The 72,089-nt window shown below is 44.6% G+C and overlaps 1 protein-coding gene across 7 annotated transcripts; it reads right to left on the minus strand.

The window, feature by feature from the left end:
• Positions 1 to 8,396: 8,396 nt before the first annotated feature.
• HAO2 (hydroxyacid oxidase 2) lies at positions 8,397 to 36,394 on the minus strand. Of its 7 annotated transcripts, none has more exons than XM_044944476.2 (9): positions 36,234 to 36,390; positions 30,403 to 30,540; positions 24,384 to 24,586; positions 22,284 to 22,477; positions 20,199 to 20,482; positions 18,564 to 18,773; positions 14,100 to 14,258; positions 13,458 to 13,527; positions 8,397 to 9,719 (listed from the first exon to the last, which is right to left on the minus strand). In XM_044944476.2, the coding sequence occupies exons 3-9, from the start codon at positions 24,542 to 24,544 to the stop codon at positions 9,664 to 9,666; spliced, it is 1,134 nt and encodes a 377-aa protein (XP_044800411.2). In that variant the 5' UTR covers positions 24,545 to 24,586; positions 30,403 to 30,540; positions 36,234 to 36,390; the 3' UTR covers positions 8,397 to 9,663. The 7 variants fall into 7 exon arrangements, with proteins under 7 accessions (XP_044800411.2, XP_044800410.2, XP_044800409.2 ...); XM_044944475.2 differs by lacking the exon at positions 30,403 to 30,540 and adding an exon at positions 33,763 to 33,922 and having other exon boundaries at positions 36,234 to 36,389; XM_044944474.2 differs by lacking the exon at positions 30,403 to 30,540 and having other exon boundaries at positions 36,234 to 36,385.
• Positions 36,395 to 72,089: the final 35,695 nt, after the last annotated feature.

Consider the following 72,089-nt stretch of genomic DNA (forward strand, 5'->3'; position numbering starts at 1 on the left):
CCTGTTGCCTTGTCTAGTCTAGCTGAGCCAGTCTTTCTAGTCACTTGACAAGACTGTTAACAATCATTAAACATATTTGATTAGTGAAAACTTTCCTCTAAACAGTCCCATGAAATGTACCACATTATTGAAAGAATGCATTAACCCTTCTAAATTCAGTACCAATAGCTCAACACAGAACCCAGTGTAAATATACCCCAAGTATATGATAACAAGGAGGGGTACCAGATAGGCAAAGGGAGAAGGAGTATGAGAACAGTTTGTCTGCTCTACTTAATATCTGATACTTGTAGCTTTCATGCTATGACATCAGACTTAAGTAGATGCAACAGACTGTATGGTCTGCAGTGCCTAAATTTTTACCATCTGGCCCTTTAGAGAGAAAAGCGGTCTGTCTCTAAACAGAACCTGTTTAAGAGAGTAGTAGGCTTCTTTTTTATTATTAGTTTATTTATTTTGGCTGTGCTGGGTCTTCGTTCCTGAGCGGGCTTCTCATTGCAGTGGCTTCTCTTGTTGTGGAGAAGAGGCTCGAGGGCACGTGGGCTTCTGTAGTTGCAGGCACGTGGGCTCAGTAGTTTCGGCTCTCAGGCTCTAGAGCACAGGCTTGGTAGTTGTGGCATACGGGCTTAGTTGCTCTGAGGCATGTGGAACCTTCCCGAACCAGGCATCAAACTGGCATCCCTTGCACTGCAAGGAAGATTCTTATCCATTGAACCACCAATGGGAAGCCCTGCAAGTTCTTGATGTCCATGCATATATGTAGTTACTACTGTTTACAGAAACCTTTGAATAGAAATTCTATTTGGCATTAGTGACAAATGGAAATGGAATTGTTCACTGTTATTGAAGAGTAAAGCCAGACATGATGTACTGGGTAAGAGGAACTCCAGTCAATAGGCCTATAGTGATGTGCTGGTAAGGTCTGTGTTAGGGAAAGTGTTTTCTAGCCCTATGGTTAGTCTTAGTCTTTTGGTGAGCCTGTAACCATGGACTGTGAATTTTACCAGTGCTTCTTGGTCCCTCCTTGCCCCCTTATGTGGGACCAGGTGGCTAGAGGGGGCTGGAGTTGGGTACTTCCCATCTCCCAAGTTGGTTTCAAAAAACTAAAATCACGGCAGCCGGTCCCATCACTTCATGGCAAATATATGAGGAAACAATGGAAACAGTGACACAATTTATTTTCTTGGGCTCCAAAATCACTGCAGATGGTGACTGCAGCCATGAAATTAAAAGACACTTGTTCCTTGGAAGAAAAGCTATGGCAAACCTAGATAGCGTATTAAAGCAGAGACATTACTTTGCCAATAAAGGTCCACCTAGTCAAAGCTATGGTTTTTCCAGTAATCCTATGTGGGTGTGAGAGTTGGACCATAAAGAAGACTGAGCACCAAAGAATTGATGCTTTTGAGCTGTGCTGTTGGAGAAGACTCTTGAGAGTCCCTTGGACTGCAAGGAGATCAAACCAGTTAATCCTAAAGGAAATCATTCCTGAATATTCATTGGAAGGACTGATGCTGAAGCTGAAGTGCCAATGATTTGGCCACCTGATGTGAAGAGCTGACTCATTAGAAAAGACTCTGATGCTGGGAAAGGTTGAAGGCAGGAGGAGAAGGGGATGACAGAGGATGAGATGGTTGGATGGCATCACCAACTCAATGGACATGAGTTTGAGCAAGCTCTGAGAGATGGTGATGGACAGGGAAGTCTGTTGTGCTGCAGTCCATGGGGTCACAAAGAGTCAGACATGACTGAGAGACTGAATAACAACAAGTTGGTTCAGTTCAGTTCAGTTCAGTTCAGTTGCTCAGTTGTGTCCAACTCTTTGTGACCCCATGAATCGCAGCATGCCAGGCCTCCCTGTCCATCACCAACTCCTGAAGTTCACTCAGACTCACGTCCATCGAGTCAGTGATGCCATCCAGCCATCTCATCCTCTGTCATCCCCTTCTCCTCCTGCCCCCAATCCTTCCCAGCATCAGAGTCTTTTCCAATGAGTCAACTCTTCACATGAGGTGGCCAAAGTACTGGAGTTTCAGCTTTAGCATCATTCCTTCCAAAGAACACCCAGGGCTGATCTCCTTTAGAGTGGACTGGTTGGATCTCCTTGCAGTCCAAGGAGCTCTCAAGAGTCTTCTCCAACACCACAGTTCAAAAGCATCAATTCTTTGGTGCTCAGCTTTCTTCACAGTCCAACTCTCACATCCATACATGACCACTGGAAAAACCATAGACTTGACTAGACGGGCCTGTGTTGGCAAAGTAATGTCTCTGCTTTTGAATATGCTATCTAGGTTGGTCATAACTTTCTAGGTTGTGATAAAATCCTAGTACGTGAGGGTCGGGTAAAGTGGTTTCTCTTGAGGGCATGCTCATGTTCAATCACTCAGTCATGTCCAACTCTTTGAGACCCCCATGGACTATAGTATGCCAGGCTCCTCTGTCCGTGGGATTAAATCAGCAAGAGTACTGGAGTGTCTTGCCATTTCTTCCTCCAGGGTATCTTCCTGACCTAGGGATCCAACCCGCATCTCCTGGGCTCCTGCATTGGCAGGTTCTTTACCACTGCACCATCTGGGAAGTCCCTCTTGAGGGCAGGCCTAGTTAAGAACAGAACATACTATTGGGACTTCCCTGGTGGTCTAGTGGCTAAGACTCCAGGCTCCCAGTGAAAGGGGCCCAGGTTTGATCCCTGGTCAGGGAACTAGATCCTACATGCTGCAACTACGACCCACTGCAGCCAAATAAATAAATAATAAATATTAAAAAAAAAAAAAAAGAACAGAATTCACTGGAGTACTTCAAAATGGTTACTCCCCGCTCCCAGTGGAAGCTCTGTGGGATTTTTCTCTGATATTCACTGTGAGAACCTAGTAGAGCTCCTGTTGGTAAAACAAAAGTATGGGGCAGAGTCTCCCCTTACTGTTTCCACCTGGATTTTTAATTCTCAGATTTGTCCACACTGAGCCTCCAGCTATTCATCAGTTACAGTTCAGGTTTTCTAATGTCAGGGCTGGTTTTCATGGAGGCTTCTGCTCATGGATTTCTGCTCAGACAAATTATAGTTCTCTGTATCTGTTAGTTCTTCCAATCTGAGGGTCAGTGGTGTGCCCTGTGACTTCATTTTTCTGAAGGAACTAGAGGAGTTTGTTCAACATTTTGCTTGTTTTGGGGATGGACTGGCAACTTCCAAGCTCCCTATATCTTATATTGGGAATCAGAAGTCCCCTATAGTGTTTGATTTTCACAGTGATAATCCAAGGAGATTGGTATTATTATTTAGTAGAAGAAGCAAAAGATGTTTTGGGTCTTGCTAAGAGTCTTGAAGATAGTGGAGTCAGAATCTGAATCCAGATAGCCTGACCTTGGAGTGACTCAAAAGCTTATCCTCTTTATCAGAACACATTTCTTTTACATACTCAGTGTTCTGTTCAATTGTTGAAACTTTCTAGTGGGGAGGATTTCTCTGCCTTCTTTACAAATGCATTCTAGTGTGTGACATCTTTGGGCTTCCCAAGTAGCGCTAATGGGAAAGAACCCACCTGCAATGCAGGAAACATAAGAGATGCAGATTCAGTCCTTGGGTTGGGAAGATCCACTGAAGGAGGGCATGGCAACCCACTCCAGCATTCTTGCCTGGAAAATCCCATGGACAGAGGAGTCTGGTGGGCTACGTCTGTAGGGTCGCAAAGAGTTGGACACAACTGAAGAGAGTGAATACACAGGCACATGGGACATCTTTAGAGGCCAAGAAGTCCCTTCTGATGTTTCATATGTATCCCTCCATGTAACTGAGGACATTCTGTTGTCCACACTTCTGGTTCATTGGACACTCCCTTTATAACATCTTTGCCCATATCCCTTTGAATCTTAGATCCATCCTCTGAGTCCAGAAGGAAAAGCAACTCAAAAAATAACACACACATGTGTCCAGGACCAAAAAAAGAGTACAGTTATCACCCAAGTAGATGTGCCCAGGGAGAACTTACATCAGATTCTCTCATAAAGTAAGCTAACTCCATTATCTGCACACCAAATACCTTCATGCCATATGCTATTATGATTTATTTCTCTCTTACCCCAAACCAGTCTGGATGACTCAGTCAAGATCCCAGCTGGTGATTTCAGGATGGAAGAGACTTCCTGGCCATCATGCCTACTTAGAAGGGGTAATAGACAGTGTACCCTGTAATAAGTACAGTTGTTACAGAGAAACTTGGCTAATTTTACTGCATGTTCATCAGCCAGCAAAATAATCTTAGCATGAAAATAAAAAATCTGATTTATGAGATTGTGGTGAGGTGGCTAGGGGAGTGGATGTTCTCCTACCAGTGATTTCTCTGGTGTCAAACCTTACTGTCAAGGCTGCCTATTTATTATTTTAGACCACAAAGGACAATGTGGTACTGCGATATTCTCATCTGGTTTCTGACATAAGGGAATCATGTGACCAGAGTCACAGACTTAACACAAATTGGAAGAGACTTCAACAAGTGGTATCTGAGGCATAGTTCTGTGATCTATAAGTGGAATTCTAGACAGTGAATTTCTAGAAAGTGCACTAAGCCCCAGGGGATGCGATGCTGAGTTGTAATGGGCAACAGGGATATGGGGGCTGAGGAACAGGGCAGAGAAGAGCAAAGTCCATCTAGACATGATGTGGCTGGACTGTCCAGTTCTCTCAGGAGCCTGCCCAAAGCCTATCTACTGTCAGAGTCCATGTTCTTGGGGACCCTTGTGTAAGAAATTATTTTTTAGACTTTAATCTCTTTAGTTGGTTGAGCACTCTATGGAGAAAGCCTACATCTATCTAGTAAAACTAAAATACGAGTGCAGTAAAGGCCTCTCCTTTCTCATTTATTGGTCAAGAACTGATGCCTATGAGCATGCTTGGTTTCTCAGTCACGTTCAACACTTTGCAACCCCAGGTTCCTCTGTCCATGGGATTATCCCGGCAAGAATACTGGAGTGGGTTGCCATTTCCCCCTCCTGGGGATATTCCCAAACCAGGAATGGAACCCTCATCTCCTGCATTGGCAGATGGATTCTTTACAACTGAGCCACCTGGGAAGCCCCCCAAGGACTGATACAGTCAATTTTAATTTGTGTCCAGAGTCCCTGAAGCTCTTGTCTGAAAACTCTGTCTTTACTACCTCTCCTGGAGGTCAGTGTGCTACACAGAACAGGCATACTTAATGGGCCATTAGGTCCTGTAGCATCCTAGGTCACAAGCACAAATGTTTTACGCTTTCTCTTGCTTTTCTGTTCTCTCATGTCTTTGGTCTTGGCTCTGTGAACTAAAGTAAAAAAAATTACAGAAGATTCCCGCAGCAGTGTGTAAATTAGTCTACACTGTGACCACCCCTGCACCATAACCCTTTTAGGTCCTGTGAACCTTCCACAAGTTTCTTCTCCAATCTGTGTGTTGAGGGCCTTCTTCAAACCCATGGTCATTTAGGCCTCCTGTCCCACAGCTGTGCAACGGTGATTGCTGTATCAGCCAGGCAGGTGCCCTTGGACATGGACCTTCCTTGGTATGTCCCTAAACTTTGAGCACAAGCACGTATTCTTGCTGCCAAATTAAGACCCCCTCCTTGGCCTCAAACTGACCATTAGCCTAACAATGTAGGAGCCAATTTTAACTTTTAATTGAATAAAAAGATAGGGTCTAGCACAAGGGTCACGGTCAATTACCTTTTTCCTTTTAAAACCCATTAACAATGCCATCTAACTCACTCTCCTGGGCCTCTTTTCAAAGACCACAATTCTATAAAGAAGTTACTGCTCTTTCAGTATTCTAACTACAGTAACTTTCCTTTCCTTCTTTATTCTGGTTCATCTGTTCTGCCCTGTCTGATAGATAGGGAGTATGATTTTTGTTGGGGAATATTTTATGTGGATAGCTCTCTGTCCAGAGTCCAAATTTCCACAGTTATGTCATAAAGATATAGCAGATGTATAAAAAATAGAGCTATTTCAGTCATTGCTGATCTGCCCTTTAAAGATCTTTTATTCAGAGAAGAATCAAAGGAATTGATGATTTGGGAGTCTGGGTGTTCACATCTCCTGTAATCTGGGTTCTAAATGAACCCCAGTATAGGCAAACAAGATTCTCTAATGCCACCATAGTTTAATTTCTCTTCACAAATATGTAGGTGGCATATACTCCATACCTTTGTGTAGGCAGATGGTTAGAGCATTAAGAGTTATGATCAGGGAGGCTACCACAGGACTGCTTTCTCTTTCCGTGTTTCCCATGCTATCTAATGTTCCCTTGATCTTGCTTATATGCAATAAGCTGGGCAACAGAGGACCTTTGTTAAGGCAGGAGTTCATGCAGAAAAGTGTCGGCCTAGGAATGATAGGAGACTTTTCGAGTCTGTTGGCTTAGATAGTGATTGATTCAGCTTCTTTCTGTTGCTAACTAACTGTGTTCCCTCTGGGATCACTATATTTCTCCATATGTGGCAACGCAGTTTGATCCAGCTTTGTCTTTTTGGATTAATTCATTTAACACATATTTACTGAAAGCTTTCCATGGAGCTGGGCCTGGTTCATGCTCTGGGAATGACGAGGTGACCACAGCTGATAAACGGTGCTGTGGTAGTGCAGATGAGCAATAAACAAAGGATAAGTTAATTGCCAATTGTGTTAAGTGCTGGGAGGGGAAAACACAGGGTGATGTGATGAGTAAAGGAGAGACTATTCTAGATGGGATGGTCAGGGAACTCTCATCTGATTGGGTGGTGACACACTTAAGTGGAGTTAGCCGCTCAGTCTTGTCTGACTCTTTACAACCCCATGGACTGTAGCCTGCCAGACTCCTCAGTCCATGGGATTCTCCAGGCAAGAGTACTGGAGTGGGTTGCCATTCACTTCTGCAGGGAAATCTTCCCAACTTGAATCTTGCCAACCCAAGGATTGAACTCAGATCTCCTGGATTGAAGGCAGATTACCGTCTGAGCTAAGCTTAGATCTAACTATAGGGAAAGAGCCATTCATGGGAAGAGGATGGGGAAGGACATTTTATGTAGAGGGAATAATAAGGATGAAAGTCCAGAGTTTTACTTATTTAAGAAACAGAGATGCAGATGTAGAGAATGGACTTGTGGGCACAGAGAGGGAAGAAGGTGGGATGAACTGAGACAGCAGCACTGAAATATATACATTACCATGTGTAAAATAGACAGCTAGTGGGAAGTTGCTATATAGCACAGGGAGCTCAGCCTTGTGCTCAGTGATGACCTAGATGAGTGGGATGGGGTGGGAGTGGGTGGGAGGGAGGTTCAAGAGGGAGGGGATATGAGTATATTTATAGCTGATTCACTTTGTTGTATAGCAGAAACCAACCATTGTAAAGTAATTATCCTCCAATTAGAAAAAAAAAAAAAAGGAATAGAAAGGACGCATTTTGGCTAAGGCATGATGAGGGAAGGGGAGAGTGAAGGCTGAGGGAAGAATCAGGAAGAACCAGATCGTGCAATCTCCTGGAGAGCTGATGCTCAGTGTAGAATTGATACTGAATGGAATAGGAAGCCATAGAAAAGCCTTAAGCAGGTGAGGTATAGCATTTGCCTATCGGAGATCATGGCATCCAGTCCCATCATTTCATGACAGATAGATGGGGAAACAATGGAAACAGTGACACACTTTATTTTCTTGGGCTCCAAAATCACTGCAGATGGTGACTGCAGCCATGAAATTAAAAGACACTTGCTCCTTGAAAGAAAAGCTATGACAAACCTAGACAGTGCATTAAAAAGCAGAGACATTACTTTGCCAACAAAGTTTTGTCTAGTCAAAGCTATGGTTTTTCCAGTAGTCATGTATGGGTATGAGAGTTGGGCCAAAAAGAAAGCTGAGCACCAAAGAACTGATGCTTTCAAACTATGTTGTTGGAGAAAACTCTTGAGTGTCCCTTGGACTGCAAGGAAATCAAACCAGTCAATCCTAAAGGAAATCAGTCCTGAATAATCATTAGAGGGACTGATGCTGAGGCTGAAGCTCCAATACTTTGGCCACCTGATACGAAGAGCCCATTCATTAGAAAAGACCCTGATGCTGGGAAAGATTGAAGGCTTTAGAAGGGGACAACAGAGAATGAGATGGTTGGATGGCATCACCAACTTAATGGACACCAACTCAATGGACACAAACTTAATGGACATCATCAACTCAATGGACTCCAACTCAATGGAGTTTGAGCAAGCTCTGGGAGTTGGTGATGGACAAGGGAGGCTGGGATGCTGCAGTCCATGGGGTTGCAAAGAGTAAGACATGACTGAGCGACTGAATTAAGCACTAAACTAGCAGGATTTGCTTGTACTTAAAAAAGTCAGTGATTGTTGTATAGAAAACAGACTATAACAAGGACCAAGATAGAACATGAACACCAGTTATTAAATTATCAATATTTATTTAGGATATCGGGAATTTATCCTTAACTTCCTTAATGTCTTCAAGTGTCAGATCTTATTTAGCCAAGCGCCCCTGCTCTAGAAGTCTATTCTTGCTGACTGCAGGTCTGGGGAGTTTTTACTCTGATAGGGCATTTATTCATTTTCCCATCTCTCCTTTCACCATTTTCAGTCCATCCACCCATCTATCCATCCTACAAATGTTTATTGAGATGCTGCTATATGCCAAACCCAGTACGAAGCATATAGTTTCTTGCTCAGAGACATGTAAAGTCTATTTATGGAGAGAGACCAATGAACATCACACATTATAATAAGGATTGTAATAGTATAATATGCAAAGCCCAATAGGAAACCTTTAACAAGTAGCCAGGTAAGAATAGGTGATATTTGAACAAGATCTTAAAAGATAAATAGGAATTTGCCAAATAATAATCATAAAAGCTACTAGCTCTTTATTTTTTAAGAGGGATTTTTCAAGTTTTGTTTATGTATTTTAATTTTTGGCCACATCCTGCAGCATGTGGGAACTTCATTCCCCCACCATAACTTGAATCCACAGCGCCTATATTAGAAGGTGAAGTCTCAACCACTGGACCACCAGGGAAGTCCAAAAACTACTCTTTCTTAAACTTAGGGGCTAAGCATTGTGCTCTGAACTTTATGTATATTATCTCCCTCAATCTTTCTCCCAACCTAATAGGGTAGGTATTATAAACCTCATTTTATACACAAAGACATGGAAGAACAGAGATCAAAAAACATTCCCAAGTCTCACAGCTTGTCAGTAACAGACCTGGCAATCCTATGTCTGTATGACTCCAAAGCTTATGTTTTTAACTATATTATTTCTCTGTTGTCTACAGATAGGAGTATGATTTTCGTTGAGGAATATTTTATGGTATAGCTCTTCTGTTCTTGGGTACAGATTTCCATAGTTATTTCATAGAAACATAGTATATTCAAATAGTTTTAATCACTAGCTATTTCAGCCATTGCTGATCTGCTCTTTTAAGATCTCTGCTTTCAGAGGAGGATTTCGGGCAAGAGAGCAACATATACAAGGCAGTGAGGCAAAGAAGAGCATTGGCATGTTTGAGGAAGATGAGGGATTTGGGGTGGAGTGGTTGAGGGTGCAGGGATAAGCTGCTGGCCAGGATGGGATTGAGGCAAGAGGGCATCACACACCCTATGATTTTGTCTTCCTCCTATGGGCAAACTCTGCAGTCAGGCCATCAGCTGTCTTTCTTTACAACCTGGAGAACTGGATCAGGTCCTGATTGATCTCAGCAACCGATCGGCAACCTAAAAAAAAAAAAAAAGTAGTTTAAAAGCTCATTTCTCTGAAACCCCAGTCACCACCCCACCATGGGGATAGAAACAAGCCTTGACCCTTGCCCTCACCCTGATAAAATGTTATATATACAGAACATATCTGGGAATTGTTTTGTAAGCCTGTGCTTGTGTCCTCGTTTAAAACAGCCATGGCAAAATCGGATGGTAAAAAACATAAAAGCAGTATTTCAGCCTTTTGAAAAGTCAGTTTGTGTGCAGTGAATATCCCTGACTACTGAACCACCAGGGAAGCCCCTGGTGTTGATGATAGGTGACAAGAACGGCAGGTGAGGGATGCGTAAATAACTCATAAAATGAACTAAGTCAGCAGAAGCAGGAATTTGGAGCCAGAGGTGCTCTCATCAGAAGAGACAATGATTTTGACAGCTCCGGGTTTCCACGGGGCAGACAAAATTGTGCAGCTTTGGAGAGGGTAGACTTCCTCAAGGAGCGCAGAGATGCCAGAATAGAAACTGCTAGTAGTAGAAATAAATATTTAAACTATGTAAAAATGTCTCAGTAGTTGCATCAAAGTGTGTGATACCATTTTGAGACACTCTGAAGTATCTGTTCCCATGTAAGCCCTGGTGCTGTTTGTGTACTTGTTCTGCTTATCAGTATAAGCTCATCAGACGGAGTCTTGGTCCACATGGTACCAGGGACACTGCCTCGTTCTTGATAGAGGTTCACTAAAGGTTTAACAATGAATTCATAATTACAATGTATTCCTGTTTTTTTTTTTCATTCTTGTAAATTAGGAGGATATTCACACTAAAACACTTCGGCTAAATTAAAGCAAAGTGGGTAGTTTCGAGCAATAAAACTCAAGAAGATTCAGCCCCTGTTGAATCTTCTGTTTCAGACCCTGTCCCTTACAAGAGATGAGACCTAAGTGAGGTCTGTGTACACATGATTTATATGTGCACGGTTTTGTTTTCCAAGACAAATTGGGATTGTAACATTCCTATATGTACAGTTTTGGCATATGGTCTCACAATTAGGAAAAGATGATTTCTAAGCTTATTTTGATTTCACAATAGTGCAAATAGGGTTCTCTTCTCAGGGCTGAGATGTCACAAGGTCACAGAGGAAAAATGTCACACATCTCCAGGAGGTTTAGGATAGAGAAGTCATATTGACTGATCACCTCCTGGGTTCTGGTTTTGTGTCAAGCATCTTACATGCATTGTACAGGGAAGGGCTGATCTTGGACTGCAAGGAGATCCAACCAGTCCATCCTAAAGGAGATCAGTCCTGGGTGTTCATTGGAAGGACTGATGTTGAAGCTGAAACTCCAATACTTTGGCCACCTGATGTGAAGAGCTGACTCATTTGAAAAGACCCTGATACTGGGGAAGATTGAGGGCAGAAGGAGAAGGGGACGGCAGAGGATAAGATGGTTGGATGGTATCACTGACTCAATGGACATGGGTTTGGGTGGACTGTGGGAGTTGGTGATGGACAGGGAGGCCTGGCGTGCTGCGGTTCACGGGGTCGCAAAGAGTCGGATGCGACTGAGCGACTGAACTGAACTGAATGTGAAACTCTATGGAGTTTCACATTATGATTTTCTATTTGAGTAAGTTCCACTGAAAACACAGCCCTCCTCACCTGAGACCCCCGTCTCCTCAGGGATCAGCTTGGGGAGTCTTTCCTGTGGGACCAATACCCATAAAGAATGCTGAGGGATGCCCTTCAGCCTAGGTTTTCTCTTCTCTTCTTCCCCAAACCCTCCTGCCCATCCCACATTTGGTTGTTGGTTAGTCATTTTTCTCTGCATTTAAACAGTACATTCTTATTGGAGAACAATTAGAAGGAAAGAAATATAAAAAGTTAGGCATAAAAGTATTCATCATCCTGTTTTCTCTTTCTTTTTTTCCTGACCCCATTTAAAAAGAGTGCTCTCTACCCTTTATTTCAGAAAAAGATTTTCCAGCCTCTATTTCCATCCCAATGGTTGTTAAGTATAAACTTTTGGTGGAATAAAAAAGCTTTGTTATTGTGAATTCCCCCTCCAGGCTTCTGTTTTAAAAGTTCAGACATAATGTCACAAAGACAGGAGAAAATATTTGGGGGAGCAACAGAAGTCACCTCAGTCTCTCGGAACCTGCAGAAACTCATAGATCTTTCCATCTCTCTCTCCCTCCCAAGGGCAAAAGACATCAACATGATATCTGTTCACACTTGTGCCCTCCTCGCCCTCATGGGAGAGACTTGGTAACCTTGGGTTATTTACTAACTTATCTTCATAGGCTTTGGCCCCAAATGGACAGTCCTGGTCCTTGATGCCTTAATCCACTCCCCCAGTTTTTTTTTTTCCCTATTAATCTACTCAGTTGAAAGGGACTGGCATTAATGCTGGTCTAAGTTTTCTAGCTTAAACTACTTAAGCCCAAAAGGCTGAGTTCACAGCCCCAGTGAACACTATGTAGCTTAGATGCTGAGTACAAGGTACTTGTTTAAATAGCTGATGAAAACCAGACTAGAAAAGACCTGGATACCTTGCCTTGTGCCTGGCAGATTGGCAGACACTTGGTAGCATCATCTGTGGAAATAAGTCAATGGCACAAAAATGACTCCACTTCAGATCTCTGGATTCATCATTTTGTTACTTCTGGAGGAAGTTCCTATTATTACCAAATTTTAGAATTGAGGCATGAATGGAGGTCTTATTTGGGTTTATCTTGTCTGCCTCTCACATTACAATCTATTAACATCTACAGCAGACAAAGACAATTAGAGACAGAGCTGCCGATGACTGGCATTTGGGCAGGCTAATTTTCTATGAGACAGCTCTAGGCATTTTAGGACATTTAGCATCCTTGATCCCTGAGTACTGAACACCTCCAACACCAACCCTGCATCATTGTGCCAATGAGAAAAAAGGATAAGCCACCCCCACCCCCAAACCAAATGATTCTGAAGAAGGAAGTTACCATCATTAGCCGAGAATCACTATTTCACAGGATCACTGGATTCCAGTGATCACATGGATTTGCTGAACACATATAAGTTTTTATGAACACTGCTTTATAGTTACCTCATTTATGCCTGATACCTGCCTGTGTGTAACTCTGAGATGTTCAAGTTTGTCTTGCTGCCTGTGGTTATTCAGGTTGATGTTTTTCCTTCTCTCTGTTCTGTTATCCTGCTTGCTTCCACCTTTCCAGTTCCTCCATGCTTTCCCTGTGACTTAATTTCCCTACTCTTCACAATCCATGAATCTTTCTTAAAGATCACCCCCAGAACTACATTTGACAAGTTTGATGGGATCTGAGCAGGCCACAGTGAGATGGGACCCTCTTTACCACAATCTGAAATTGCACTTGCTTTTGTAGCAGAGGTATCACATTCTGAGTTTGTGCTTGACTGGCTCAGATGGTAGAGAATCCGCCTGTAATGCAGGAGACCCAGGTTCAATCCCTCGGTCGGGAAGATCCCTTGGAGAAGGAAATGGCTGCCCACTCCAATGTTCTTGCCTGGGAAATCCCACGGACAGAGGAACCTCGCAGGTTTACAAATCCCCAGGGTCACAAAGAGTCAGACAGGACTGAGAGACTAACACTTTCATTTCACTTTTGTCTTGGGGATTTCCTCTGTGCTCTCTCTGGGTTTGGGGGAGGCAAATGAGAAGGAAGGGCCCGAGCTTCTGTTCTTTAGACAGCCTGCTTTCAGCTCTGAGTTAGGAAAAACATGGTAAAAACTTACCTATTAGGGTCATGGAAGTGTGGAATTCATTTTTTAAAATGTCCAAAACTTCCTTAACACCATGTTCACCCTGCTCACAAGACAGAGAAAAGAGGAGACACAAAGTGGCATGAAGGAACATCCTGACCACAGGCTGAGTTTCAATACTAAGTGAGGGGACTTCCCTGGTGGTCCATGCTGTCAATGCAGGGGGCCTGGGTTTCATCCTTGGTCAGGAAACTTGATCCCATACACCTTGACTAAGAGTTTGTGTGCCTCCTCTAAAGAACCCATATGCTGCAACAAAACTGAGGATCTGGCGTGATGCATGCAACTAAGGCCTGGTGCAGCAAAGTAAATAAACATTAAAAAATACTTCTACGTGAGCTCAGAGCTGTGGTGGGGTGGATGGGGGCTATCTGTGAAATTTGAACTATGTTGGGAATAAAGGAAAGCAAAGAGGAAAAAGGTGGGGCTGAGAGCTCTTGAAAATTTACAGCATGCTGTGGGAAAAGTGTGGAGGGGCAGGTGAGGTGTCACTGTCCTTCAGCATCTGTGGCACCTCCAAAACCTGGTTAAACTTGGGGGTTAAACCACAGAAGCACGTGGAAACAAATGAGAAGTGGGGTGCCTTCCGGTTGGTTTTCATTTTACCACTCTCACCTTGTAGGCAAGACCCCACAGAATGGGTCTCCCCACAAAAACGCACTTAGCCCCGAGGGCTAGAGCCTTCAGCACATCGTTGCCAGTCCGGATCCCACCATCCAGGTACACTTCAACCTTCCCTTTCACAGCGGCCACCACTTCTGTCAGGGCATCGATCTGAAAACAAGAGACAAGTGTGGCTCAGAGACTTCCTTTTGGACTCTCAGGGCGTCACGGGACAGCATTGCCCCCCGGGTTTGGCTGGCTCCAGGAGGTCTAAGCTGGGGCAATGCCTCGTGCTTCTATGCTTGAGGCTGCAGGTGCTGTCAAAGCAGGGTAGCTACATTCCCAAGGCCCAGGGACTCTTTCCAGGCTACCCCCTCCTGCCCTTTCCTGCTCTGACAGAGTTCAGGTGTTTACAGCTTAGAAGAAACTCTTGGTATTTCTTAACATCCCTGAGGGGGCATTTTTCCATTTGTAGTGTTCGCTTTTGTGTGCTGAGTCACTCAATCGTCTCTGACTCTTTACTGCCCCGTGACTGTAGCCCTCCAGGCTCCTGTGTCCATGGGATTTTCCAGGCAAGAATACTGGAGCAGGTTGCCATGCCCTCCTCCAGGGGATGTTCCCAACCCAGGGATTGAACCCAGGTTCCTTGTTTTTCCTGCATTGGCAGGGAGATTCTTTAGCACTAGGGCCACATGTTCTTTTTATTTCATTTTATTTTTTACAAACATTTTATATTGGGGTATAGCCAGGTAGCAATGTGGTAGTTTCAAGTAGACAGCAGAAGGATTCAGGCATACATATACATGTATCCACTCACCCCCAAACTCCCCTCCCATCCAGGCTGCACACAACGTTTTAATCTTCTTCTTTTTAAAGGACATTTTGACTTTTGCTTCTCGTCCACTTTCTCTGCTTCTAAGGTGGCACAATTAGAAATGTTCATCATTGCTAAGGCCCTAAGTCTTTTTGGCAAAATAAATGTGATCAACTGTGACCCTAGTGTCTGAACCACAGCCTGTTCCATGTAACTGGACTGTAACTTATTTCTGACTCAACACATCTGAGCAACTTGTTCCTGACTCCCTTACGGGGTATCTGAGACATGGGAGAGAAAGACAGCGGTGACATTGTAAGAGCTTGGTTGAAGCCTTAGAAAGACAAAACAAAAACGCCTGATCACTCTGGCTGCCTCTCTCAACTGGATCTTTTCTCCCACCTTTTTTTCTCTTTCATTCCCAGCTGTGTGGTCAACAGCCCTGTGAACCTAAGGTGCCCCAGACTGAGCTATGTTCCTGGGCACCTCCAAGTCTGTAAGGAGGGGTGATGGCAGAGTCTGGGGGGAGGGTCCTGCAGGAAAAGCTTATGGAACTGCCTCAGGGCTCCTGTTCTGTCTCTTTGAGGAATGACTGAAGAGGAGGAGTAGAATCTGCAGCGGAAGGAGTCGATTGAATTCTGCCTGAATGAGATCCTTTGGTGAGACCAAGCAGAGTATGAAATCAGGGAGGAAAGAGCTTTGTACTTTCCAAGTGGGTGGGGGAGAATTGAACATTTTGTTAACCTACGTGTAAAGACTGGAGAGAATGTGCATCAAAATCAGGGTATTTTTACAGTCCCACCATGGTACTATGTGAAACATTTCTACCGAAGGCTCAATAGCTGTGGCACTTGGGCTTAGTTGCTCTGTGGCCTGTGGGATCTTCCCGATCCAGGGATCAAACCCACGTCTCCTGAATTGGCATGCTGTGAGAAAGAAATAAATGTACTTGTGCAAACTCTTCTGCCCTGTGCACTTAGTTGCTCAGTTGTCTCCAGCTCTTTGCAACCCCATAAATCGCACCCTGCCAGCCTCCTCTGTCCATGGGGATTCTCCAAGCAAGTATATTGGATTGGGTAGCCATGCCCTTCTCCAGGAGATTTTCCCAACCCAGGGATTCAACCCAGGTCCCCCGCATTGCAGGGGGATTCTTTACTGTCTGGGCTACCAGGAAAGCCCTTCTAGTGAGCCACATTGGACAATGGAACTGAGAGTAGTTTAAGAAGCACAATCGGGGGTGAATTTCAGCCTGGGGTTCACTCAGTATGGCTTGAGAGTTAACTTTTGATAAGCCACAATAGGGCATTCATTAGAGTCTTCTGGGGCCAAAGCTAGCTTTCCCCTGGTTCTGGAAGGAAGCACAGGAGTGTTAGATATGGAACATTACAGAGATGGACTATCACTGAGACAGTCACACCCCTCACAAGGAGGGACTGGGTTGAGAAGAGTGAGCAACTTACCCCAGGCACAAAATTTAAAGGGTGTCAAAAATATAAATAATATTTGAATACAATGTTTACAAAAATCAAATGGCAAACTTTGACCTGCAAGCTGGGGGCTTGTTTTTATAAATAAAACTTTATTGGAACCAGGGCCAGGTTACAGTGAAATGAGTGAGGCAACGTTATGCAAGTGCAGGATCAGATCCTATCTTTGTTAAAACTGTTGCTATTCACTGTGGATTTTTCTGCATTAATTTTCATCTTTCAAATGGTTCATGAAACTATTATTCCCAATTCAGTTTTTTTTGGCATGTTCTTGAATTTTGAGCCAAGGGTGGGTCTCTCACTTGGTACTCTCCCTGGATGATCTTGGGTTTGGCTGTTAGGTCAGATGGCCTGGGAGAACAGCATGTTGATCAGTGTGATGGGGCAGAAGAAACTCTTTTTGTTCTGGCACCTTCCTTCATCACTGCTCATTCTTTATTGAGGAAGTGCAGTGGGAAAATTAGTGGGCCATTTATCCCCACTCCTCTCTCAGAACTCCCTGAGGGAGCAAGACTAGCTAAACTGATTAATGAGAGACAGCCAATTATATAATGTTTTATTAGAGTTATTTCAAAAGTCAGTATTCTACCCTGTTTGCTGCTGGTTGGTGAGGGGCTCTTTGCTTTCTGTTCTTATTGTCAGCACAGTTGGGTCAGCTCAGGACCTGCTATGCTCTGCACCCTCAATTTTGTCAATTACTGGATGCATGAGAGATGGCTTTATGCGTATCCTTGAAGGAGTTGGGTGAGAGAGCTCAGCACATGTTCTGAAGACCTACATTCTCCTAAAGTCTTAGGTCAAGAGTTGGGATGGGAAGTAGGAGGCTTGACCATTCCCTGTAGTTCAATCCGTGCTTGTTTGCTATGAGGTAGAACCTGGTAGAGAGGAGGAGGCCAGTGATTGGCATCTGAAACCTCCAAGTTTCATAAGCCTTGAAATGTATAAACTGGCTGGTGTAGCTTTTTCTATTTCCTGTAATTCTTTTTAAAGGAGAAATTGAGAATGTGCTAAAGATTTCAGGATGGTCACTGACGTATTGTTTAAAAGAGTGAACCCTTGGAAGCAATCCAGATGTTAAACAATAGGAAGTTGGTCATATAAATTGTCCATTCATACTATACACCATTAAAAACAAAAGCAAATTTATTGAAGTAAAATGATGCTCTTGATATATTGATAAATAAAGAGAAGAAAATTGCACAATATCATATATAGTTTTCAAACCTAAAATGTTACATTTACAGTAAGTTGATTACCAAACTATTGTCATTAATAATAATGATTTTTATCTTAATTCTTTTTGTTTAGGTATATTTTACAATTTACTTGCAGTGAATATGTCCTACTTAAAAGACCAAAAAAAAACCCACCAAAAAACCTTAAGAGGAAAAAAACTTATTTCCATTTCTCAGAATGAGTCAAGCAGCATAGAAGAATCCCTTGAAAAATACAAGCTATCAATCTCCATGAACATCAATGAACTTCCTTTAAAAATTCTTTCCCTGCCTCCCTCCTTTTCATTTTCTTTCCCCAGACTCCATCTCTAATGGACAAATTCATCAGCTAGGGGAAAATTTAGACTGTCTTGGATTTTTAGCAAAAGATTCATAGAGCATTTTAAGTTTTACTGTGAAAGTTATTTATTAGCTTAAGTGAGGCACCATTTCTTCCTGGGATGTGTCATATGAGAAAATATGAGGTTCCAATCCATGCAGACAGGCAAGCTTCCAGCTGAATGCTTCTTCCAGAAGGCAGGTGACCACTATGCCTTGGGAACAACTCTTCTATCAAATTTCACCTTAACCACTTATTAACTGTGTGAACTCACAAGTTACTTAACATCTCTACATCTCACAGTATCCTCATCTGTTAAGTAGGGATAATAATGCAGGACTGTTGTGCGCTTTAGAGATGACATATGTTGAGTTTGTAAAAATAGCCTGGCACACACTAGACTATTATTAATGATTAAAAGTCCTTCATATATATATACACACACACACACACACATATAACCTTCATATATATATACACACATATAACCAACATAGTCGGTTAGGGAGAGGGGAACGAGCACCAAATATCACAGAGTGCCTTGCTGTGGACACACATACAAATGCATGTGCACACACACAGCACTTACAAACACACCCACTCTGAAGTCATTCTACTTACTGAAGCAGGAACCTCATCAAGCTGCCTCCCACCATGGTTGGAAACAATGATGCCATGGACATTGTGCTTCACAGCTAACTCTGCGTCCTCTTTTGTCAAGATCCCCTTAAGGATGATGGGCAATCGAGTCAAACTTTGAAACCAGGAGAGATCTTCCCAGCAGATGGATGGGTCAATTGGGGACATTTGGAAATAAGGCATTACATTTCCCTGTGGGGAATAAGAGAACCTTAGCCTTGAATTCCTTTGAGACTCTCATTCCAAAGACAAGGCACATTTGAAAAGCCGCCATTTGTAAGCTTGAAAAGAAGAACCATAAAAGCCAACACTACTTCTAGCTCCTGTCCAAACAAAACTTTTGTTAAAGAATTTCTACTCCCATTGCTTATTTGTTAACCATTACTTGTGTCCATGCTCAATAATTTTTCTAAGACCTGGGAACACAAAAACAAATGAGACACAGTCCTTACTTTCAAAAAAACCCCCCAAATCTCAGAGTTTATTAAGTGAGATAAATAAGCAAAAACATTTATAGGCCAATGTGATTGTTGTGACTGAGGTATGTACAAGGTAACAATAACTAAGCAAGACTTCAATAATCTTAAGTCAGATATTGCGTGCCTGCTCAGTCATGTCAACTCTTTGTGACCCTCTGAACTGTAGCCTGCCAGGCTCCTCTCTCCATGGAATTTCCCAGGCAAGAATACTGGAGTGTGTTGTCATTCCCTTTTCCAGTGGCTCTTCCCCATCCAAGTATCAAACTCACATCTCCTGTGTCTCCTGCATTGGCAGGCAGATTCTTTACCACTGAGTCATTTGGGAAGCCCATATTTATCTTTGCTCACCATGTGAATCAAATATCTATAGGCCCCAAGGTATCCCTGGAATCTGAGCTAAGATACCAGAAACCCTCAAGGCCAATTTGTGGCTAAAGGGTAGAACTATTGAGTCACTTGGCTGGATATCACAGCTGCTCATTGGCTGAAAAGGCTGGTATCATTATTTCTAATGCAGTCAAGGGATTCCAACTTTACCACAGCTTTCTCTCTCTGGGACACTTCATCCCATTGGACTAAAGGATTTTAATGGAGGAAGTGCCTTTGTAATCACCTTGTTCAAAAAACTACACTGTAGCTCTCTGGTGCCTCATGAATGAGTTCCAGGTGTGCAGAGATATTGCTGCCCAGTTTTCAAGGCAGTCCTGCTCCATAGGCATTCACCTTGAATAGGAGCATCTTCTTCACATGGTCCATTTATCTATGTATGATCGTTTTCTAAGTGTGCCATAAAGTAGAAAATGTTGGAAGAAACTTTTACTCTTCTGTCTCATGAAAAAACAAAAAAACAAAAACTCCTTTCCCTAGCTTTCTTATTTCCTAACACCCAGCCCTGCCCAGAACACTTCTGGGGACAGGCTGGCCAGCTCCAGAGGTGAGAACAATTTGTCTTATATTCTGCTTATCTGGAAGTTCTGAGCAGCAGGAACTCCATCTGCTTTTTGAACTGCTGCATCCTTAGTGCCTGGCACAGAACAGGTATAGAACAATGACTTCTTGAGGAAAGAAAGAAGAGAGGAAAGAGGGATGGAAATCTGCCTCGTTACACCTGCCCTCCCAGCTCTGGTATCTTTCCTACCATCTCAGGTGATCCGAGATCTTTCAACAATAACTTCTTCATCAAGTCCACTTGGTTCGTAATGTCATTTCGTCTGTTGCCAACTTTGGGTACATCCACAGTGATGACCAGAGCTTTGAAACCCAGGGATTCCACCTTTTGGATCATCTGTTTGTTTATCTGCCGGTTCGGGTGCACATACAGTTGGAACCACCGCAGGCCCCTGGGGGCAGCAGCAACGATATCTTCAAGGCTGCAGCTGGCATATGTGCTGGTGATGTAGCAGATACTGGCTGCCTGTGCAGCTGTAAAGCAAATGATACAGCTCAGGTTGGAGGGCAGTGACATTCTGAACTGGGGTGAAATGCCCTATAGGTCTGTGTTCTCTCTGGCCAGCTTGCCTGTGAGTGAAGATAAAGCTTGACTTCATTCTTCTTCCCTATCGGGCAGGCATCAGAGGTGTTTGATCAGACTGCCTGGGTCCTCCACTGTATAACTGGTCTTATAAACTCTGTATTCCATTAAAATATTTCAGGCTAGAGATGACATTGAGTCCCCAAAACCATTTCCCAAAACCATTTGAACATGTTGCAGCTTTCAGATAGGAAATGGACATCTTATGAACCCATTAATGAAGCAGAAAGGAACCAAAGAAGGTGAAGGTTGAGAACATAATTCCAAGGAGAAGACTGAGCTTTGCAGTAGAAAAAGCATGCTATCTGGAGGTAGAAGAAAACTAGTTCTACAACTTCTTAGCTGTGTGGCCTTGAGTCTCTTTTTCTTTATCTGTAAAGGGGGAAAATGATAATATCACTCTTATAGGGTTGTTGCAAGATTAAATAGGATACCAGCTATGGTATCCTTTTTTTTTTTTAAAGCTATGAAGTGAGGTACTGTACAAATGCTAGTAATAATGTTGTTGATGATGGTGACGATGATGTGCCAATTGCACCTTTCTCATTTCTCATTTTAATCATTTTCAAGGAGGGGATTCCCCAAGAGGTTAATATCACTACCATTCTACAACTCACGGGTAGAGAATTTGACCTAATCACAATGAATATTTTCAGTTCCTAACATCAACAGGAGATAACGCTTTCTCCTGCCCAAAACAACCCAACACCCTCAACTATGAAGATTTAGTAAAGCAGTCATATTCATACAGGGTATTCATATTTTAACTCAGCCAAATTTGTTCCTAACCAGATGGATGTCACTTTAGCTCTAGTATCCTTGGATTCATCACTTCCTATATCACAGAGTCAAAGGAAAAGACCCCAGGGAACCCTTGGGCAACTTGAGAAAAAAAGATTTGATTTCATTTGAAGATGACAAATGAATCCCAGGAATATTTTTGCCCCCTGCCCTTCCCTTCTCCTCTCTTCTTGTTTTTTTGGTGGTGGCAAATGAGGAAAGAGACTAAGATGGGACTAGGAAGAAGACAAAAGCCAATGGAAAATTTTTCTCAAATAAGATGATCAAATCAACTGTGGTTTTTCGGTCATTAAGTTGTGTCCAGTTCTTTGCAACCCATGGACTGCAGCACACCAGGTTTCCCTGTTCTTTACTATCACCCTGAGTTTGCTCAAACTCATGTCTACTGAGTCAGTGATACCATCCAACCATCTCATCCTCTGTCATTCCCTTCTCCTCCTGCCCTCAACCTTTCCCAGAGGATAAGAGAAATGGGACATTTGGACAAGAGCACCTTCCAGGACCTCATGTCAGGAGTAAGGTCATGACTTTCTCCTCATCCTGAATTAAGAGACTCGGCATTTAGCCCCAGCCCTGGCCCATGAGGGCTCAAAGAAAGGCTTCCCCCTGCTGGCCACACTAAGCAGCCCTTACCCCACAGGGCCAGTGCCCCTTTCTTGGCATGGCTTGGTGGGGTTTTCATACTCTCCTATTCATCTGTAGCTCCCTCCCACCCTAACCATTCTTTATAATGGAAAACTGGTATTTCCTCAATCTTAGGTGAAATATTAGGCAAATGTAGCTTTAACTGTTCCTTTTCCTATCCTTGATTCCAACCAGGTTCATGTCTGTAAGCCTCTTCCATAGAGAAGCTGGTTGCCCCTGCCCTGAAGGACACGTCTGCACACCTACAGGGCCTTGGGAGGGGAGCCTCAAGGTGGGGGCAGCTCACACCTCTGGCTGTGCTCATTTCTCCATCAGGCCAGGCGAGGCGGTGGAAACCTGTGGGTGCGATACAAATGGGAGCGCTGATCTCTGCTCCTTGGATGGTGGTCCGCATGTCCACCTTAGACACATCTTTCAGGTACCGGGGACGGAGGCGGATTCTGTGCTGGACAACAAAGAGATGTTCTGTTGGTGGGATCATTCTCCAGCATGAAGGTGCTGCTGGGACCTCCAGATTCCTGGCACAGGTCTAGGACCTCACTGGGTCCCAAGAAATCACTCGTGGGGTCAGTTGGCTGGTGAGGCAGTATAGACAAGCGGGAGGCACCTTTCTTCTGGAAAGCCTCTCCAAACCCCCTATTTCACATTAACCTGGCCTTCCCTGAACTCCCACTGCACATATAGTCTTTCTGTTCTCTGCCTGCTCAATCAGAGTCTGTGTCTTGGAGCCATGCCTCCATGACCAGACTCTCAGCATGTGGAGGCTTTGATTGATGCATCATAACAAGAACTAGAATGGATATAAATGAGCAGGGCATAGTTGTAGGCTCTTCTCTCTTAGGTTAAACACAAGTCTGTGTTTGTGTGTGTTGCTCAGTGATGTCCAACTCTGTGACCCCGTGGATATAGCATGCCAAGCTCCTCTGGAAATCTTGCCAAGATTTCCCAGGCAGGAATACTGGGGCGGGAGTGGTGGGGGGTTGCCATTTCCTCCTCCAGGGATCATCATGACCCAGGAAACAAACCCAGGTCTCCTGCATTATAGGCAGATTCTTTACTATCTGAGCCACTAGGGAAGCCCAGACACAAGTCTCTTTAAGGCAAGAAAAGGTCATTGCAAGAGGACAAATCCCAGAGAAGTGTCACATTTTTTTTTTTTTTTTTTTTTTGGTTAGAGGCTAATTCATTGAAGATCTGATTTAAACACTACTTTATAAGAAGGTAGGGAAATTAACAAGTGTTAATTATATGAAACACATTTGTAAGTCCCAACAGAGACTTAGTTAGCTTCGGGGTCCAAAAGTACTTGTTTTCCACAAAATACTATTATTCCTCTACATAAACTGAGAAAAATTTTTCTGGAAATGCTGATTGTGCAAACTTGGGTCAGAGAGCCTCAGTTACTTTATCTGTGAAATAGGAGTAATAATTCGACTTTCCTAATAGTCTTGTGAAGACACATGAGAGGAGGCAATTAAAGTGTTTAATATAGTGCTCAATAAGTATGAAAACATAGAAGATAGGGTTCACCTTGTGTCCCATTTTCCAGTTTTTTCTGGCCTCGGTATCACAGAGGTCAGCAAACATTTTCTGTAAAGGGTTAGATGGTATATATTTTAGGCTTAGTGCCATGAGGTCTTTGTCGCAATTACTTGGCTCTGCTGTTGTAACATCACAGCAACCACTGATAAGATGTAGATGACTGAGCATGGCTGTGTTCTAATAAAATTTTATTTATGGACATTGAAATGAAAATTTCTTCTAATTTTGACCTTTTGTAATTCCTCTTTTGGTTTTTGTCAATGATTTAAAAATGAAAAAAAGCCCAGCCTTAGCTTGTGGATCATCCAGAAACAGTGGGCCCGACCTGACCATCCAGAAATAGGCAGTGGGCCTGACCTGACCTGTTTACTGACCCCTACTTTACCACTGTTGTGCCAGCCCAGCTCTTCTCTCTTGAATCAATCTCCTGCTCTCCCCAAGACTCCTTGGGTCTCCATGTTTCCTCCAGCATTGAGCCCTCTCTCCTGTTTTACCTCCAAGCTGGAAGTTCAGGCATTCAGGAGATTTAGGCTTACCCAGCTGGCTTCTCCTCCCTGCCCTGGGGGCTGGAGACCCTGAGACTGTTGTGCTATCTTTTCAAGTAGGAGAGTCAGCATGATCGGCAGAGGGTGACTCACTTGTGCTAGTTGTGCAGAGGCACTAAGATAAAAGGTCTCTCCACCCATCCTATCCCCAGTTACCCACTCACCTGTGGAGAAAACCCCCCAAATCCCCACCACCACCAAAAGCCCATTACGATGTTTTGAATACTCTGTTCTTTGGAGGCAGAACCAGGACTGCTACCTTCCAAGGAGCTTTCGCCCTGGGCACCTTAGCTTAGCAATAGAAAGGATACGGAAGACCAGACTTTCTAAACGCCGCCATGTTGTCATCCCGCGTGCAGCAGTCATCAGCTCCTCCTTCGATAAAATCCCAGGTTGACTTAGATAGGTGCTCCCGTGCATGCGCCCGAAAGTCTCTCAAACACACCAAGGGCATTTCTGGACCTTTAAAGGAAAAACCAAAACCAACCAAACAAAACTCAATGAGAATTCTTCAGATAGTTGAGGCCGGTGAAGGGGTAGGGGTGGACTATAGCACAGAGCTGTTTGGATTCAATGTGAACCCCCGTGTAATCTTCATCCACAAGGAGGGGCTGCCAGAGAGGCTGATTCCCAGACTGAGAGCAGGGGGTCGTGCTGCCCTCCTATGCTCTCCCAGCCCCGGCTCCCACTCCTGGTTGTTGGGTCTTCTCACTATCCTTCAGGTCTGTCCCCTTGTTTCTAGGCCTGCTGCCTCAGATCTTATTGAGGCCCCACCACCTCATATAAGATTATTATGAAAATTTCTTGTCTCTTAGTTTCCATCTTGTCTCCCTCCAGCTGTCTGGGACTTTTCTAAAATGCAAGTCTGGCCATGGCTGTTGGCTTTCAAGTGCCCATAGCGTGGCATTTGCACCTTTCTAGGACCTGGCTCCTAACACCAGCTTAATTTCTTGGTGGCTTTTTCTCGTCAGCTGAGTCACTATAAACAATTTCTGAACATTCTGGAAGGCTATTTCGTATCTCTGCCTTTTGGGAAGGAGATCCATCAGGGCAAGAAAACTGGGTCTGAACAGAGATCAATATCTGGGAGTTCCTAGGAACCTCTGGGTATATGAATACATGGGGCAGTTAGTTCATTATCTGGTAGGAAGCTGACTTTTTGCAACTCTTTGGCTGCGTCATTGAGCATGGTGCTAATTTTGAGCCAAAGAAAATGATACATGCTCTCTCCATTCATTCCTATCCCCTTATTTGAACCTCGTAAATACATGGAGCTTGGTACTTCTGCTATGACCATCCCTGAAAGAGGAAAAAGGGCAGGATTAGGTGGCAAATCTCTCTAGTAGGAGCAAGTATCTACAGAAATCCTGAAGGCACCGGTTACGGTCAGTCTCAGCATGTAGAGCTTCCGCATAAGAAGGTTCCACTATGAAGGGTGATGAAATTTGTAGTACGTAGCTCAGCACATCTCCCCAGCGGTTGGCCATGGGGTGAGTTACCCAAAGCCTGTGGGTAGAAACTAAGTGCCTACCAAGTTATCATCTGAAGGATGCAGATAAGACCCAGGGACTAGGGCTTCCAACACTAATGAGGCAACTCCCTTAATGAATGATGGGACCAGAGAGGCCAGATGAAATGTGGGGTGTTGGGAATCTTGGTGGAGGTGGGATTCTGTGCCAGAATCCAGTTATGTCAGAGGAAAGTAGCCTAAACACCCGCTTGAAAGGCTAAGCAGAAAGAAGTTATACAACAGATAGGAAGCACCCCTGGGATGTGCCGTGAGTTGTGCAAGGAGGCCTGGAGGTGGACTTTGGAGCACAATCACAGAGCTTTTTGTGGACAGCACAACCTGTCATGGGCAGAGAGCAATTGGGGTGCTAAGTTGAGTTTGGCAAAGTGCAGGAACAATGTCTAATTTATCTCATTCCTATCTGACCCTTAAAGGCTCAGTGACTTTCAGTGAATGAATTCATCATTGTATTTATCCAGCTGTATTGCAATCAATTATTTAAACCTCTCTGTGCATAAAAGGGTTAATAAAGCAGACCTGAGAATGCTAGACCTCGGAAAGCTTGCATAAAGTTTGGACCTTGGCTGAAGTCTGGGAACTTGGATTCCAAGCGGGTTCCCACCATCTCCTGATAAGAATGTCTCTCTGTGTCTAAACTATTTGTGCAAACAATGTGCTCTATGCTGAACATCTGCTTTCTCTCCGAGAGTCCAGAATTTTGGTACGGGTTAGGCAGACAGTGTCCCTGTGACCAGCTCCCAGCAAAAAACCTTGGGCATCAACTTTCTAAAACAAGCTTCTTGGGTAGACAACGTCTCACAAAGTGCCGTCACAGCTCATTTTGGGAGGAATTAACTGCATTGTCTGTGATTCTACTGGGAGAGGGCTCTTGGGAACTTATGCCTGTTTTCCTCTAGATTTTGCCCTTTGTCCCTTGCTGATTTTGCTTTGCATTCTTTCACTGTAATGAATCATAGCCTCAACTGTCTACTGTGTCCTGTAGATCTTCCTCATGAATCACTGAACCTGAGACCCCCAACACACTTTGCCTCCCCAAGCAGTGGGACGCTATGTGACACTGAGTTGCTGTTCATAAGTGTTCGTTCCTTGAATTTACCATTCCCCTGTGTATCATCTCTCTGCTTTGTGGGCTGAGAATTCATCATCAAGTTTCAGCTCCCAGTGTCTCAACAAATCCCCATATCCTAAACATTACCCGCTCACAGAAATGTTCTTCTGCAGACTTTTAGCATAAAAACTTAACAGTATTTGCTTCTAATCTAAAGGAAATGGTACGGCCTCACTCAGAATCACTCACCTGGGATAATGTGAATAAAGCTGCTTGGAAATAAAACGCACCATCTTTACATATAGCAAACACAATTTTATCGAATGTCTATCTACTATTTCCTTTTTCACCTATTTCCTTTTTGCTTCCTAGTGAAGTAGATGAAGGTGTTAGTTTCCTCTGAAGAGAATGGAGCCTGGGAAACAAATACCTTGTAGTAGAGCCCTGAGCCTGTAATTTTTACTAGAGGTCTAACATAAGGTTTATAACTGAAGAGAAGGACAACTGTGTTGTTTAAGTTTTCCCTATTTGGGAAGGAAACTAAGCACTATATGTTATTATGAATTTCAGTTTGACCCATATTGACTTTAAAGCCACCAGAAATTAAAGAGAGGGTCCAAGTTGTCTAACGGGTATATTTTGTATTCCCATTTCATTTGACCTTCATTCCAGCATTTTTTTCTTCTTTTCTCCTCTACCCCAATTATGCAAGAGGAAGAGAAAAGGGAGAAAAGGATGAAAGTCTTTTGCTCGCTGATCAACAGCTTAGCTCATTTTAGCTCATTTCATCTGTTTAGCTTTTTTTTTGTCTAGGGTAAAAAAAAGATGAGGTGCAACTTACATACCAGTAATAAGGAAACTAAAACCTAAGTGTAAAGACACTCAGTGGTACCTGTTGCTAACGATCTGAAGTTCACATCTTCCCGAGTGAGGGAAAGGGGAAGTTCATAGACTGGGGCTGGTTAGCATTTCAAGGCAGATTTTGCTTTCTTCAAAATTGCTAAGTACCTACCAAATTAGGCTAGATAACAACCTGTCTTCCTCTGGAGTTTCATATGGCTCATATGTTGATGTCTCTTTAGGAATGCTTTGACTTGGATGCACTCTGTAATAAATCTCGGGGTGAGGGGACATCAATGCGCAGGTGGCTGAGATTCAAGGGAGAATCTCAGGGCTATCTCAGATGACCTGCCTCCAGGATCAAATGCTTGCTGTCCTTTAGACCATGTGGCCTTGTCCCCTGGGAGCTTATGCCAAGTTTCCCAATGGAGTGGGAGAGATAACATCAAGGCTACACGTTGGGAGTCTTGTTTGAGACATTACTCTGTGCAAGGTTGGCTGCCAGTGCTTTAATCTCTGTGAGTGACTGTCTTAAGGACAGTGGCTGCAAAGCCTGGAGCCATTGCCATAGCAACAGTGGCCTTGGAGCCGGAGAGGCTGTAGCAGGAGGAGGCCCTGGGAGTGGAAGGTATGGGCAGGGGAAGGAGGGGTGCTGGCGTTGCTGGAGCCACAGGCAGTGTCGGGACCAGGGGATGGGAGCCAACAACACCCATAACTGAGGCAGGCCAGCCCCCAGGGAACCCTGAAGTGAGGAGGAAAGGTCAAGATCAGGGACTCGGATTCCTCTGTTGATAAGACATCAGATGAATGGATAAGTAAGTTGTGGTACATATAACACAATGGAATATTACTTGTCACAAAAAAAGGGAATGAAACTGGGTCATTTGCAGAGATGTGGGTGAACCTTGAGATTATTATACAGAGTGAAGTAAGTCAGAAAGAGAAAAACAAATGCCATATATTAACGCATGTATGTAGAATCTAGAAATATGGTATAGATGATATTATTTGCAAAACAGAAATAGAGACACGGACATAGAGAGCAAACATATGGACGCCAAGGGCGAAAGTGGGGGTGGGATGAATTGGGAGATTGAGATTAACATATATACTCTATTAATACTATGTATAAAATAGACAACTGAAGAGAACCTACTGTATAGCTCAGGGAACCCTATTCAGTGCTCTGTGGTAACCTAAATGGAAAGGAAATCCAAAAAGGAGAGGATATGTGTATGCGAATAGCAGATTCACTTTGCTGTACAGCAGAAATTAACACAATGCTGTAAAGCAACTGAACTCCAATAAAATGTAAAAACAAAAACAGGACTTGGACTCTCAGGAACATAAGGTCAGATATCAGAGTAAAGATGGGATGGGAGTGTCCCTAACATTGGCATGCCCTGAGGAACCAAGGATGGCATTTATATGGGGGCCTGGAGGCAGAGAGCCCGGTGTGGGTCTGACAGGTGCCGGTAGTCTAATGCTGCAAGAATGTACCCAGGGTTCTATCAGCCCAGGGTCAGCCCTGGCCTTTTCCCTGAGGCTTCCCACACTGAGCCGAGGACTCAGGACCCCTTCCAGGACAAGAGGGCTGTGGTTTTGTTTTATTCTGTTTGTGCAATAATAATCTGTCCTCTCCAGCCACCACCCTACCATCCTTTCTCATGAGCTGGTTTTTCTCCCCAGTCATTAAAACTCCCCTCTTGAGCTGTGGGCACATCTTCCTATGAAGAGTAATACATGCGGGCTCTTCAGAAACTATTCTGTCACTAACTATGGAGACTGTCTTTGTCTTACTCTAGGAGCTCTGTTTAAGGAGAGTGTGAGGTTGTGAGGGGAGGTATATTTATATTAATGCTCATTCTGGAGCTGTTGTGACGTAACTAGGTTATTAGTGACCCAGTGTTCCACCTCTGCGGATGGTAATGATTGCAAATCCTGCCTGGTGAGAATGAGAATACAGAGCGGCTGTGCTTGATGGAGCTGAGAGGGACTTTAGAGAGATGGAGAGACGTCCACAAGTTCACAGCACAGCGGAATTAAAAAATGAGCCTGGGTCTCCTGTCTCCATGCTCAGTGCTCTTTCTGACGTAGTATGTGACTCAGAATTTCTCTGAAGAGCCTGGTGAAATTACCTGGAATTTGCTTCTCCTTACGTGGGCATTAGTTTCTAGCGTAGACCTGAGGTTTCTAGAGACTGAACTTGTCTACACTGGATTTTATCATTCCAACTCCTCCTGACCCTGCTTGGTTAGCCAATATCAGCAAAAAGGGGCTGAAGCTGGAGGAACAGAATAGACTCTTGCCTGTGTAGTCAGTGGACCCACACTTGTTGGGGATGGAGAAGCAGTCTGCTTCAGAGGAGGTTACTGACACTTAGCTCTATGAGCAGAGGCAAGTTATTTCCCCTCTTTGGACCTCAGTTCCTCACTGGAGAAACTGTGGGTTTTATATATTTAGGTATAATCTCCACCAGATTTGGGGGGCTTTCCAGATGGCACTGGGGCTTCCCAGCTGGTGCTAGTGGTAAAGAACCCTGCCAATACAGGTGACATAAGAGACGCAGGTTCCATCCCTGGTTTGGGAAGATTCCCTGGAGTAGGAAACGGCAACCCACTCCAGTACTCTTGCCTGGACAATCCCATGGACCGAAGAGCCTGGCAGGCTACAGTCCATGGGGTTGCAAAGAGTCAGACACGACTGGGTGACTAAACAACAACAATACCAGATTCGAAGCCACTAGAAATTAGTTGGGCTGATGTTTTTTGAGGTCCTCATTCCATGCTTCCTTTGTCCATAAAAATGCAAAGACCTCTGTTTAGATGGATCATGTTAGCATTCTTGTTCAGCACTTACTTCATGGTGATAAAGTGCAGAGCAGGGAACCAGCCCCTTATCTAGGCTGGTTCCTGACACCAATCAGCTGGAAGCTCACAGACATCCTTTGTTCTTCCTCACCAACCTTGAGGCTGGTTTTTACAATCTCTTCTGACCCTGTGGTGCAACCAAAGGCTTCAGCGGGGAACACTTTCACCAGTCAGGGCACTGTTTCCCTTTTACAGGCGGGTTCTCACCCCACCTGGGTTCCCAGATGGCCCACCAGCTAATTCATCATCCTACACACGTATCCTCTTCTTTCCCTGATTTCTCCAAACTATTGGTTGCTTTTTCTTTCAGGAAACCTTTCTCACTTTTTCCCTTTCCCTAGTTTCTCCCGTCTCCTTCCCTTTTCCATTTGCAAACCAAAAATAACCCCCTTGTGGTGGATGAGACTGGTGTTGTGGAGTTCCTTGGATTATGAACAAAGTGAAAAAGTTCTGAAGTCACGTTGCTGCTGCTGCTGCTGAGTCGCGTCAGTCGTGTCCAACTCTGTGCGACCCCGTAGATGGCAGCCCAACAGGCTCCTCTGTCCCTGGGATTCTCCAGGCAAGAATACTGGAGTGGGTTGCCATTTAGACTTGGTTAAAGAAAACCTCCAAAGCCTTTGAATATAGCCTCAGGGGCACAAGATTTCTACCCTCTGTCCCCACAGAGTTCTTTCTTTGTCTAATTAAGCCTGCTTTTCCTCTTCATCAGCATTTATAAAAACAAAAGAAACTATTTAGTAAGCAACTTCTTCATTTTCAGTTTTAGCCTATTACTAGCCGTACAGGACTCTATACTCATTTGCATTGCAAATATGCTAATTTTCTGCTTCTCTGGAAATCAAGTGGGTATTTTCAGTAACCTAGGAATCCAGCCACTATCTTAATAGCTTTCTTTCTATGGGAAAATATGCGCTGAGTTCCCAACAAATGACCTCCTAGTAGAGCTTTGGAGCACAAGCCTCGTTGTGAATAGTGTGCTTTCTATGGGCTGTTGGCTATCCTTTAGGACATACTGGGAGACCTTGATCCAAGGGTTCACAGGGTGTTTGCAGAGACTGGGAATTTTCTTCTCTTGAGCAGTGGAATCATTTGATTACACAAAGGCCCTTGGAGACAGCGTGTGGCTCCTTAATAACAAGAATAGTGACGATAAATTCGCAACCATTTATGGAATGCTTTGTGACGTGTCACGTGTAGTGTAACTTATTTTAGGTGCATTAATGTGTAATCTCCAAACACAAATATCATTATCCTCATTTTGCAGATGAGAAACCAGAGGTTCAGAGAGATTAAAATATTTTGCCCAGCGTCACATATCTAGTCATATACTCTGACTCCTGTGGCTTGGCTCTGAAGCATCACGAAAAGAAGCAAATATCTGCAGCCAAGTGTGGTTTGTAGGGTGAGAGCTGGCATCGAAAATGGTGAGAGTCCCATTTTATAAGTGAAAAAAATTAAAACTCAGAAAATTCAAATAAGTTGTCTCTATTCACATGATGAGGATGGCAGGGCCTGCCTAGGAATTCCTCTGGTTTGCTCTGAATATTGTTTAGTTTGCCAGTACATGGTGTTAGTGGTTTGCTAGGCTTCCCAGATGGCGCTAGTGGCAGAGAACCCGTCTGCCAATGCAGGAGACATAAGAGACGTGGATTCAATCAGGAAGATTCCCTGGTGGAGGGAATGGCAACCCACTCCAGTATTCTTGCCTGGAGAATCCCATGGATAGAGGAGCCTGATGGGCTACAGTCCACAGGGTGGCAAATGAGTTGGACACGGCTGAAGCAAATTAGCACACACACGCACAAGATTAGTTCAGGTCTCTGCTCTATAGGGTCAGAAGAGTTGCACAGGGACTTGCCTGGTGATCCAGTGGTTAAGACTCTGAGCTTCCAACACATGGGTTGTGGGTTCAATCCCTGGTCAGGGAATTAAGATCCCACATGCCTTGTGGCATGGCAGAAAATAAAAGAGCTGCACAGAGTGAGCCTGATCAGTTCCCACAAGATCTAGGCCACTGGGAAAGGTGTCCTGTGTGGAGATCACAGCCCTGCACCTTCGTTTGCTCAGAAAGGGTGAAGCGCACTAAACAGATGTCAGAAACTACACAAAGGTTCAGAACAAGCTCTGAACTCTACTATTTTCACTCCTGACTTGAGGTCTCGTAGGCATAGCTCTACGCAGGAGTGGCAGCTCCTGAGAGGCAGCAGGAGAGGAGTGAGAAGACAGAGAAGCTGCTCACGATGCTCCATGAGACATCAGTAGCTGAGGGAGCCCATGGAGCCAGGAGCACAGGATCTCATAAGGGTTATGTCTTGGGAAACATGGGCTCAAACTCAGCTCTGCTGCTTGTTCACCAGGTGCCTTGAACAGGTTATTTCTAAAAGAAGATTATTAATGCCTGTCCCACAGGGCCTCATGAGGAGTAAACACTGCTGCTGCTGCTGCTGCTGCTGCTAAGTCACTTCAGTCGTGTCCGACTCTGTGCGACCCCATAGACGGCAGCCCACCAGGCTCCACCGTCCCTGGGATTCTCAACACTACAGTCCACATAATGTTCCTAGAGCAGTGCCTTGTATAGACTAGAGTGACAGTGGAAATGTTAGTCACTCAGCCACGTCTGACTCTGTGACTTCATGGACTGTGGTCCAGCCTTCAGAGGACCAGGCTCCTCTGTCCATGGGATTCTCCAGGCAAGAATACTGGAGTGGGTTGCCATGCTCTTCTCCAGGGGATCTTCCTGACCCAGGGATTGAACCCAGGCCCCTGCTTTGCAGGCAGATTTTTTTACTGTCTGAGCCACCAGGGAAGCTCTTGTATAGATTAGACTATCCTTAAACGGTAGAACCATTGGCATTCTTTCTCTTGTTGATGACATTCTCCTCTGAGGCTCTGGAGGTTGAAAGTGGATTTCACCTTCGAGTAATTCTGTGATGGTATAATTTATTTTTTTCCTTTTTTATTGGAATATAATTGCCTTACAATGTTATGTTAGTTTCTGCTGTACAAGAAAGTGAATCAGCTGTATGCATACATATATCCCCTCCCTCTTGGACCTCTTCTCCCTACCCCTCACCATCCCACCCATCTAGGTCATCACAGAGCACCGAGCTGAGCTTCCTGTGCTAAACAGCAGCTTCCCACTAGCTACCTATTTTACAAATGGTAGTTTATATTTGTCAGTCCTAATTTCCTGATTTATCCCAACCTCCCCTTCCCCTCCTATGTCTGCATGTCCATTCTCTAAGTCTGCCTCTCTATTCCTGCCTTGGAAATAGGTTCATCTGTACAATTTTTCTAGATTCCATGTATATGCATTAACATATAATATTTGTTTTTCTTTCTGACTTACTTTACTCTGTATGACAGACTCCAGGTCCTGGTGATGGTATAATTCAAACTGTGTCGGATTTACTCGTTGGTTAATCCCACAAAGCTTGTCTAATGCACACTCTCAGCCAGGACGAGCAGAGGCAGTCACTGTTGCGCATGTGCTCCTCGATGGTTCCCAGCTGCTTATAGGTAGACAGGTTTTATAGGGCTAGTTCTGGTCAATGGGCTAGGAGCGGAAGTGACATGTGTTCATTTTGGGCCAAGAATTTAAGAGATTCTATGTGACTCTCTTTTTTTTCCTCCTGTTACAACAGCCAGGGGCCATGTCCATCAGGAGGCATTGCTATAGGATAAAGGTAGCTTAGATCCCTGAATCATCACCTGAAAAGGAGGAGCCCTGGAGATCAGTTGTTTTTTTGTGAATAAGAAATAGATGTTTGAATGTTAAACCACGAAGAATTCAGGGTTTATTCCTTACCACAGCAAAGCCAAACCCAACCTATTATATCTAGGCATCATGCCAAACACTACAGGTTAAAAAAAGAGCTACATGATGTTAGTCTCTATTCCCAAGAAGCTTACAGTCAAAAGAGAAGGTGGATTTCAACAGCTGACTCTCCTTTAGTCGATATGATGTTGCCTATAACAGAAATCCTTTTCTAGGAAGGGTTACCCAGGAATGTGGGAATATTCCCGTTGCTTCTCAAATGGTAGCCTGTAAGTGATGTTCCACTCCATCTAGTCTAGACAAGCTCCAATTCTCATCTATCTATAAAGTTAGGTTATGGCTGTCTATCCCACAGAGCTCTTATGAGAATCAAAGGATCTTGTCAAATGCAGAATAGCCTAATGATAATAGTGAGTTATCATTTAAATAATAGTAATGATAATAGTAAATTATCATAGTAAATTATTACTATTACTTCAGTAGTAAAGACTTTGGAGTTTTGCTTCCTGTTAGGAGGTAGGATATCACAAAAAGCCATTTCTCCCTTGATCCTGTTTCCAGACTCTCTATTACAATCCACTGATCTGGGTATCTTTCTACCAACACCACCCTGACTGATCACTGTTGGGGGCAGTTCTTCCCGGACTGATCCATAGATTCAACTTGAGTGCATGCATGCTCAGTCTTTGGGAACTTATGAATTACAGCCTGCCAGGCTTCTCTGTCTATGGGATTCTTCAAGCAAGAATACTGGAGTGGGTTGCCATGCTCTTCTCCAGGGGATCTTCCTGACCCAGGGATCGAACCTGTGCCCCCTGCATTGCAGGCAAATTTTTTTTACTGCTGAGACACTGGGGAAGCCGGATTCAGCTTGACCCAATCATAATTTCAGGAGGCTATACACCAGAAGGAATTGTTACCTGGTTCCAAGTAAATATACTCCCCAAAGAAACTACACCAGCCCAACTCTGTCTGACAACATTAACTTTTTGCTTTTTAGAAGCAGTTGCTGCATCACTGTTATCCTCTGTCTGTGGCCACGAAGCAGTGGTCAAGTGACAAAGTAGATCCCCGAGGGCAGGAACTGTGACTTTTAGATTTTCCAGAACCCTTTCAAGTGGACATCTTTTAAGCTATCTCCCCTCCGAAGGACATCCATAAATACTCCCTCGGGGCTGTTCCTTGGTGGCCTAGCAGTTAGGATTTCAGGCTTTCATTGCTAGGGCCAGGGTTCAATCCCAGGCCTGAGAACTGAGATCCTGCAGGTTGCTTGGTATGGTCCCCCCCCCTCCAAAAAAAAATTACTCCCTCAGGTGGTTCTAAAACTTAACTTCCCTAGACATAGCCTCTCTATCTATAGTTGTTTTTTTTTTTTTTTTGAGTATGATTGTATCGCAATGTTGAGTCAGTTTCTGTTGTACAGCATAGTGAATCAGCTATTTATGTACATATATCCCCTCTTTTTTGATTTTCTTCCTATTTAGGTCATCACACAGCGTTGGGTAGATTTCCCTTGTTATACAATAGGTTCTCATGAGTTACCTAGTTTATATATACTACTATGTATAAAATGGGACTTCCCTGGTGGCTCAGATAGTAAAGAATCTGCCTGAAATGCAGGAGACATGGGTTGGATCCCTGGGTCAGGAAGATCCACTGCAGAAGGGAATGGCTGCCTCCTCCAGTATTCTTGCCTGGAGAATTCCGTGGACAGAGGATCCTGGTGGGCTAAAGTCCATGGGGTCGCAAAGAGTTGGACACGACTGAATGACTAACACTTTCACTTTTTAACTTTTTTGTATATAATAGATAACTCATGGGAACCGACGGAGTGACTCTGCGGCAAAGCCTTCCTTTGTCAGGCCCCTCAGTGTCCTACTCCCTGCATCCACATGGCATCTTTCTGCCAAGACTCTGCCTTTGAAGACTCATATTTGAGCACCTCCAGTGCCTCCTGAAGTCTCTAGCCTTTCTTCTCGTCCCACCTGCCACCTGCTCTCCCACCCCAGTTCCAAGCACACGGGAGACAACCAGCAACACACCTGGTATTAGCCTCTTCCAGTGCCTGGGGATAGTGGTGTCCGGCGGCAGCCACCCCGATCTTGGCTCACAGCTGGCTGTGGTGGGAATGGCAGGTCTCCATCCATAGCACACTGAAGACAGAAGAGGTTCAAAGTTACAAGTTAATCTTTAATGGGAACAACATCTAGCTTGGAAGCCAGTGAGCAAGTGGGCCAAAGCATGTTAACCATGAAATGAACTTTGCCAAGTTACATCACATTCAAGTGACATTCGTTACCAAATTCAACCTCAAAATAAAATAGTTGTTAATTTGCTCAAGCCATATATTTTTCCCGTTGGGCAGCAAGGAGATCAAACCAGTCAATCCTTAAGGAAATCATCCCTGAATATTAATTGGAAGGACTAGGGCTGAAGCTGAAGCTCCAATACTTAGGCCACCTGATGTGAAGAGCTAACTCACTGGAAGAGAGTTGGCTGGGAAAGATTGAGGCCAGGAGGAGAAGGGGGTGACAGAGGATGAGATGGCTGTATGGCATCATGGATGCCATGGACATGAGTTTGAGCAAACTCCTGGAGATGGTGAAGGACAGGGAAGCTTGGTGTGCTGCAGTGCAAAGAGTCAGACATGCCTTAGTGACTGAACAACAACAATTTATTTTCCCAATGCTTCAAAGATGGCTAAAGGAAGAGAATCAGTGATTTCGGTGGAGAATTACAAAAACCCCCATGTTGTAAAGGAAAGGCTTGTCTGGGGAAGTGCTGAGGGGATGGGTAAGGAGCAGTCACACCTGGGAACTGGAACACAGGCAGCAGTGACCCAGCCAGGTTGTTCTGAGGGCTGTGCTGTGTCGAGCCCTCCAGGCCTGACCAGAGACGAATAAGGGCAGCAGGGAGAACCACCAACACTTCTGAGTGGGAGAATGACTCAGTAATCAGGTGGAAGTCTGAGGAAGCCAACGCAAGTGTTGTTGTTGTTGTTCAGTCGCTCAGACTCTGCAACCCCATGGACTGCTGCATGCCAGGCTTCCCTATCCTTCATCTCCTAGAGCTTCCTCAAACCCATGTCCCTTGAGTTGATGATGCCATCCAACCGTCTCATTCTCTGTCGCCTCCTTCTCCTCCTACCCTCAATCAGGGTCTTTTCCAATGAGTTGGCTCTTCGAATCAGGTGGCCAATGTATTTCACAATAGTACATGTTAAAAAAAAAAGAATTCCCCAAGAGCAGTCCTGTGGGGCTCACTAATGTCACTAATTAATGTCTAATTTGTCCAGGCCCTTCCCGCCGTGCTCCTGAGCCAGCCCCTCATTCTGCACCAACCACGTTATGAAGTGCTGACAACAGGCCTGACGTGTCACACACATTATTTCACTTGATTTTCACAGCAACCATATGGATCAATATTATTTTCCCATTTTTCAGAAGAGAAAATGAAGTTAGCTGGCTCAAGCTTTCCATCAGTAATGAGAAGAGTTGGGATTTGCATCTAGCCTGTAGCCCATTCAATGGCAGGTGAAAATTCTAGGCTATTTCAAGGACCATGGCAGCGGGATTTCCCTATCGTTTAGAATCTGCAGCTGAACTGAAAAACAACTTTGCTGCTGATGTATTTACCTTCCCCATTCAAGGCTCATTGTACATTCACTTGAGGGTAATTGCTACCTGCTGTTTTACCACTAGATGGTAGGCTTACCTCAGAAATACTTGCAAAGTGACCAGCCGGCAGGATCTGAAAAGCCCTTTGCCACGGTTATTTTTACCCCTCCATAATCAGCCTCCAGGCCATGCCCGCAGTCAGCTCTCACACCACCGGGCCTCCTAGCTATCCAGGAGACATTATGTTATGGTCAGGAACACAGACCCGGGAGCCTTGTGAGCGCCTGAGTGCCCATCTGTTGCCACTTCTAACTTCTGAGTTCTGCAGTTTCTCCCAATGTCTCCTACACTTTAATGAGAAGTAAATGAGTTAATACTTATAACGTTCAGGTAGTCGGTGGAACAGTGGGGGTTCTATAGCTCTTATAGCTAGATTCATAGTTTGAATCAACTTCAAATTAGGTTCTCAAGTTTGAATCTAATGTGAAGTCCTGGGGATCTTTCAAATTTGGTCACTGAGCTAAGGAACATTTTCTCTTCTTTAGTATCAGCCTTCACTGCTGTAGCCCAAGTGAATTAATCCCCACAGGGGCACAGAGGGACACAAGCAGAGCTCTCTTGAGGTGGTTTGTAGCATCTCTCGAATTCCAGAGACTGTGTTCATGATGGGTTCAGCATTGGACTTGACACTGGGTTGGACAGGACAGCATCAGTGGGTTTGGAGCATGTTTCAGGAAAAGGCTGTAAAGAGATGTTGTTTTTCAGGTGGCCCTGGGGCTTCCCAGGTGGCACTAGTGGTAAAGAACCTGTCTGCCAATGCAGGAGAGAAAGGAGAAGTGAATTTGATCCCTGGATGGGGAAGATCCCCTGGAGGAGGTCATGGCAGCCCGCTCCAGTATTCTTGTCTGGAGAATCCTATGGACAGAGGAGCCTGGTGGGCTACAGTCCGTAGGGTCACTAAGAGTCGGACGTGACTAAAAAGCGACCTGGCATGCACACACGCATGGGGTACTTATTAATCATTGTATGTGTATGTGCTAAGTCACTTTAGTCATGTCCGACTCTGTGCAACCCTATGAGCTATAGCCCCCGAGGTTCATCTGTCCATGGGATTCTCCAGGCAAGAATACTGGAGTGGGTTGCCATTTCCTTCTCCAGGGGATCTTCCCTACCCAGGAATTGAACCCATGTCTTTTATGTCTCCTGCATTGGCAGGTGGGTTCTTTACCACTAGCACCACCTGGAAATGTGCCTGCTTAATTTGGGTGAAGGGAAATGATAGGTTATTCTTGAGCAGTCATAGCCCAGCTTTTAGAGAACAAACGTAGTTCTGCGAACATAAAGGCACCCCCCAGTCCCCTATGATGGGGGGCACCTAGGCCCTCCTGGTCCCAGCTGTGCCACACAGCCATCTGTCTTGCTTAAGCTGATTCCAGAAATCAGACGAACCTGGAACTTTGAGGTCTGGGCTCAAGCCCATCACATGCCTGACCCTAAGGAGCTGCAGGCAAGTTAATATTAACCTTGAATTATTGAAGCCTGAAGCCAACCAGTTGTGGATGGGGTCAAACGAGGGACAGTTTGATCTTTCTGCAGCTACTGAACCTCTCAGAGGCTAAGAGACCAGCAGTGTGGTTGTTCCCCTGGGTGGGGGCAATTGTGCAGTGAGTCACAGGGAAGGATGGGGACACGGCCTGAAGAAGGGCTTTTTGGGGAATATGGTTATATGCCAGTGACGTTTGTCACAGGGCTGCATTGTCTGTCTTTGTTTTACAGGGTCTGAAGGGGGAAGGAAAATTCTTTCTCCATTTGCTAAGTTTGCTACATAGATCAGGTCTGATAGGAAGTAGAGAGAGCTTCTGAATATGGAGGTGAGCTAGGTAGCAAGAGCTGGGATTATAAAGCTTCCCAAGATCTTGGAGAAATTTGGGTGCTGGGTGCAGACAAGAGTTCAGGATCTCAGATTCTGCTGGGTGTCTGGGGTCACAGGCATGGCTATCCCCATGGGAGACAATGAGGGAGCTGCCATCAACAGCCCATTGATATGAGAGCTGCTGGCATCTTGGAGATGATTTGTATCCTTCAGAAGGTTTATGCTGATTCAGGATCAAACACAGCTTATATATGAGTTAGGTGACAGGGAAGGACAGTTGGTACAGGAGAGGAAGCAGTGGTTTCCTCCCTAAAGACACCTCATTTGTGACTTGGTCTTGCTCAGACACCAGGGGGTCTCACAGCTGCCCCATGATGAGGTGTGTAAAAGTCCTCACACTGTGCTCATAGTACTGAGTACTCAATAAACGGTAGTGTTATCCTTAACAATAATCAGTAACACTTAAAGGACATTTACAATGTGCCAGGCAGTGTTCTAAGGGCTTTGCATGTATTAATTCATAGGGATCAACTTTATCCCCATTTTACAGATAAGGAAACTGAAGCACACAGCAGAAAGTAACTTTTTCCAGATCACACAGCTGGCAAACACAGAGCTGGGATTCAAAGCCAGAAAATCTGGCTCCAGAGTCTACGCTGTTAGACAAAGTGACAAAGTGTTAGTCGCTTAGTCTTGTCTGACTCTTTGTGACCCCATGGATTGTAGCCCGCCAGGCTCCTCTGTCCATAGAATTCTCCAGGCAAGAATACTGGAGTGGGTTGCCATGCCCTCCTCCAGGGGATCTTCCTGACCCAGGGATTGAATCCTGGTTGCCCACATTGCAGGCAGATTTTTTACTGTCTGAGCCACTAGGGAAGCCCGACACTGTTAACTGTTATGCTATTGATTCATATTTCAGAGTAGCTTATGGGAGACCAGAGGAGGAAGAGGTTGCTTCTGGCTGGGGTGACCAAGGAAGTGGGGGACCTGAACTAACAGATGTTAATCTGGCGCTTTCACATAAATTTAATTCTATTTCCTGCTTTCAATCCCAGTCCGTGAGTCTGAGGTTGAGCCTACAAGTCTTGCTCCTATGTGGATGGAGCTAGGGTGTTCAGCTGAGGCCCCGGACCTGCTGAACCCAGAGCCAGTGGGCCAGTTAATGAAGGACTCCTAGAGATCAGGGACTCCGGAAGACTCAGCGAGGGCCTTTGAGGCTCGCTGGCTGACTTTTGTCCCCACTTGCAACCAAAACATGATGTTTCCATGTCTCTGCCTGTACTTGCTATTCCTTCTTCCTCAAATTTTCCCTTTTTTTTTTTTTAGTTTTTAAAATTAAACTTAAAAAAATTTTTTTGAGATAATTGTAGATTCACATGCATGCTTCCTGGAATATTCTTATCACTCCTACTTGTCCTTATGATCCAGTTGATGTGTCTTCCCAACCACGAAGGCCTCCCCAATGCTGTCAGGCAGAGCTGGCACTCTGTGTGTGTGTGTGTGTGTGAGTGAGTGAGTGTGTGTGAAACATGTCACACTGTATTCCAGTTGGTCCATTATGGCTTTGCAGGATTTGGAGTTCCTTGAGGCCAGGAACCCTGTTGTATTCATTCTTGAAACTCAGCCCACCAGAGCCTGACATGTGACGATATTTGTTGTAGAATTAGAGAATAGATGAAGAAGCAAGCATAGATGCTGTCAGCATCTTCCCTTTACATTTCTACCCAGCCTCTCCCTCCTCTCTCCTTTCGATCATCTGTCTTACTGGAAGAGCACAGCCAGTTTAATGCAAAGGTCAGGATAACTTTGGTTCGTGAACTGTTGACTGATGTTCACATTTCTGAATGTGCAATGACCTCAGCAGACCTAGGGCCAAACTCCACGTAAACACATTGGGTTATGTAGGGACAATCAGCTTCGTGAGGTGGTAGCTTTATTAAAGTCCTTAGATTCTGATCAGCCCCAGCCACTTTCCCATAAACACCACCACTGACTCCCACTGGAGCCCAGCCCTGTGGTTGTTGAGTGAGCTGCCCCAGGCCCCAGTGGGCTAACTAGCCTGCGATGTCACTACGGATAAGAGGAGGCCCTAGAGTCTCTGAGAGCAGATGCTAGAATCTGCCTTCTCCTTCCCTCTTCATACACTGATTTTGCATGGTCTCCTTCCCTGAAAGTCTCTTGCCTGTGTTCAGGGCTCATTCCTTGAACAAAGCGTATTCAGGACAGGCATATTCAAGTTGCATGAACAGGCTGCCTGGCTATTCTTATATTTTTCATGGAGGTGACAGCAAGTGTTTAATGTGTTTCAAAAATATTTGATCTGTGAATTGATAAAGAAAACGGGGTATATGCATGCAATGGAATATTACTCAGCCATAAAAAAAACCATTTGCAGCAACATGGATGCAACTAGAGATTATCATACTAAGTGAAGTAAATAAGAAAAAGACAAATATCGTATGATATCACTTAAATGTGGAATCTAAAAAAATGATACAAACAAACATATTTACAAAAGGGAAAAAGACTCCCAGACATGAAAAACAAACTTGTGATTGACTACCAAAGGGGAAAGTTGGAGGAGGGATAAATTAGGAGTTTGGGATTAACATATACACACTACTATATATAAAATGGTGGCTTAGATGATAATGAATCTGCCTGCAATGTGGAAGACCCAGGTTCAATCCCTGGGTCAGGAAGATCCCCTGGAGGAGGGCATGGCAACCTACTCCAGTATTCTTGCCTGGAGAATCCCATAGACAGAGGAGCCTGGTGGGCTACAGTCCACAGAGTTGTGAAGAGTCAGACATGACTGAGTGACTAATGTATATAAAATAGATAACCAATAAAGACCTACTGTATAGCACTATATTCAATATTTTGTAATAACCTATAAGGGAAAAGAATCTGAAAATGAATATTATACATAATATAAAAGGATATTATATATATGTGTGCTGCTGTTGCTGCTTCTTAGTCACTTTGCTCGTGTCAGACTCTGTGCAACCCTATGGACTGTAGCCCACCAGGCTCCTCTGTCCATGGAATTCTCCAGGCAAGAGTACTGGAGTGAGTTGCCAAGCTTTCCCCCAGGGGATCTTCCCAACTCAGGGATCAAACCCAGGTCTCTTGCATTGCAGGCAAATTCTTTACCACTGAGCTACCAGGGAAGCTATATATATATATATATATATATATATATATATGCCATATTCCAATATATATTGGATATTCAGATATATATATGAATCACTCTGTTGAAACTAACACCTGAAACTAACACAACATTATAAATCAACTATACTCTAATAAAAAATCTGGGGACTTCCCAGATGGTGGGCCAATGGTTAAGACTCTGCACTCCCAATGCAGGAAACCCAGGTTGGATCCCTGGTCAGGGAACTAGATCCTGCATACCATAACCAAGACCCAACTGAGTCCACACACACACAAAAAAATCCATAAGCTGCTGAATCTAATTCCTAGAACCATGGGTTGACTATCATTTAACTACTCGACTACAATGGATCCCACTGTCCCAGCCCCCAACTCCCAGTTATTTCCACTAAGGATTGACTGTATGATTCTTGATGGTTTAAGGCCTAAGGCATGGAAAACAAAGTGGAAGAGAAGGCAGAAATAGAAACAGAAAACAGTTATGTTCCCCCAGTAGCTGAAACAATCTTAGGTTTCATTTTAAAAATTAGAATGTAATTTTTACACAATAAAACAAACTCATTTTAAGTGTACAGCCTGATGAATTTTGGCATAACTGGTATAACCACTGCCAGTGTCAAGATACTGAACATTTTCATTGCCACAGAAAATATCCTTGTTTCTTTCCAGTCAGTGGCTTCCCACCCACAGCAGAGATCACTGTTCTGATTCCTATCACTATAACTTAGTTCTACCTGTCCTAGAACTTTACATTATTGAAGTCAATTAGATAGTTATTTATGTATGGATAGGTCCTTTTACTCAACAAATGCTATAGAGATACATTTCTGTTGTTACTTGTACGAGTGAAAGTGAAGTCGCTCAGTCGTGTCCCACTCTTTGCGACCCCATGGACTGCTTCTTAGTCACTTCAGTGGTGTCAGACTCTGTGCAAACTCTATGAATTGTAGCCCACCAGGCTCCTCCATCCATGGGATTCTCCAGGCAAGAATACTGGAGTGGGTTGCCATTTCCTTCTCCAGGGGATCTTCCCGACCCAGGGATTGAACCCAGGTCTCCCGCATTGCAGGCAGATGCTTTTAACCTCTGAGCCGACAGGGAAGCCTTGTATGAGTAGTTTATTTCTTTTTTTAACTGTTGAGTATTGCTCTATGGAAGAGAGTGAGATGGTTGGATAGCATCACTGATTCAATGGACATGAGCTTGGGCAAACTCTGGGATATAGTGAGGGACAGGGAGGCCTGGCATGCTGAGCCCATGGGGTCGCAAAGAGTCGGACATGACTTAGCGACTGAACAACAACATCATTGCTCTATTATATTAATATAACACAAATATGTTTCTCCATTCACCTGTTGGTAGGCATTCAAGTTGCTCCCAGTTTGGGGGGTTATTATGAAAGTTTATTATGAAGCTTGGAGAAGCATTTCATAATTTCTGTGAAATTTCTTTTACAATTCTTTTTGTGAATGTGTTTTTTTTTTGTCTTGGATAGATGCCCAGGAGTAAAGTTGCTGAGTAACAGAGTGAGAACATTTTTAACTTTGTAAGAAAAGTTCTCCAGAACTTTGAAATAATTGTGCCATCTCACACTCCCAACCATCAGAGTACTCCCACCATTCTCGGAGTAGGAGAATTTGGTTAGCACCTAGGCTTCATTGTATTATCTCATAGTCGCTACTTAGAGAAACAGGTCAAAGAACCTTAACATTGGTTCTTATAGATTTCGGAGAGTGGTCTGTCCCCATGAAATGCCTCATTCTTGTGTATCCTTGATAGGAAAAAGATTTTCCATTCCTTGGGAACTTAGACCCGGCGTGCAAACTTAGGAAGGATGCTTGAGGATTGGTGAAGGGGGACGGCACTATAGCTCAGCCCACCATGCAGGATCAAACCCAGCTATCAATCTGATGACAGATGTTCAAGCCAGATCACCCTCATCTCCAAGAGTGGCTTTGTAACAAGTCACTATCCCAGGCCTAAGTAATCAGAGAATTTATTTGCAGTCTGTTAGCTAATTGTTCCCATACTGAGCACAGATCTTAACTAAATGCCAAAGTGACATTTACATTTCTGGTCTCCATTATGAAACAGCTGATAAATTACCATGCTCATATCCTGCCAGTAGAGTTTAATTTGCTTAAGATTGCAGCTGATTTCTGAGATCCCTAAACAAGATAGGATAAATATCCCAGGATATGATGGAAAAGTTAGAGAAGACACAGATTTGCAGCCAGGACAAGGACATTACACTCCAGCTGCAGGACATTTAGCAAGTCACGTCACTTCTCTCGGCTTCAGGTCCCTCAAAAGCAAAGTGGAAACAATTCCTATTTCTATCCACCTACCTGCTAGGGTGAGTATGAGATTCAAATCAGATGCAGACTGCATTCAAATCTTGGCTCTGCCACATTCTACCAAAAGTTTGACTGTGTTACTTATTTAATTTCCCAAATCTGGGGTTTCACCTCTGTTAAATGAAGATCATAAATGAATGCTTTGTGTGTGTGTTAGTAGCTCAGTTGTGTTCAACTCTGTGTGACCCCATGGACTATATAGCTCACCAGGCTCCTCTGTCCATGGGGCTTCTCCAGGCAAGAATACTGGAGTGCCATTCCCTCCTCCAGGGGACCTTCCTGACCTAGGGACTGAACCTGGGTCTCCCAGATTGCAGGTAGATTCTTTACTGTCTGAACCACCAGGGAAGCCCAAGTGAATTCCTTGCACAGTTATAAGAATTAAGTAATGTACATAACGTGCCTACTGGTAATGATAGCCTCAATTTTAAGCAGACTACTTGAGTTATACATCAACCAGATGGCAGTTTTCTCAATCAAATGGCAGATTTACTCACTTGCCAACCAACCTTTGTTGAACCAGGCACCATGTCCTGCTGATAAAGCTCACACAGTGATAGCAACACTGCCTGGGGGGTGTTTTGCAACCCAAATTTCAACTGTTTTTCTTGTTTTTATTCTTCATTGGCCCAAATGTAAAACACATCTTTCCTCTTTCAGTAAGGTCATTTCCTCTTTTCTCCTATCATGTACTAATAATTAGGGTGGTCTGTTATCATTTATTCAAGTAAAAGGATTTATTCTAGCCCCTACCCATATTTCTCCTCTTTTATTTTCCCGCACTTCTTGTATAGAATGGCTTCTGACAGTTATACTTTTCTTAAATTCACACTTAATCATTTTGTGTAAGTGCAAACATGTGACCAAATTGCCTGTCCTAATTTGTTCATGTGTGAATATCTACATATTGAAACACATTTTTTAAAAACCATATGTTTTTACTATATTTTCACCTTTGTATTATATTAATAGTTATGACATTATATGAATTTTCGTAATAATGTGCATAACTGATTTTATTGTCAATGAATTTAATTTTAGAGTGGTAGAGGGGACAAAAGGCTTCCCAGATGGTGCTAGTGGTAAAGAAACTGCATGTAAGATGTAAGAGATGCAGGCTTGATCCCTGGGTTGGGAAGATACCCTGGAAGAGGGCATGGCAACCCACTCCAGTGTTCTTGTCTGGAGAATCCCATGGATGTAGGAGCCTGGTGGGCTACAGTCCATACGGTCGCAGAGTCGGACATGACTGAAGCGTCTTAGCACAGCATGACGCAAAGGGGACAAAAGCTAAGGATACATAGTACAAAGAGGGTGTTGGGTCTGATGGTGTTGAGAACGATTCTTGTGGGTGAATTGGAGCGGCATCTTTCCATTCCTTTGGCTCCTCTTTTTGCTAGTACCACTCTTGTTAGAGCACGGGCTGTTGAATGTAAACCTGCAGTAGAGGATGGGGTCTCCTTGGGACCCTCCTTTGTCTGTGAGTGCTGTATCTGTATGCCATCTGCTCCCCTGTCTTTCCACTAGATGCCAGCAATGTCCCAGGAGACTGCCTGGCTGTGCTGGGCCTCCCTGATGGTAATGGTTCTGGTTTAGTCGCTAAGTCATGTTCAATTTTTGTGACCCCGTGGACTGTAGCCTGCCAGACTCCTCTGTCCTTGGGATTGCCCAGGCAAGAATACTGGAGTGGGTTGCCATTTCCTTCTCCAGGAGATCTTCCTGACCCAGGGATCGAACCCACGTCTCCTGTGTCTTCTGCATTGCAGGTGGATTCTTTACCCACTGAGTCATCAGGGAACACCTGGGAATTTTCAAAACAACAAAACAGAAGTTGCTCCAGCTCCAAGCATACAGCAGTGCTCCTGGAGTTGGAAGGTTGCTGATGGTATCTTAAGTGCATGGTTTCCTACCTGCTCTGGTGTCAGAACAACAAAAGGGTCAAGTTTAGGCACACAGCAACGTATCGGGTGAGATCCATGGCATAACCATGGATGAGATCTCAGCTCCTGTGCTGATGCCCTTGCTGACCCACTCACTCACCCACTGACCCACCCACCCACCGAGTACATCTGCTGGAGACTGACCATAAATATTTACCTTTCATTAAATATGTCATCACTGCCGTTCACCCAGAGTCTCAAGAGTACCAGCACAGAAGCCAGGGGGGCTGGAGCTCAAGGCGGCCAAGAGTGAACCTGTGATTTTTCCACCCCCTGGAAAACAGTGCTCTGCATTCTGCCCTGGTCCAGGAGCCTAGGCTAAGGCTCTGCCTGTGCTGACAACTATCTAGCTCTTAGATTTTGCTGAACAGAATTGAAAATGAATGAGAGCCCTCTCAAAGGAAAACTATGTCTTGTCTGGATGATTTTATAAAGCTGAATTTTCGGTTAATTTGCTTTCAGCCAATAGGTTTTTGTGAATTTCCTTTTGGCAAGCTGGTTTTGCTTCTGGGTTCCTAACAGTTTTCCTATTCCCTGAAAAATCTCCTTGCTTCCCCTCAACCTAACCATCCCCCGACCCCTTATGCCACCACCAGACATGAGCTGTATCTGGAAATACGCATTCCTTGTTCTTCTCCAGGGACACCCCTTCCGGCCTGAGGAGGAAGCATTTCATTGTCAGACTAGCTGTCTGGGACTGTGACTGGGGCTGTCCCTGGTGTCATCCTGGTGAGGCTGGACCAAAGATTTGGCTTCAGTTCTGATTGGCTGGGACTTGTATCATAATATCTATCAAATATTTTGAGTATCATCTCTGGCAACCATTATGTGGCTAGCACATCCGTTTTAAAGAGAGATAATCCCTGATGTTGGTAAAGGGATACTGTGTCCAGAAGCTTCCTACATTTTGCTCTCGTCAGCCTATGAGAGCCTTAGGGCAAACCCCATGTCTGTATTTTCCTTGTTTGCATCTCTAATGACTGACCTGTGTCAGACACACAGAGGCCTAGTGGTTAAAAGCGAACGAGGACAGGTCTGGATTCAGAGCCCGCGAGATATGTGACGCTGGTGAGTCCTTCCACCTCTCGGAGGTGTCTGTCCACTGGGGAAAATGACAACAGCCTTCTGTCTCATCAGGATGCAGGGAGGAAGGGGTGTCAAGGGCTTTGAACAGAGTGTGACACGTAGTGAGCACCCAGGAAGTGCTAAGGATCGCTGATGAATGAATGAGAGAGAGCTGGTTTGATCCTCACAGCAATCCCACCAGTTCGGCATTATTATATGCAGATAACCCACATGTCCCTTGGGCCTCCATGCCCTTTGGGGAGGCGCTAGTGGTAAAGAACCCACTTGCCAATGCAGGAGATGTGAGAGATGAGGGTTCGATCCCTGGGTTGGGAAGATCTCCTGGAGAAGGGCATGGCAACCCACTCCAGTATCCTTGCCCGGAAAATTCCACAGACAGAGGAGCCTGGCAGGTTACAGTCCACAGAGTCACAAAAAGTCAGACATGACTGAAGCAGCTTAGTACACACAGGCCCTTTGGAGATTTAAGTGAAATGTACTTACACGTCAATTCCAGGACTGAGTGAGCCTGATTTCTCCATAGAAATCCTTGCTTCTTACCCTTATGTTCTTACTGTTTTCTCTTCCTGACCCTCTTGATTCTCCTCCAAGAACCTCATATCAGATCCATATTTCCACAAGAATCCAACCATACTTAGCCTTTTCTGAAGTGGGTCATTTTACTGAAATTTTTACAGCAGGTAAATAGCACCCATTCATCTCCCCTGCCCCCACCGCCCCCAACAAGTCTCCACCATGCTCTCTGGACTTTTTGGGCTCTAATACTTTCTCCATTTGACCTTCTGCCTGACCCCACAGCCCTGGAAAGTGCTGTCCAGTTCTGGTTCTCTGGCTGTGCCATTTCTCATGAGGAGAGGTCTTGCTGGGCCAATTTGCTACTCCTCAGCCTTCCTCTCCCCAGTGTCTTACCTTCCACCCAGAATTCTGGTCAAAAACATCCTCAATATCAAGTACATCTTGTTTTGAGAAAAAGATTTCTAGCTTGTTTCAAATCATGCAGACAATCTCCTCATGCAGAGCTTAGTGAGAAGAAAGTATCTGGCTTTATCGTGTCTGTTTGTTAGTTTTTAACTTTTTATTGAAGTATAGTTGATTTATTGGGTTGGCCAAAAAGTTTGTTCAAGTTTTTCCATAAGATCTTATGAATCTTTTGGCCAACCCAATAAAGTGTTGTATTAGTTTCTGCTGTACAGCAATATGAGTAAGTTACACATATAGATCTATCCATTCTTTTTAGATTCTTCATGCATACAGGTCATTACAGAGTACTGGATAGAGTTCCCTGTGCTACACAGTAGATCCAGTCAGTTATCCATTTTATAGTATATACGTGTGTGTGTGCTCAGTCGCTTCAGTTGTGTCCAACTCTTTGCAACCCTATGGACTGAAGCCCACCAGGTTCCTCTGTCCATGGGATTCCCCAGAAAAGAATACCAGAGTGAGTAGCCATGCCCTCCTCCAGCTTCCTGATCTAGGGACTGAACCCATGTCTCCTGGGTCTCCTGCACTGCAGGTGGATTCTTTACCGCTGAGCCACCGGGGAAGCCCTTGTAATATATATAGTAATGTGTATATGTCATCTCCAATTTATCAATTTATCCCTGCCCCACACTCTCTCCACCACCCCTGCCCCGGGTGGGTAAGTTTGTTTTCTACATCTGTGATGCTATTTCTGTGTTGTAAATAAGTTCATTCATACCATTATTTTAGATTCCACGTATAAATGATATCATATGATATTGGTCTTTCTCAGTATCTGTTTACTTATGGCATCCAGCTTGTCAACCCATTCCTCCACAGAGGTTGCTGATATGAAGAGGGTCCCTTTCACTGCTGGCTAAGCCGACCTCATTCCCCACTGGCTTGATCCATCCCAATGAAGCAGCCATCCCAGGAGGATCAAAAGTGGAAGCATAGAGGTGAAAGGTGGCCTGGATGGTGGGCAGAATTCTCAGCCACATCTGCTGCTCGTCTTGTCTCCCCATGGGGAACCCAAGTAGGTAGAGTGGCATGTTCTCTCTTCCCCACTTCTAAGGTTTTCTGTATTTTGTAGAGAAGAGAAATGGTACATTTTCAAGTTGTTTTGCTCTAGGCTCGGACGGTCCCTCACTCTGGCTTATTTTCCACCTGGAACTTGGGAAGGCTCCTGAAGGCAGGCAGTCAGTCACAAGGAGCCCATCTTACTGCAACTAAAACCAATGGGTAGACATTTCCATCTCAGAGTTTTGAGCAATTCTTTGCTTTTCTGGAATCCACCCACCTCTACCGGGGCTAGGTAGTGAGGCTGGGTGGTGGGTGGGCCTATTTGAATGGTCACATGCAGACTGAGGGCTCTCCCGGCCAGAGTTGAACAACCTGGGTAGACACCAGGTCAGAAAGACTTTGAGGAGGAGAGGGAAGACAACATAAGGAAAGCCTACTGGGACCCCCAGAACTCAGTCTCTGGAGACTGAGCCCTGCAGGCCACCAGCTGTTGAGTCTTCCCTGGCTCCTCTGGTCTCCACTTATTCTCATACTGACAACTTCTCCTTTCTTCTAGTCTCTGGTGAAGACTGAACCACTTCCAGAAGCTCACACCCCACTAGATCTTGCTCCAGTAGGCCCAATTTTCCAAGGTGATCTCTCGTACCATGGCTTACTCTTTTAGCTCGTTCATGAAAATCTTCTCTTCTTTCTAGTATTGCTTCTGTTCTGCATTTTCTCCTTTTCTGAAGTTGGGTCTGGGTGAGGAGGCTGCTCTCGCTCTTTGCCCCATGAAGTCATAGGCCAGTTAGTGGTGAGGTAGAGGGGAGCTTTCCAGGATCTTCCCCAGCCTCGCTGACTTGCAGAAGTCTGCTCTGTATCAGCACAGATCTCTTGTGATTACAACCCTAACCTGTGTCCCCCTTCTCTGCCATTGGACATACCTCAGTAGAAACATTTGAGAAGCACTGGCTCTGGACAAAGGGGCTCAACTGGGCTGCTTTTCTCCTAAGCCTTAGGCTAGAAGCCTGAACAAGCCTTTGGGGCTCACACATGGTTTACCTCACCAGGAAACTTCACAGACATGTGGGTTCCAAAGCCTCAGATCATAACAAGGTATTTGCTCACCTGGGGCTCTGTCCCTATAAATCCCTTGGAGACTTGAGCCTTGTGGGAAGGTTACAGCCATAACCAGCAGCCAACAGAATGCTCTCTCTGCTAGTCACAAGCCAAGGAACCCATGACAAGTTACCCAAGTTCTCTGAGCCTTGATTGATTTATCTGTAATAGGAGAGCTGCTGCTGCTGCTGCTGCTGCTAAGTTGCTTCAGTCGTGTCCGACTCTGTGTGACCCCATAGACGGCAGCCCACCAGGCTCCCCCATCCCTGGGATTCTCCAGGCAAGAATACTGGAGTGGGTTTCCATTTCCTTCTCCAATGCATAAAAGTAAAAAGTGAAAGTGAAGTCGCTCAGTCGTGTCTGACCCTCAGTGATCCCATGGACTGCAGCCTACCAGGCTCCTCTGTCCATGGGATTTTCCAGGCAAGAGTACTGGAGTGGGGTGCCATTGCCTCCTCCAAATAGGAGAGCTATAGTTTGTATTTTATGAAGGACTTTGATGAAAATTAAATAGGATAATGTGTGTGGGAACCTAATATGATGCTTGCAATGTGGTGGGTCTTCTGGATTGGCTTCTTGTTCATCCCTTGTTAGACGTCATACTGCATTGTAGGCAGCAGGGCAATGCCTCATGCTCCCAACTTCTCCTACATGTTCCCTTCCCTTTCATCATCAGAGTCTGTCTGACCTGAGTCCTATCCCCTCACTGCTCTCTTCTCAGGACTGATGAAATAAGTCAAGCTAGGGTGGGATGAAATTCAATAGACATCACTATCATGCGTTATTTGATCAGACACTGTAGGCTGCACACACCAAATTGATCCTCACACCTCCCCCACTCCCAACTTCTTTCTTGCTAGTAGAATCTGATTTTTTTCCAGGTGTATACACTCTTCCATGTAGCAGTGTCCCCAGAAAACTCCATCCAATTTCCAACTCAAGAGTAAAAGCTGATGGGAAGTCCATTCTCTAAGCCAGTTCTTAGTTTGGAAGTGAGCATATAACCCTGTTTCTGTCAAGGATGGGGAGGGAATGTTTGCTCTGGGAGCTTTCGATAAAGGTTTCCTCATTTTTTTCAGAGTTGCCACTGGAGGCTGCCATGTCTGTGAGTGTTGCATACAGTTTCTGTGCGTGCTTGTCACCTTGAGGAGGGTCATGCATCTGTGAGTAATAGCATGCCTGTCATCTTGAGGAGGGTCAACCCAGCTTGTGAGCCAACATGCTGAGGCTGGCAGAGGACAAAGACAGAGAGACCCTGGGACATTGCTGATGTCCTCGAGCTGTGTCATTCATCAGCCCTGAGACATTCTAACTTCTTGTTATGGGAAGATAACAAAATGTCCATTAGTTTTAGATTTATTTCTGTTACTTTAGCTGAGACATTCTCAGTGATACAGTAAGATACCAGGTATGGGTGTGGAAGATGGAGAGAGGAACATGGCAGAATGTTAATTCCCAGGGAGTGTAAAATCTACCAGGAAAGGCAGTATATGTGTGTGTGTGTGTGTGTGTGTGTGTGTGCGCACGCGCGCACTTAGTTGCTCAGTAGTCTCCTACTCTGTGACCCCATGGACTGTAGTCAGCTAGGTTCCTCTGTCCATGGGGATTATCCAGGCAAAAATACTGGAGTGGATTGCCATGCCCTCCTCCAGGGCATCTTCCCAACCCAGGGACTGAACCCAGGTCTCCCACATTGCAGGCAGATTCTTTACTGTCTGAGCTACCAGGGAAGCCCATGGACACTGGAGTGGGTAGCCTATCCCTTCTCCAGGGGATCTTCCCAACCCAGGAGTCAAACCAAGGTCTCCTGCATTGCAGGTGGATTCTTTACCAGCTGAACTATCAGAGAAGTCCCAGGGAAGGCAGAGGAGGACACAAAAATTTCTGAGAAGGGCTTAAATAAAGGCATGGGAAACAGAGTGGGAAGAGAAAGGAGGGCTGGTTGTAATTCAACCACAAAACAATCTGTAAATCCACAGTCCTCTTTCTCAAAGTGAGACAGCTTGGCTTGTTTTTCTGACTAGCTAAGCAATGGCCTGATAACATGAATCTTTAAGTGTTTTTATTTGTTTGTTTTTTCGCTGTGCTGGGTCTCCGTTGCTGCATGAGGGCTTTCTCTAGTTGTGGTGAGTGGGGCTCCTCTCTAGTTGCACTGCACGGGCTTCTCATTGCGGTGGCTTCTCTTGTTGTGGAGCACAGGCTCTAGGGTGCATGGGCTTCAGGAGCTGTGGTGTGTGGGCTTAGTTGCTCTTCAGACCGTGGGATCCTAGTTCTCAGACCAGGGATTGAACCTGTGTCCTCTGGATTGGCAGGCAGATTCCTAACCACTAGACCACCAGGGAAGTTCCGGTATTTAAGCTCTTAAACAGGCAGGTGGTCAGCGGTGGGGCAGGTGGAGCAGGATGAAGGTAAGACAAACTTTTCTAGAGGGGTTTTTCTAGCCAGTTCTTGCCAGGCAGAACCCACTCCATGCTCTCAAAGACCTTCCCTGACCCCAAGACCTAGGTCTTCTCTTCCTGGTTCAGTTTTATCCTGGTGCAGGTAAAGCAGGAAGAGCAGGAAGAATAGTGGCCTTGGAGCCTAGACCCAGTTCCAACAAAGGGCTTTGTTGCTAGAAACATGAGGCTCAAGGGACATTGCCTGTTTTCTTCCAGCAGCCTGACTCTGCCTCAGGCCTTCCCCGGCTCCTCTTATCTTGCCCACTACCATCACTCCAGCTTTCCACCCATCACAGGCGGTGGTGGCTGTGGTCTAGGAAGTTCAATAGAAGAGACAGACAGCAGGAAACCAAGGTGTGAGATTTCTGAATGCTGAGGGCATGGTAAAGTGGGGCTCTGGCCAGCTTCCTGTTCCCTCTGTCCTGGAATGCTGAGTGCTGGAATTGAGTGGTGGCCAGCAAAACAAGAACTGGAAGAAAGAGCCCAGGGTTTCAAATTCTGGTGCTACCCAAGGACCGAGTCTGGCAACAGGGTAACACATGGGCTACAACTTGGGCTGGTCCAGCTGTATTGAGTTCTAGGTCCACCTCTTCCCAGCCATACTGTTTTTGCTGACCTACTGAAGCTCTCTGTGCTCCCATTTCCTCATCTGTGTAAGGCTTTACTGATTAGCAGTTACTTAAACTTAAAGGGTGTCAACTGAAAAAAGATGTCCAATGTGAGAGTTGCGAGTTAAGTTTTATTTGGAGCAAAATGAGGACTGCAGCCCAGGAGACAGCATCTCAGATAGCTCTGAGAGACTGCTCCAAAGAGGTGGTGGTAGGAGGTCAATATATAAAATTTGGTGAAGGGGGAGTTCAGTGCAATCAAGCACTTATTTTATGAAAGGTTTTCTGCTACTCATGAGAAGCTGATGCCACCATGCAAGGATATACTGCTTTTCCAGATATGAAGAGATGCAAGGATTGGGGTCATGAAATCAGTGAGAATATTTAACTATGTAAAGACCTGTTCCATCAGCTTCCCTGAAGCACAGACTGCCTCACGCTCCACCCTGAGCTGTCTTCAGGGTGGGTTGAAGGTCAACAGCTGAGGCAGCACAGGGTTCAGTCTCCACAGAGGTAGATGGCAAATGCCCTTGGCGAGTGCCAATTTGTAGTTGACAAGGGCTAGAAGGATTCAATAAATGAAAAAAATGTGTATACAAGGTTATAAGGGTGCCTGGCCCTGAGCTGAAGTGCAACCAATGTTAACCACTGTTGTTCTAGAAAACTGCAAACCTATAGGCCTGGAGGGAGGCGATTATTCTGTGGCATTAAAATGATCAGGTAATTGAGAACTTAACCTTTCAAACAATGAATGTCTTCTTTATGTTCCAAGATTCCTTTTCAAAAGGGATGTCTGTAATCATTGTCTCTACTTTCTTTTAGTTTCCAGTCAGGCTTTGGTTTCTTGCCTTAACGATTGGATCCAAGCTTGAATTCTCAGGTCTCCTCTTGAGCTGTCAGTGCCATTAAGGTGGTGGTGGTTTAGTCGCTCAGCCCTGTCCGACTTTTGTGACCCTGGGGACTGTAACCCACCAGGCTCCTCTGTCCATGGGATTTCCTAGGTAAAAACACTGAGGTGCTCTGCTGTTTCCTTCTCCAGGAGATCTGCCTGACCCAGGGATTGAACCTGTATCTCCTGCATTGCAGGTTGCCTCCTGCCTTGTGGGTAGATTCTTTACTGACTGAGCCACCAGGGAAGCTGGCATTAAGCTAGGAGGTCACTATTTCTTTTAATTCTTTCTTCCTTTGGCCTTTAGGACATAATTATATCACATATTTCCTCTTATCTCTTGCTGGTTCATCCCCATTTTCCTGGCTTTTTCATGTTGAAGCATCCCAGGACTCAACCTCACAAATTTCTTAATCCCAGAGATGGAAACTCCATGTTTCTAGCTTCTCAGGCCACTTTCATCAGGTCTCTTCCAACACTCAGTCCAAACAAGAGGAAGTGACCACTGAACCATGCTCACACACCCTCTAGATCTGTGGGGACTTTTTGTGGCTCTTCATTCTGATAGTGCTTCATCTGGCTACAGTGCTAAAGGAGAAATAGCTAGGAATTATGACAACGTGTGAAGAAAGAGTCAACTAAACCAAAGACAATGAGATCAACATCACAAAGTTCAGTTCAGTTCAGTCACTCAGTCGTGTCTGACTCCTTGCGACCCCGCAAACTGCAGCACGCCAGGCCTCCCTGTCCATCACCAACTGCCGGAGTCCACCCAAACCCATGTCCATTGAGTCGGTGATGCCATCCAACAATTTCATCCTCTGTCGTCCCCTTCTCCTCCTGCCCTCAATCTTTCCCAGCATCAGGGTCTTTTCAAATGAGTCAGTTCTTCGCATCAGGTGACCCAAGTATTGGAGTTTCAGCTTCAACATCAGTCTTTCCAACGAACACCCAAGACTGATCTGCTTTAAGATGGACTGGTTGGATCTCCTTGCAGTCCAATGGACTCTCAAGAGTCTTCTCCAACACCACAGTTCAAAAGATCAATTCTTTGGTGCTCAGCTTTCTTTAGAGTCCAACTCTCACATCCATACATGACTACTGGAAAAACTATAGCCTTGACTAGACAGATCTTTGTGGACAAAGTAACATCACAAAAAGGCATGTTTAATCTCCATTCTTCTCCCACCTTTTCTACTTCTTTTTCTGTTTCATATTTGTCCATATAGTCAAAGCTATGGTTTTTCCAGTAGTCATGTACAGATGTGAGAGGTGGATCATAAAGAAGGCTGAGCACCAAAGAATTGATACTTTCGAATTGTGATGCTGGAGAAGACTCTTGAGAGTCCACTGGACAACAAGGAGATCAAACCAGTAAATCCTAAAGGAAATCAACCCTGAATATTCATTGGAAGGACTGATGCTAAAGCTGAAGTTCCTATACTTTGGCCACCTGATGCAAAGAGCTGACTGATTGAAAAAGATCTTGATGCTGGGAAAGATTGTGGGTGAGAAGAGAAGGGGACAACAGAGGATGAGATAGTTGATTGCTCACTGACTCAATGGACATGAGTTTGAGCAAACAAGTGGAGGACAGAGGAGCCTGCATGTTGCAGTCCATGGGGTCACAAAGAGTTGGACGTGACTTAGTGACTGAACAACAACAATCTGTCCTTTCCTGTCCTGTGGATGGACACCTTACATAGGCACTGTGAGCTCATCTCTGAATCCCTACAACACTCTCACGTGCTGCCTTGAGCAGAACAGTGTCTGCTGAATAAATAGGTGGAGAATTTTCTTCAAGGATCCATTCTTACCTAGGGAATCCAGCCTGAAAGTTTTATTTTGGTGGGAATAAAAAAAGAGGTTTGGGTAGAACGACTAAACCACATTGGTCATCTTTCAAGAAGGCATACATGGTGGCTTGGTGGTAAAGAATCCGTTTGCCAGGGCAGATGACATGTGTTCAATCTCTGGTCTGGGAAGATCCCACATGCCACGGAGCAACTAAGCCCATGAGCCACAACTACTGAGGCTGTGCTCTAGAGCCCTGGAGCAGCAACCCCTGAGTCCACATGTTCTAGAGCCTATGCTCCATAACAAGAGAAATCTGTGCACCAAAACTAGAGAGGAGCCCCTCCTTGCCAAAACTAGAGGAAAAAAAAAATCCCGTACAGCAACAAAGACCCAGCACAGCCAAAAATAAAATAATAATTTTTTTTTTTAAAAAAGAAGGCATACCTGTGAAATGGAAAGGAGATTTAAGAAGGAAGACATATGGCTTCTCTTCCTGACTCTCTCAGTTTCCACATTCTGGAAAATAACCCCGAAGTTCCCTGCCTTTATTTTTGTTTATCATGAAAAATGAGACTGAGTTTAAGTGGGTCGGGACCTCACATACCAAGAAAATGGGGAATCAGAAATGCTTGGCATCTGAGGGGAGCGGGGCGGTGGAGGGGTAGAGTAAGAGATCTAATGCTTACCTTGTTTTTCTTTTTCATTATGAAAATCACAAAGTCAGATAAAAATCCTTGCTTCTGTTTTCCCAAAGAGGATTTATGGCTGCTTGCTTGAGCTCTGCAGAGAGAAATAAGTTTTATAAACTGATACAATGCCCACTACTCTATATGAAAATGAATTTAAGGACCAACCAGGACAGGTCCCAACCTGCACAGAGCCCAGTGAATGAATAGAACCACATTATAAGGTTCTCCAGAGAGTGGGGTAAAAGGAACCGATTGTCTTCCTAAAATATACCAGCAAGAATGCAAGCCTTAATTAACAAAGCCCAAGGTTGATTTTTCTTGCTGCCTTTTTCTCTGAGAGACAAATCATAAGAAATGAATGAGGCTGAAAACAAATGAGAACCATATTTGGAAAGCAAAGCATAGTCTAACTCTTGGCTGAGCTGGTTGCAAAGAGCTAAAGTTCTTTAATCATCTCACTGGAGATGTAGCCAAAAAATGCAATTTGAAACACACACATACACACACGCACACACACACATTTCCACACCATGCCTTCCTCCTTTTTCACTGTAGATGAATCAAGATGGTGGAGACAGGATATGATCAGAACCATTCCTGCTCTCCATGACTTTATAAAAGGCTTTGGCAATAGGTAATCTTTGCTGCCATGGTCCGGGGAATTCATCTACCAATTCCTATTCTTTAAATGTTCACTGTGCGTGGTGCATTAGCTGCAAGGAGCAAACAAGCAGTTGGAATAGGTAATGGATTGTGAATATGCTAAGATGGCAACCTGTTTAAGATTCAGATTCTTCTAACGGATGATTTTTTTCTAGAAGAAGATGAATTAGTTTGGCTTAAAAGAAGAACATTACTACATCTGAAGGTGGGCATGGGGTGGGAGGGGAAATGACAACTTTATGAGAATTAAAATAGTCTCATTAGCTAATAAATTGAGGAAGCACAGAAGGTTTTCCTTGTGTCTGGGTTAGTCATGTCAACTTCACACAGAGGCAGAACTGGTGGCTGAATATGGTGGTGTGATTTCAAGATGGTTCAGTATACAGTCCATTTCACTCCACCCCACAGTACCTGACAATTTGCTTAAGGCTTGAAAAATTACTCTTTGTTAACATAGAGACAGAAGACATATCTATCTTGCTCTATGGAAGTGGGTTAAATGAAATACGGGCTTTTCTAATGAAGCCTAACTTAAAATGATATTAAATAAATCTAGCTTATTGTAGGAGAAGGCAATGGCACCCCACTCCAGTACTGTTGCCCGGAAAATCCCATGGACGGAGGAGCCTGGTAGGCTGCAGTCCATGGGGTCGCTAAGAGTTAGACACGACTGAGTGACTTCACTTTCACTTTCCACTTTCATGCATTGGAGAAGGAAATGGCAACCCAGTCCAGTGTTCTTGCCTGGAGAATCCCATGGACAGAGAAGCCTGGTAGGCTACAGTCCATGGGGTCGCACAGAGTCGGACATGACTGAAGTGACTTGGCAGCAGCAGCAGGCAGCTTATTGTAGGAACATTTTTACCCAACTCATGATGTTTCTGTTTGTTAAAGGGAGCTCATTTAGTCTAACTCCTGGCCCCCATTCTATTACTCTCATTTCCCTAGGGGAGGATGGAGTATCTTAACTGACTGAAATATATGGGTGTGCTCAGCTCTGCTCCACCCTTCTTCCTCTTGGGAGAAGCAGCTCAGAGAGAGGAAGGATTCTATCCTGCTCTTCTGGGGGAGGGATCTTTCTCCTCAGTGGGGTCCGGTATTGGCAGATCTACTTGGCTGACAGACAAGCATATCCCCCAACCTGGTCTCTGTTACAAACAAGGGAGATTTATGTCTCGACTTGACCAGGCTTTTGTTTTACTGTCAGTTTGTATAGAACACAGGCACAAAAGAGGAGTGTTATATACTGGGCTCCTTCAGACACCCCAGCATGGTTTAAATATAAAGAAATCTGAATAGAGAACTTGAAAATGTTAGTTCTGATCCTGTCCTGGCTCTGTCTTACTTTCAGTTCAGTTCAGTCGCTCAGTCATGTCTGACTCCTTGCAACCCCATGGACTGCAGCACACCAGGCCTCCCTGTCCATCACCAACTCCCGGAGTTCACTCAGACTCATGTCCATCGAGTCGGTGATGCCATCCAGCCATCTCATCCTCTGTCATCCCCTTCTCCTCCTGCCCCCAATCCCTCCCAGCATCAGGGTCTTTTCCAATGAGTCAACTCTTCGCATGAGGTGGCCAAAGTATTGGAGTTTCTCAGCTTCAGCATCAGTCTTTCCAATGAACACCCAGGACTGATCTCCTTTGGGATGGACTGGTTGGATCTCCTTGCAGTCCAAGAGACTCTCAAGAGTCTTCTCCAACACCACAGTTCAAAAGCATCAATTCTTCGGCGCTCAGCCTCCTTCACAGTCCAACTCTCACATCCATACATGACCACTGGAAAAACGATAGCCTTGACTAGATGGACCTTTGTTGGCAAAGTAATGTCTCTGCTTTTGAATATGCTATCTAGGTTGATCATAACTTTCCTTCCAAGGAGTAAGCATCTTTTAATTTCACAGCTGTAATCACCATCTGCAGTGATTTTGGAACCCAAAAAACATAAAATCTGACACTGTTTCCACTGTTTCCCCATATATTTCCCATGAAGTGATGGGATCAGATGCCATGATCTTAGTTTTCTGAATGTTGAGCTTTAAGCCAACTTTTTCACTCTCCTCTTTCACTTTCATCAAGAGGCATTTTAGTTCCTCTTTACTTTCTGCCATAAGGGTGGTGTCATCTGCATATCTGAGGTTATTGATATTTTTCCTGGCAGTCTTGATTCCAGCTTGTGCTTCTTCCAGCCCAGCGTTTCTCATGATGTACTCTGCATATAAATTAAATAAGCAAGTTGACAATATACAGCCTTGACGTACTCCTTTTCCTATTTGGAACCAGTCTGTTGTTCCATGTCCAGTTCTAACTGTTGCTTCCTGACCTGCATATAGGTTTCTCAAGAGGCAGGTCAGGTGGTCTGGTATTCCTATCTCTTTCAGAATTTTCCACAGTTTATTGTAATCAACACAGTTAAAGGCGTTGGCATAGTCAATAAAGCAGAAATAGATGTTTTTCTGGAACTCTTTTGCTTTTTCCATGATCCAGCAGATGTTGGCAATTTGATCTCTGGTTCCTCTGCCTTTTCTAAAGCCAGCTTGAACATCTGGAAGTTCACGGTTCACATATTGCTGAAGCCTGGCTTGGAGAATTTTGAGCATTACTTTACTAGCGTGAGATGAGTGCAATTTTGTGGTAGTTTGAGCATTCTTTGGCATTGCCTTTCTTTGGGATTGGAATGAAAACTGACCTTTTCCAGTCCTGTGGCCACTGCTGAGTTTTCCAAATTTGCTGGCATATTGATTGAGTGCAGCACTTTCAGAGCATCATCTTTCAGGATTTGAAATAGCTCAACTGGAATGCCATCACCTCCACTAGCTTTGTTCATAGTGATGCTTTCTAAGGCCCACTTGACTTCACATTCCAGGATGTCTGGCTCTAGGTGAGTGATCACACCATCATGATTATCTGGGTCGTGAAGATTTTTTTTGTACAGTTCTCCTGTGTATTCTTGCCACCTCTTCTTAATATCTTCTGCTTCTGTTAGGTCCATACCATTTCTGTCCTTTATCGAGCCCATCTTTGCATGAAATATTCCCTTGGTATCTCTAATTTTCTTGAAGAGATCTCTAGTCTTTCCCATTCTGTTATTTTCCTCTATTACTTTAGGTGTTTAAAATTAGGGGGAAAGCAACTTCTCAAGGGGCTTCCCTCACAGTTCAGTTGGTAAAGAGTCTGTCTGCAATGCAGGACAGAGGACACCCGGGTTCGATTCCTGGATTGGGAAGATCCCCTGGAGAAGGAAATGGCAACCCACTCCAGTATTGTTGCCTGGAGAATCCCATGGACAGAGGAACCTGGCAGGCTACAGTCTTGGGGTCTCAAGAGTCGGACATGACTGAGCAACTAAGCACACACACACAACTTCTCAATATTTCAGTTTTCTTGAAGGTAAAAGTAGTTCCGAAGATCATTACCTTATAATTATACGTGTAATAGAATGTCACCCCAAGACTTATGTTTATATAATAATGTGTTCTGTTAGAGACCTTTTCCCAGCCAGAGAAGATTTCAGGGCTTTGTAAAGACAGAGCCCGAGGAGTCTCTTTTATTTACATAAGAGTTTGCTGATCAAGCTGTAATTTTCTAGAGAAGAATATAATTGGACCTTCTAGGTTTTGAGCCTTTGTAAAACTGACTACCTCCTTGAGAAGGGGAAGTCTTGCAAGAGGTTAAGAATTATTCACAAAAGGATCCCCAGTGTCTTCTGGGAAAACAGGGTCTGAGATCTCAACCTTGTGTCCCAATAATCAAAGTTATGATGATACACTGGAGGTGGATGAGACTAACCCTAAGCAAGACCAGGGATGTGGAAGATCGATGAAGTCCCTGAAAATGAAATTATCTTGAGAAAGGGGGGGAATTGAAGTTGATAGCTGGAGCTCAACACAGAGCTGATGGCACATGAAGCAGTTAACAATGAGCACACTGGTACTGCCTAACAAACAACCACATAACACATATGGGTTGTTGGCAAATTAATAGAAATACAGCTGTAAAGGTACCCCAAGTTGATGACACAAATAATTTCACATACAAATGAAAACCATTCACACGTGGATCTCTGACACTCTCCTCTTCTTCCCTTCACTTTCCTGTTTATTCTTAGTTTTCCTGAGTTTATCGTTATAGATACTGAGGAAGGGGAAATCTTGATTCCTATGGGAAATGGTCAGTGTTGTGGACTAGAGGAATAAGTATCATTCTGTTTCTTCTCTTCCTAAAAATCAGTTTTGGAATAATCCTTTCACACCCATTTCCAACAACTGAGTGTGTGATGTAAATTTACCCTCCAAGGCTTCACTCAACCAGGGCAATGATTTCATGTTTCTTGTCTCTTGTTCCAGAGAAGGTGATGGCACCCCACTCCAGTACTCTTGCCTGGAAAATCCCATGGACGGAGGAGCCTGGTAGGCTGCAGTCCATGGGGTCGCTAAGAGTCGGACATGACTAAGCGACTTCATTTTCACTTTTCACTTTCATGCATTGGAGAAGGAAATGGCAACCCTCTCCAGTGTTCTTGCCTGGAGAATCCCAGGGACGGGGGAGCCTGGTGGGCTGCCGTCTATGGGGTCGCACAGAGTCGGACACGACTGAAGTGACTTAGTAGTAGTAGTAGTCTCTTGTTCAGAGGAAGAATCCTTTCTTCCTACAAGGCCATGGGTCCTCTGACAAGAGACCACTGGTTCTGGCTGCTATGTGTTTAAGAAAGAGCAGAGGTTTGAGATCAGAGGATACTCTTCTGCCTGCACTGGCCCCTCCTCCCTCGGTCTGTGGGACCTTCCGGCATATCCTTCCTGTGGTACCACACTGTCCAAAATAGGGAGTCACGCAGATTAATGAGCAAACATTTTAAATGAACAAAGAAAAATTACAGATCTTGTCTGCTGACCAGGGCCTGAGGCCATCTCAGTCTACACTGCCTATTTACAGCTTTTAAAGGAAAGGACAGGTCTGCTGCTCAGTTGAAGTCTGGTTCTCTGCGGTCAGTGCTTTACGGACATTTACAAAGAAGAGATGGGAAAATAATTAAATGGTTTGTGAATATCAATGTACTTTTGTACGGGGAGGATATGAAGACTGGGATAAGGTATTGTAAAAACATTAGCTTTATATGGACACAGAGGAATGACTTGTGGTTGCCAATGGGGGAGGGGTTGGGGGAGGGTTGGGGTTAGCAGATGTAAGTTATTATATATACAGAATCGATATACAATCAGGTCCTACTGTATAGCACAGGGAACTATATTCAATCTCCTGTGATAAACCATAATGGAAAAGAATATAAAAAAAGAATGTACACATGCATAACTAAATCACTTAGCTGTACAGCAGAAATTAACACAGCATTTCGTAAAACAACTATATTAAAAATCATTAAAAAATCATTGAAAGACAACAGCTTTTGCTTTTTTGTTTTAATTATATTTATTGTTACAAACCCTGGAGGAAGGCATAGCAATCTACTCCAGTATTCTTGCCTGGAGAAGCCCATGGACCAAGGAGCCTGGTGGGCTACAGTCCATGGGGTTGCAAAAAGTCAGGCATGACTGAAGCAACTTAGCAGCAGCAGCAGCACTGTTATAAAGGTTAACAATATATAGTTACATGATTTAAAATTCAAAGGTACAAATGTTATCCTTGATAAATTCTTCCCTCTAATCCCAAGAATATGTTTTCAAGTCATCAATACAGATACAAATCCTGGTCTAACTGATGATTAGCAAGGTGAGCTGGTTAGTTAACTTAATCTCTCCGGTCTTGTGTAGTGGGAATAGTAATACTTACATCATAAAGTTATTATGATTAAATGAGATGATATGTATAAAGTACTTGACATAACATTGACACTGGATAATGATCAGATCAGATCAGATCACATCAGTCGCTCAGTCATGTCCGACTTTTTGCGACCCCATGAATCGCAGCATGCCAGGCCTCCCTGTCCATCACCAACTCCTGGAGTTCACCGAGACTCACGTCCATCGAGTCAGTGATGCCATCCAGCCATCTCATCCTCTGTCGTCCTCTTCTCCTCCTGCCCCCAATCCCTCCCAGCATCAGGGTCTTTCCCAATGAATCAACTCTTCGCATGAGGTGGCCAAAGTACTGGAGTTTCAGCTTTAGCATCATTCCTTCCAAAGAAATCCCAGGGCTGATCTCCTTCAGAATGGACTGGTTGGATCTCCTTGCAGTCCAAGGGACTCTCAAGAGTCTTATCCAACACCACAGTTCAAAAGCATCAATTCTTTGGCACTCAGCCTTCTTCACAGTCCAACTCTCACATCCATACATGACCACAGGAAAAACCATAGCCTTGACTAGACAAATCTTTGTTGGCAAAGTAATGTCTCTGCTTTTGAATATGCTATCTAGGTTGGTCATAACTTTCCTTTCAAGGATAATGATAGACAATAGTTAATGTTAACAACTATTCACTTCACAAAACAGACTCAGGTGGGCAAAAAAACAAACAAAAAAATGACTTCTATCTTTCCTATTTATAGCCTTACTTTCTTTCTTGAGTCTCAATCAAACCATTAGAGAAAAGTTAATGTAAATATTTGTGATTTCTGAGTCATCCTGGGTTACAACTGGATCATGGTTGAGATTTCCTTCTTCTCTTTCACCTTCTCCCAGCTTGGTCTTTGTTCCACTAGGGAAAGGGCTACCCAGCCCTTCTCTGGCTGCTGTCATACTTGCCAACTTGGTGTTGAGGGCTGGGATGGGTTCTGGGCATCTACTTCTCAGTATTGGTTTGCCTTGGTGCTCTGATGAGAGGGACCCTGTCCCATATCCATCTGAGATACCCACCCACACAACAACCACCCTCTGAAATGCAACTGCAGTTCTTCAGAACTTCAGTAGTCCTGTTCAGGGGCTGCAAGATTCCGATGTGGCATTCCCTCATGCTGGTCCCAAGGCCCCATGGGCTTCCTCTCTCCCAGCTATCTTCTGTATCTCACTCAAGAGCCTTGGGTATTTTCAGATGGTCATGCATACCCCTTCAGGGATGCAGAAAACTCAGGGTAGCCTCTGGCTCCATTACGGTATGCCACCATTTTTACTCCATTGTTGATACACAGCACTGTGTCATGCCTGCAGTCTTTCTAGACTTCATGCAGGAGGTAAGATACAGATCCTCTCCATTTTCAGACCCCCAGTAGAAAGCATGCTGTCCAGTAATCCTGGTGAAAGTGAAAGCCACTCAGTCATGTCCAACTCTTTGCGACACCATGGACTATAGAGTCCATGGAATTCTCCAGGCCAGAATACTGGTGTGGGTAGCCTTTCCCTTCTCCAGGGGATTTTCCCAACCCAGGGATTGAACCCAGTTCTCCAGAATTATAGGCAGATTCTTTACCAGTGAGCCACAAGGGAAGCCCAAGAATACTGGAGTGGGTAGCCTATCCCTTCTCCAGGGATTTTCCCAACCCAGGAATTGAACCAGAGTCTCCTGCATTGCAGGCAGATTATTTACCAACTGAGCTATCAGGGAATCCTGGTGAGGAGAAGTTTGTTTGCTTGTTTGTGCTAAAAAGGCATCTATGGATTAAGGAGAGGGGCTTCCCAAGTGGCTCAGTAGTAAAGAATCTACCTGCCAATGCAGGAGATGCAGGAGATACGGGTTCGAACCTTGAGTCAGGAAGATCCCCAAGAGGAAGAAATGGCAACCCACTCCAGTATTCTTGCCTGAAGAATCCCATAGACAGAGAAGCATGGTGGGTTACAATCCATGGGGTCACGAAGAGTTGGACAAAATGGAGCAGGCAAAGAGAAGCGCATTGGCCTTGATACAAGAGGACCTGGGTGAAATCCAGACACTGCCTCTTCATTGCTTGGTCACCTTGAGCACTAAATTCTGTTGAATCAGGGTTTTCTCATTTCAAATTATGAACAAGGATCACAACACCTTCTCTCAAGTTTGCTGCAAAAATTTTCAGGTAATGTTTTGAAAGTGGTTTAATATCTGTAAAGTTGACTAAAATCTCAACTATGGTTTTCCCCAGTCTTCCATACAACTAAACCATCTTACTATTGAAAGTCAAGCAAAGAAAATGAGAAGAGAAAAGTTACCAGATAGGCTGACAAGATTACTCGTGATTAAAGATGCTGAAACAAAAGCTGGTTGGTAATGAAGCCAACACAAATAGGTAATTTACAAGAAGAGTTAATGAATTTCTGATTTATGAAGAGTTTATGAATTTCTGATTTAAAATCCTATTTTAAATCAAATAGGATTTCAATAATAATATCAATCCCTTAAAGAAATTTAGAGGCACTTAGCTGTGATCTGATATTTGACAAAATAATTTTATATATCTGCTATGAACTTAATTGCATCATTCTGAAACCCATGTGTTGAAAGCCTAGCCTTTCTGTGATAACCTTTGGAGATGGGGCCCTTGGGAGATAGTCAGCTTTAGATAAGGTCATGAGGGTGGGAACTAATGCCCTTACAAGAAAAGATACCAGAGAGCCAATACAGTTTTTATACAGTTATTTCTAGAAAGAATGTAGGAAAGTTTCTGCCAGTTTTCAAATATATATATATGGTGAAGAGTTATTTTTCTTCGTCTTTGTTTTTTGTGTGTGAGAAACTCAACCAATTCTTCTCTTGTCTTCTCTAGTAAGTCATAAACTCATTGAAAACGGTAACAATGTCATGCTTGCTTTTGAATGATATGCAAACCCTAGATGAGCCCTACTTAGGCTTCTGTTCTCATCTTGCAGCTGTCATAGTGTCACTCAGTAGCTGTGTGACTTCAGTTTTTACCTAACCTCCCTGAATCACCCAGTTTTCTCATTCGTAAAGCAGGGAACGTGCCTGCCCCACAGAGTTGCTATGAGCATCAAAGTGAATGGGGGAACATCTTTTCCATACTGCTTGATTCTCAGCACGTGACTAAACAGAAGGTATTGCTAATTTAGCCAAAAGAAAATGGAGCCCAAAGAAGCTGATCATCTGTAGCTGATGAGAGGAAGCTGGGCTCTCCCATGGTCTGGGAGGTTCAGAAGTTATGCAGACACAGGCCTAAGTCTTCTAGGAACACAACCTCTCCCAGGGGAGCACAGAGGAGCTCAGAGATGCTCAAAGACCAGTGGGACCTTGAGTCAGGGAGATAAGCAGGAAGTTGCCTTGAAGCCATGAGTAAGTTCTCCTCTAAGGCCTCGTTAGTAATAATGGATGTGCCCTCATATCAAGACTATGACTTCAGAGCTTAGGGTTCCCTCTCCTGTCCCCAGTTCTGGGCACCCAGACAAAGGGTCAATGCTAGGGCATTACCATGAGGGAGGAAAATGAAGGCACAGATTTCTAGGAAGGAGTGTGTGTGTGTGTGTGTGTGTGTGTGTGTGTTGGTGGCAGGAGTGAGTCCAAACCCAAGACCTTGAGAACAGAAAGCAGGGAAACCCAGGATGAACACCAACACCAAGGTCAAGGGCAGAAGCAGCTTGAAATAAGGAGAGGAAACTGGAGCGGAGTAGGAATTGTTCTCGAATGAGGACAGGAAGTTCCTACCAGCTGCTGAAGGTAGCACAACAGTCCCCTAGGCTTCCCAAGAGGGCAGCTGGAGCACTGGACACACGCGTGCAGTGCTAGTTCACGCACAGGCTGGGGCCAAAATTTCATCTCGTGAGCTGTCCTCACGCTGTTCTTCTCATTTTGATTCCTTTCTAAAATTTCCAGCAAAGCAGTGCCCTGCACATCACAGGGATTAAACCTTTGCTGACGTGAACTAAAAGTCATTATCCATGGGGCTGGGATTCACTTGGGGCCTCCTTGGAAGATCTGCTTTATCTTAAATTACATTCAGAACAGTAAATAATCCTTAGAATGTGTTTCACAGGAGCAGGACACTCATTTTAGTGTCCTGGACATGGTCCAAGGGATTGTAGCCTAAATTCTCCATTTCATACGTTCATGTTTCTAGTGTGGCTCAGAAAGTTCATTCCTAGGTTGCAATGGATTGTGAAGTAGGAAGTAAGAACTCATTTTCAGCCTTACCACGGACTCTTTCTGTTGCTCTGAGTCCCTGAGCAAGCGATCGCCTAACTCTGCTCTCAGTTACTCCATCTGGGAAATGGGAATAATAAACTCCCTCTTGAAAACATGAAAATGGATTAGAGATAATATTTTCAAAGTGATTTCCCAACTAGGTAAAAGAATGCTGCATATTTCATAGATACTCCCAGGGACAAGCTCACACACATGTAAAACCCATCTTTCCTCTGGAATTGAGAAAAATTATAGAACTGGAACTGGGCAATTTATCATTATCAGGTTTGAGAGGGTGTGGCTGAGTAATCTAAACAGTTTGTCATTCCCAGCTAACTTCCAGAGGGGGTGAATACTAGTGGCTTTATAAGGAAGCAGTAAATCGAAACTAGTTCACTCAACTCTAGTCTTGGCTCTGGTTTGAATCCTCCCAGTAGGGCTTTAAGGTTTGGTGTGAAGCTTTTTTATTTTGCCAGGCACCCACACCTGGCTCTAGTGGTAAAGAACCCACCTGCTAATGCAGGAGACGTAAGAGACATGGGTTCGATTCCTGGGTTGGGAAGATCCCTTGGAGAAGGGCATGGCAACCGACTCCAAGATTCTTGCCTAGAGAATGTCATGGACAGAGAAGCCCGGTGGGCTATAATCCATGGGGTCACAAAGAGTCAGACACGATTTAGCGACTTGACACAGCACAGTATCAACCTGGGGTCCAGCAGGCCTTATAAGACTTTCAACTGTGCATGAACCTGCTTCTGCTCACCAAGCAGGGGAGGTATCCACCATGCACTCTTCTGGTGAGCCCAGGACTGCGCCTAGCAGGAGGCTCCATGTAAAACAGTCTCTCCAAAGCCTAGCTCAAGGCCTCGCACATTGTGGGTACACAGTGATAGCTGTCGAATGAATGAATGAATGAATATCCCTGCTTTGTGTAGCTGAAGGTCAGGGCAGCTTCACTTACTCTGCCCTGAGAAAAGACACGACTGAGGGCATACTAAAGGGACACTTGGTGGGGGAAAAGGTCCCTTGATGATAATACTAACATGTTTAGCAATGCTGAAAGTACCATGATTATAAGCTTTTTTTTTTTTTAATTTCACACACAATCCTATGAGGTAGGTTCTGTGATTATGACTCCTACTTTATAGATGAGGTCAATGAGGCCCAAAGGAGGTTTGTCTCTTGCCTGATGGTTCAGTTGCGGGAGGAGTTTACCTGATTGTGAGTGTTGGTCTCTCAGTTGTGTCCGACACTTTGTAGCCTACCAGGCTCCTCTGTCCACAGAATTCTCTAGGCAAGAATACTGGAGTGGGTTGTCATTTCCTTACCAGACTGTAGACAGCCTCAACCCAGACCCTGCCCCCATAACCGCTCAGTTAGCGTGAACATGACCCACAGCTCCAACCAGGGAGCAGACTGCTGAGCACACGTGCAAATCACTGTCCTCTCCGGCCAGCTAGCGTAAGACCAGAACTGCGGGCCACCACTGCTCAGCATCAAGACACCACAGGGTAAGCTGGACTTGGGGTTTCTGTTTTCAAACGGGGACCCGAGGCTGCAGAGCAATCAGGTGTCTTGCTCAGTCACTGGGCTCCACACAGGAGAGCTGGGATCGGAAAGCAAGTCTCCTGTCCTCTGATGTGCAGCTCAGATCTCTGCAGCCCAGCCCCTGGCATCAGAGACGCCCACCTGGTGCACCTCCCAGTCCCACCATCAGTAGGCAGCTTGGCCCAAAGGTGCCAGTTGCTGCCACACTTGGGAATCAATCGATAAACACCTGCTATGAGGGAAGGACCTCAGGCACTAGAATAAAGAGCCAGACATGGAAGAGACTTTAAGGAATGTTGAGTCCAACACTTCATTTTACAAAAAAGCAAAAACAAAAAAACCCCTGCAAAAACAGAGGAACCTTGCTTAAGGTCCCAAACTAGCTGCTAGCAGTGTGAGGAGCAGGTCTCCCAAGATGCCTCCTGTCCATTTACTACTCTGCTATACTGTGCTGGGGCTTCCCTGGTGGCGCAGATGGTAAAGAATCTGCCTGCAAAGCAAGAGACCCTGGTTTGATCCCTGGGTCAGGAAGATCCACCGGAGAAGGAAATGGCTACCCACTCCAGTAATCTTGCCTGGAGAATCCCATGGACAGAGGAGCTTATGTGCTACAGTCCAGGGGTCACAAAGAGTCGGACACTACTGAGCGACTAACACTTTCACTTTCATTTTATGCTGTGCTCAGAGGTAGCAATGAACTCGACCAAGAGCCTCTCCTTACTGCCTGCAGTGCCTCTCTAGCCTGGGTGCAAACCCTCACCACACCTTGCACAGAATGTAAGCCCTGCCTTGTGGAGAAAAGCACTCATCCTCAGAGATTCTCTCCTGTGTATAAAAGTGATCTTCAGTAAAGGTCATCAGTTCTGACCATCCCCCTCCTGCTCCTCACCCAAAACTTAATTAATCATGTTTGCATCTGGATCTAGACAAGACAATAGCAGGGATGTGTTTTTGGTTAGGAACTGAAGCTGCATTCACAAAGGAATGTTGATTAGTTAGTGGTCGGTATCATTTTTCATGCCTTTTTAAGTTACAAAAAATTTTAATATCAAAGCATTTCTCCCTGCACCGCACATATCTATTTCTCATAAGTGCATTCTGCTGGCATAATTTTCTTTTCCTTCCTGCGGGCTCTGTTTATGAGATGATCCATCAGGTTGTCTGAGTCTCCATCCAGCCCTTCAGCAACCGGAGGCATTCCAGGTGAGCTTTGAGCTACAGCCCACGGCCTCCCCCCATGTGGAAAGGGAAGGAGAAAGGCAGAGTTGCTCAGGGAGATGACTGGCTGGGACAGTAGGCTCTCCTTCTAGTCTGTTGGGGTCAGACTGAGGCCTCGTGATAAACGCTGCTGCTCTTTAGAACAGAGATGGACCCCTAAAGGGGAGATGGCATCCCGAACTTACTCTAGACTCAAAGATGCTGAGGTCCATCTGAATACCTCAATCCAGTCTTCACTTCTGCACCAGGAAAATGTCCTCAATCTGGGGAAATCTCCTAATGCAGGAAGCATGTAGTAATGTGTACAACACGTCCATGTGTGTAGAACATGTCCAGTCACAGATGATAAGTCATGGGAGCAAGTAATGTTGGAAATTTCTGGCAGAACCAGAAATCTGCCTACCCCACCAGCCCTCAAGCTAGATGTGCTTTTCATGCAAAGGTGATGCAGCAGTCATGGGGGATGGTGAGGTACTTCTTCTTGTTCAGTGGATTTTTCTGCTCAGTTCCAAACCTGGCTCAGGCACCAAGAATATAGCTGTGACAGGACTGACCAGAGGGGGCAAAAAGAATAAGATGTCCTAAGATGCTCAGGTGCAGGCAGACCCTCTGTTTTAGAAGCCATCAGCATCACAAGGTCACTGATTCCTCAAACACCACTGGCTCCTGGGAATGGGAGAGGGCTTGTTACAGGAAAGGTTCATGACAGGAAACTCAGGGAACCCAGCTGAAGCACATGGTCCCCAAAGCAGTTGGGGTTTACCATTTGAATTGATCAGATAATATGTTGTTATTGTTGTTCAGTCACTAAGTCATGTCTGACTCTGCGACCTCATGGACTGCAGCACGCCAGGCTTCCCTGTCCTTCACTATTTCCCGGAGTTTGTTCAGAATCATGTCCATTGAGCTGGTGATGCT

The sequence above is a fragment of the Bubalus bubalis genome, chromosome 6, assembly GCF_019923935.1.
Source record: "Bubalus bubalis isolate 160015118507 breed Murrah chromosome 6, NDDB_SH_1, whole genome shotgun sequence".
In the NCBI taxonomy this organism is placed as follows: Eukaryota; Metazoa; Chordata; class Mammalia; order Artiodactyla; family Bovidae; genus Bubalus; species Bubalus bubalis.

Coding starts and splice junctions, on each gene's coding strand:
- HAO2 (XM_044944476.2), bottom strand. CDS start 24,544: ATGCACGGGAGCACCTATCTAAGTCAACCTGGGATTTTATCGAAGGAG. Junction 22,478..24,383: donor GGGCGAAAGCTCCTTGGAAG/GTAGCAGTCCTG, acceptor TGTCCAGCACAG/AATCCGCCTCCGTCCCCGGT. Junction 18,774..20,198: donor ATCTCGGATCACCTGAGATG/GTAGGAAAGATA, acceptor TATTCCCCACAG/GGAAATGTAATGCCTTATTT.